Raw genomic sequence first — 72,089 nt, 5'->3', positions numbered from 1 at the left:
GACTCCCCTGAACCTTCTCTTCTCCAGAGGCAACAGTCCCAGCTCTCTCAGCTTCTCCTCATGTGAAGGATGCTCCAGAACTTTCATCATCTTTGTGGACCTGTGTTGGACTCACTCCAGTAAGTCCATGTTTTTCTTGCACTGGGAAGCCCAGAACTGCACACAGCACTGCAGATGTGGCCTCACCTCTGACAACTAAAGGGAAAGGATCACAGTCTGCTGGCAACACTCTTCCTAGCACGGCCCAGGATGCTGTTGGCCTTCTTTGCCACAAGAGTGTATGGCTGGCTCATGGTCAGCTTGCTGTCCACCAAGACCCCAAGGTCTTCTCTGCAGAACTAGTTTCCACCCAGTTGGCCTCCAGCCTGTACTGGTGCAGGGGCTTACCTTCAGATATCCCTGGATGCAGGACTTTGCATTTCCCTGTGCTGAACTTGATGAGATTCCTCTCTGTCCAGCCTCTCAAGGTCCCTCTCAATGGCAGCACAACCCTCTGGCTCATTGGCCACTCCTCCCAGTTTTTTATCATCTACAAACTTGCCGAGGGTGCACTCTGCCCCATCGTCCAGGTCATTGATGAAGATATTGAACAGTCCTGGCCCCAGTACTGACCCCTGGGGTATTCCACTAGTGACTGGCCTCCAAGGACGTTGTACCACAACCCTCTGGGCCTGGCCATTCAGACAGTTTTTAATCCACCTCACTATCCACTTATCTAAGCCATACCCTGTCAGCTTGCCTATGAGGATGTTACAGGATAACATAACCTTACTAAGATCCAGGTAAACAACATCCACTGCTCTCCCCACATGCACCAAGCCGGTCACTTCGTTGTAGAAGGGTATCATGGTGGTTAAGCATAATTTCCTCTTTGTAAATCCATACTGATTACTCCTGATCACCTTCTTGTCCTTCACGTGTTTGGAAATTCTTCCCAGGAAGATTTTCTTCATCACCTTCCGAGGGACTGAGGTGAGGCTGACCAGCCTGTAGTTCCCTGGATCTTCCTTTGTGCCCACAGAGATGACATCAACCTGTTCAAAATGGCACACTTTCCTTCTGTACCTCTCACGCTAGAGAAGATAGGAAAGGACCAGACATGAGTGATAAATTCTCTTTCCCTGAATGCTACTTGAAGTGTTCCCTGAAAACGCTGTTCCTTTTCAAAAATCAGCTGTTTTCCTCCCTGTTTCTTCTTGTACCTATCAAAGAATGAGCACTACAGTCCATTGGCCATTGATTACACTCAGTAAAAAACAAGAATGTGTACCAAGACTTCAAGGATGTTAATCTTCCACTGTAGGAAAATTCAACACCTTCTTAAGGAAAGAAGAGGAATCGTGATTTTGTATTATAAAGACATTATATCTAGGAGGAAGATCCAACTTCCAATTACTCCCAGGACAAATGCACACTGGAGAAAAGGCCCTTGGCGTTAGGCCCAGATGCTGTTGTACTCCTGATTTCAGATGGTTTGAATTCCACCTATCTCCCTGCACTTGCTCTTGGCTGGCGGTAGTACTGCAGGTGCAATTAGTTTACAGAAAAAGCTCAGTTCCAAACATCCTAGCTTCACAGGAGTGGACTGAGCGTGATGCTGGGACCAAGAGCAGGCCAGCAACACAGTCCTCAGCTTCTCTGGCAGGTAGATCCTCCTGTGGCTTCCTGTCTTGCCAACATTCATGCAGGCCACCATGAAACTGTCCAAGAGCAGTCTGCATCTCAGGACTAATAGGCAAAAACCCAAACGTGTGGGAATGGAAGAACATGGACCAAGCTGGCAAGTTCAAAGCAGCTTACTAGAGAATCACCTGCTCGAAGGAAGAGGCAGGCAGAAGTGCATGCTCACCAGTCAAAAGATTACAGATACATTTTTTCTCACTAGTGCCTTGAGGGTAATGACAGAACTATAACAAAAGAAAAGACTTGTTTTGCCATCCGTATACCCATATGCCAGCTGGCACCACTAAGCATTTTCTGGTCACGTGGTAGAACTCTGTAGTTTATCTGACCGCAGAACAATTTTACAACCCAGGAATCAATCTGCGCAAGTGCTTTATATGATCTTTTTCTACTGTCCTGCTTTAATGGATGTCATAAATAAAGCTCTGGCCTTACTACCAATACTTAATTCTTTTGTAACATTTGGAGAGAACTAAATTTTCCTCAGACACAGCTACCTGCACAAACATAAATCCAGCACGATCTTCAATATTGACAACCACCTACTCTAAAAGAAAGCGTAACGTTCTGAGCATTAGAGATACATTTCTGCAGACAAACACGGACACAACAAGGGAGGAATTGAATGTCACTGGCTCTTGAATTCTGACCCCGGTTTTGTAACTATCTTGCTATCTGAACTTCAGTAAATCAGGTATTTCACTGTTTCAGCTCCCCCATTCACCAAATGAGGGCTAATAAACACTTCATGTGCATTGTGCTAAAGTTTTTCACCTCCAAAACATTTTAGACATGTAAAATCAGGCAAAAATGTTGAGCACCGCTCATAAATGTCTAGGTCAAGATGACTGTTTCCCTTTACAGTGTAAGTGAGAATAGATGCCCACAAAACCCACACAAACCCAGCCCCACCCCCCCAAAAAAGCCCAAACCAACAATCAACAGATCACAGATATAACAGAGAAGCATGGGTGAAAATATGTGTGGGAATGACCCTAAAACATCTAAGGAGGAAGCCACAGAACAAGTGAAGCAGTAGGAAAAGGTGGGTCTTTTGGGGGATACTTTTTGGTTGATTTGTTGCCATTACACCACACAAGATTAAAAAAAGACCAAGACAGCTGAGCTTACTGTGAAAGGGGAATTGGTATTTATTTCCTGACTGTCACTTATTTACTTACAGTAGACTTTGATATCATGTGTTGCAAAAAAAAACACCACACACAAGACATGGCAAATAAACTTCTGTTCTCTAACTGGAAGCACAATCTTTAATACTAAGGCTACTACTCATCCTCTTGACCATTCCTGACTGCTCTGTACCGCACATTATTTCCTGTATCCTGCTGTTCTTTTGCAATTCTATTAATGGCTGTGGAGTAAGGGTTATCCTTTCCCACTGTGCCTGTACAATACCCCATACAGTGGTGATATACTGAGTGTGGCTGGGATGGTGCTGCCTTCACAGCAGCTCATAAGGCGCTCTGGTTTGCATTTGTGGTTAAAACAGTGTTGATAACACATCAACCTTTTGCTGCTGCTGAACACTGCTTGCAGAGCTTGCTTCCTCTCTTCTCCCTCCCCTCACCCCAAGGCAAATAAGCTTGCAAGCGGGCAACACCTTGGGATGGGACACAGCCAGGACAGCTGGTTCCACCTGACCAAAGGGATATTCCAGACCATATGATGTCGTGTTCAGCGATAAAAGCTCAAGAAAAAGAGGTATAAGGGGAAACGTTTGAGGTTATGGTGTTTGTCTTCACAAGCAACCATTACACATGCTGAGGTCCTGCTTTCCAGGAAGTGGCTACACATCTGCCTGCTGTTGGGGAGTAGCAAAGGAATTACTCTTTTTGCTTTGCTTGCATGTGCAACTTTTGCTTTCCTTATAAAACTGTCATTATCACAACCCATGGGTCTTTTTGTCTTCCTTCTATTTTCTCCCCGTCTTGCAGGACAGGGGAGTGAGTGAGAGGCTGGGTGGGTGTTTGGCTGCTGGATGGCTACCCACTGCAGGTGGCCTACTTCTTGCCTGGGACTTCTAGCTGCTGTGGTAGTACAAAGAATGATACTAAAAATCTTCATTACAGAAAGGAAGTGAACGTGGTTTTTGCAAATCCCAAGATTGTATCCTGAACTGACAGGCTGAAACTGCTGTCTTACTGTGTAAATTTTAACTATGGATAATTTTCTTTTCTATATAGAAATAAGATGTGAAATGCCAGCTAAACTGTAGGGAGTAAAGATAACATCAGTAAGAAGCAAAATTGCCTCAAGGGGCCCAGTTCTAGAGAAACACTATAACTCTTATCTCAAAGATTTACCATAATGCTGTGACACACACAGAGTCATGTATAATCCACCCAGCACTGGATTATCTTTTCATTGAATTATTTTGCCATGCAATGTACAACCATTTTCTTGCTTTTCTAAGAATATTTTCTTTTCTTTGACTGTACTACCCTCTGCTACACTCTCCTGTAAGAAGTTGTACTATGGCTTTTAGTCTCCAGTGTTTCCTTTCCTTTTTTCCCGCTCTTTATTCCCCTTTCCTCTTCTTTCCCTACATTACTCTCCATATTTCTTCTCCTTTAAATCTCTCATTCTTGCCCATTCAAATTTCCCTCTATACATGAGAATGCACCACAGTTCAATGTTTCCTAATTATCTTTCCCACTCCCTTGCATCAGGACATGCATTGCAATTAGCTAACTAAAAATTAGCACTATTCAGGGGAAAAAGGTCAGAGGACAGGATTCAGCATGATACTACACCTGTACAAAGACTGTAGGCAGAAGCTCTGGTTTACCAGTCTCCAGTTGGTAATTAGCAATACCTGAAAGTGCTTTTTGTTTCCATCCTTCTCTGACAATTTAACCCTCTAGAAGACAGAAACCGCTTTTTTTTTTTTTTTTTCCCCCTGGATTCTGTAAAACAGCATTGAGAGGAAAGCTTCTCCGTTGCACTTGCTGGGGCACTGATGAACCTTTGTACTGCTTTAATGTCCCTCCTCCTGCATCTGAAAAGAGGAGAACCCTGAAATTGATCAATAGATCATGAAAATGATAGAAAACAGTTCCAGTTGATTTCCATTCTCTTAAAACTTACCTAAGTTCTAGTGCAAGCAATAGTACAGAAACTGTGTAAAGATCTGGAGCAAGGGACAGCACTGACTCATATCCAGTTTTACCACAGCCTTTTTTAAAAAAACAATATATTAAGAGCTAAATGCTTTTTGTATTTGAACGAAAAAGTCAAAGTTTCCAGCTTGTGACACCAGCCAAGATAGTAAGTGGAATTTTCCGTCCCTAAGTAAGCCAATCAGAATAACCATGCCCTGGAGAAATGTCACTGACTGCAGCTGTACATTTCCGAATGTTACACCTCAACACAGCAAGGCAACACCCATATAGTATTAAGTATGTATTTCTGGACAGAATAAAACAATTTTTTTTAACAGCTTCCCAAAACAGAATGATGAGCAAATTGCAGGCCAAGGTTACAATCATAGTTCATGCAAAACTGGTTCAGCTAATTTAAGCCTCAACGCTGACTGCCGCTGTAATCAAGATTTCCTTCTTCCAGGGTGGTGTTGGAAATGCGAGCTGTAACAGCCAAACACCTACTAGAAAAAGAAGATAAAAAAAAACAGTCCATTTAAAACTTCACTAATGACAGATGAAATCAGCTGCCTTCAAGTGCACGGTTCTGTGAAGCAGTTAGTTAGTTTTTGGTTGCACAATAATCTCTCGGCCCCTACGTCTGGGCAGATTTCCTTCTTGTCTGGCTGCTTTGCTAAAATAAGGAGGCTGCCTGGCCCCTGATAAGTGACTTCTCCCATGCACCACTATCCACAGGCTATTTATTGAAGATAAAAATGGTGGGAGGGTGAGAAAAGGTGAAATAATCTTATTCAGACCCTCTACAACTCAGGTAAGCGGACAATCCTAAGTACAAGTGGTATTCTTTATCTATTAATAAGAAGTTATCTATCTGCTCAGGCACAGGCCTCAGTGGTAGAAAAGGATGTGGGGTAATCACAGAACCAGCATATGAATGACATTATTAAAGAGCCCTTGTTACAGGATGTTAGCCATGATCATTAAAAAGGCAATTCTTTGTAACGACTAGCTACAATTAAGTCCTGCCTACCACTGATCATTGTGTATGCAATACTTCAATCCCACCACTGCCAGTTTAACTAGCTCCTTGCCTCGATTCCCCACAGCTGCCTGCACCACCACTGCGCCACACTGAAAGACACCATACAATCCTGTATGTTATTAACTGAAAGCTGAGGACTTTACAGTTATATGGCAAAGAATGTGCAATATTCTCATTGGGCAGTGAATTAATTAAAAAAAAAATCACCACAATACAAGTTTGTTACTCACAACAACCTCATAATTTTATTTCTTCTCTCTCCAATCCAATATTAACAGATTTGTTTTAAAAATCAACTTAAATTTAAAACATTTCAACTTTAAAAGCATTATAAATAAGTTTTTTCAATCTACATAAGAGACGCACACACAACACAAAACACTGCAGCAATGTTAAGTGATAATGGAGTAATATTTCACAAATGCAGTACTCAAGTCACAAAGAATTCCCAAAACATATAAAACTTATTGCAAAACAGCATTAATGGCACAGCTGACTTTTAGCATGTCTGCAAAGGATAGGAACAGAATTTTAAAAACAGCAAATGCCCTAGCAGGGTTTTTCTGGGAATCACAGATGCTTTCCCTCTAACTCTCAAAGAGGTGTTTATGTCTTTCTAGACACCTGCAATGACTAAAGGTACTACTCTGGACAAAGCCAGGAGACCCCTATACTTTGCGAGCATGTAGCCTGTCCATCTATCAACAAGGAATTACTTCTCTGTGCAGCCAACAGCTGCCATGTAACAGGTAGCCTGCCACCCACTCCAGTGGCCTCTCCTGTCTCAAATCAGGTCATAATCCCCAAATCACAGATGAACCTGCTGCTTCAGGTAGGAGCAGGCATATGTCCTCTATAATTGGTTTTCTCTGCAAATGCACAGATACAACCACTGGCTCAGCCTACACTCTCTGCCCTGCTCCCAGGTAAGGTACTGGTTGTAGTGCTTGTTGGAAACCTGTGTCCCATACCACCAAGCCAGTTGCATATTAGAAAAGTACTACTTGACTGCTACAAAACCCATGCATGAATGTGGCTCCTGCTGTAACTTCTTCCACTGCAGAAGACCATCTATCTTGCATGGTAGGGAGAATCTCTATATCACAACTCATAGGAAGCAAAAAAACATTGTAAGAGACTTGAATCTCCAGAGTTCTCTAGTAAAAAGTGGAGGATCTGGTGATAGCAACCAAAAATGTAGGGATTAATATAACCAAATCTCTGCAGATTCAGAAATTGCATAGCAAGCTGTGATTGTTACTTCTCTCCTCTGCAAGGCAAGTACTTCCAACATCTAGATCGTCCTGGAGAGCTGTGTTAACTGTTCTCTCAGCCTGGCAAACTGAGAGTCAGTCAGAATGACAGGAGAAGACAGTCCATAGTGCGGGTAGGTTTGTGTAAACAGAGAAAGACTGCCTCAAGCACACAAGATGCTTCTGAAGCAAGAAAAAGAAAAGGACCACAAGGAGAAGAGAACTGTAGGCCAACAAAAGTGGGTTTGGTAGAACCTAAAAATTAAGAGGTTTGAGCTGTCTTAAGGAATGGCAGAAAAGTGGCTCTTGATGGCAGAAAGGAATCCAACAATGATGTACAGGAATACACATGCTCATGGAGGTACAAAGACACCTACAGTGTTTGCTGGAGAACTCTTGCTCTTTGAGGCTGTTGCTGCAAAAGCAGCAACAGAGTTCAACCCTGTGTCTGGAGATAGAGCCTCCCTGGGGGCAGGAGATTGCCCACCTCACCTGCCATACTTCATTTTAGTTGGTTGGGAAGAAGAGCTCCTTGTAGGAGCAAGGCACCTCTGAAACCACTTCTCTGAACCATTTTCAGCATATATTGTTTGGGTTGTTTGTACTGTTTGCCCTTTAAATAGTCAATAAAGTCCCATATTGTCAATAATATACAATATAGAAAGAGCTTAATCCTTACTTGTGAGCTACAGAGCTCTTGTACCTAAAGTTCACGGCTGTCTAAAAATGGATTTACCAACCAAGCATGGCGATACCACCTACAGAGAAGGAGCCCACGTTGGCTGTCCAGCCAAGCCTGGCTCATACTGGCTGGCTGCTTGAAGCCCAGGGTACACAGTGTTTATTATTAACAAACACCCACAAACTCTGCATGGCAAGCTGCAAAGTTTTCCCCTTGACCTGGATATCCAATACACATCTAACAGCATACAGGTATTTAAAACTCAAATAGGAACACAGAACATAAAACCAGTACCTCATAGCAATGATCACCCTAGTAACCTATCAAACTAAATGCACAAAAGTGAAAAAGCATATTCAATGTCATCTTCAACTTTCAGTTGTTACTGAGGCAAGGAATACCTCGTGAAGCGCTCAGTGAAGTCTCAGTGCCTGTGCCTGCTAAGCCTCAGCAAGCAATCTGTTCATCACTCGCCTTTACAGATGCTGCTCACAATACAACCCGTTCTCATTGTCTGAAGCATTTATTGCTTGACTGATTCAAATCTTCAGTTAACACCTGCCGTATCTCTCCCTGCCCCAGAGAACAACACACTGACATCTGGCAGTTTCACAGACAGCAGTTAAAAAGTTCATACCTGTCATCTCCAGCAAAGGCTTTGTTAGCCATGGCAACAGAGCTTTGAGCAAGGTCTCCTCAAATAAGAGGAGGATTTGCTTACATCACCGAAGTCCACATTGTTACCTATGCTGGCACATCATCATTTTTATCAGGAAAAAACAGGTGAGAGTTCCCGAAAATGCTAACATCATGACAATTTCCAGACCAACGGGCATCAATGCAACCTGGCTCCTGGATCAGACTGGGCTGCAGCCCACAAAGAACAACCTTTTCTAAGTGCAAACACTTGATGCTTGGCAAAGTGCCACAGAAGTGAAGGGCGATGAATGAGGGGGGAAAATGAGAAGAGATGAGATTCCCCAGTGGCACTGTCGCAGCTGACAACTTTCAGTGACCGCCTGGAGACTGGCAGGTCTCTCAAACATGCTGGGACAGCACTCCAGTGTCTACTAGGAAGCTTCACTCAAGCAATCTACAAAAGGCTCAATTAGCCAGCAGGTGACAAGCAGCAACTGGGGACTGTTTTTCCCAAACAGATGAGAGAGCTCTTGAACTGGCCTTCCCGGAGTGTGATTACAGATTTGCAGGAAAGTATGCTAAGTCTTTCTGTAGTTCTACAGCTGCAGTTCTGGTCATCTCAGGTTAACAGCATCCTTCTCTCCCAGCAGTCAGTACTTGTTTCTTGAACTCACTAACAGCATTTAAAAAAAAAAAACAAAACAAACAAATGACAAACCAAAAATATTCTAAGAAAATTCCCCCTTAAAGCAGCTTCTCAGTCTTGTCACCATCACATTTCCATTTTCCTTGAGGGAAGCTGTGAGCAAGAGAGGAAGGAACAAGCATTGCAGCTGCTGCTATTGTTGCAAGAACAGCAGCCAAATTAGCTTTGGCTTTGAAAGCTGTGGTCACCTAGCTTTGACCAGTCAGACATATCTGTACTCACCATTACATTCAACAAATTACCAGCATTGCAGCACAGGGAGTTGTTTCAGCCATGATGATCCCTTAAGATTCCAAGTTATGCAAAAAAAGAGGAAGCTCTCAGGTGGGTGAAAGCAATTTTAGAGTTTGATCTCTGCATACAGAAAGTAGCAATTTCTGGTTGCTGTATACTTTACATCTCACCACAAAATAGGAGGACAAGGCCACAGTGCATGTGATCTGACAATAGCGCAAAGGAGACAACTCAGCCACAGTACTGAATGAATACCTCACAAGGTCTCCCCAGGGAGGGGAGTGGAGAAAACACTCATAGTAAGCAAACACTGTGTGGCTTTGGGGGACAATACTCCATAACCCTGGTAATGCAGAGCAGGTACCTAACACAGCCTCACGGTCAGGCATACTGCCCTCACTGAGGTATGGCCACAGCTTTTACTGGATCACGACGATACACAACAGATTGTTCCAGCACGTACAGCCCTGAAACCCAGTGAAGGATGCTTGGCAAGATGCTCTTTATCATCTTTAGGCTCGAAGATGATGGAGACGGCACTTGGAAAGAACTGATCCCCTGGTTTCTGTTTCTCTGTGGCAGGAGACAAGGATGTTCAAAGGGACACCTTCTCCAAAGACAGGGAATACACTGCACTCGCATGTCTTAAAGCAAAGTCACAGAGCAGTAAGAATCCATGCTTTTCACCACATCTTATTATCTGCAGACACCATATACACCTGATTAAGATTTTTAAATGCCGTTTGCAAATCTAACTTCCTGTAAAACAAATGTGCCAGGAAACCATTGCCAATACTTCACCCTGCTCTTTCAAGCATACTAAACACATCTCATGTGATGTGGTAAATTTCTAGGCTTTATTTCCTTTTTTTGTTTGTTTCAGAAATTGTATTTGCTAACCCTGTTCAATCACCTCTATACAAAGAGTACTAAATGCACTCAGGTTGCTGATGATGTATTGCAACAAATCCTAATGGATGGGTCAAATGAGCAATGAAAGGTAGCTCCAAATTTGTGCTTTTAGGAAGCCTCTTTTAGGATACAAATAAAACATTCCCTGACACATTCAGAACAGAGATTCCCTAGTGTTTAACAGTTATTATAATTCTCTTTTTACAAAATGCACTGGCGTTGATTTTTTTAGACTTCTAAAGCAGTTTCAACATCAGAAAAATTACTAGTTTCCTTTTTGCTGAAAGGGATAGAAATGAAAACAGATGGCACAAAATCTTCCCCTGTCCAAGAAAAAAGAGAAAGGACTACATTCTCAGCTTGTGGTTTGAAACACATGAAACCACTTCAGGCTTAGGTAGTTCCTGCCCTTGTACGCCAGACACTTGCCCTTGCTGACAGTAGTCTCTATGGATGCACTGTTCTCTAAAAACTTACAGAAAAAAGGAACCCAAAGGACAGCTGAAGTAAAGCTACATCAGTTCCCTGGTTTCATTTATGGCATAACCTTGTGAACAGCTGCATCACTGCAGCCGGGAACAGCTGCATGGAGGTGAGACAAAAAGTGAAAATTCCTTAAACTGGTGTTGCTTGTGAAGCTTTGTCTCATCATATAAAACTGTGTCAGCCTACCACCAAGCACTCCTTGTTTAACACACAGAGAACACACTGTTTGCTACCAGCTCTTACGCAAATACCTGGGCAGAAATAGTAAAATGGCCACCCAGAGCAGAGGCACAGAAAAAAAAAAAAACCTGGCCAAGCCAGCCTGTTTCAGTGATCTCAGAGTGGAAATAACAGGACTTCCCAGACCTATTGGTTTTAATTACTAGGCTTGGACATTCTTCACTCAAGTGCTCCTGCTTACTTCAGAGCCATCTAAGACTAAGATAATTTTTTTCTCTCTTTGCTCAGCATGCCAAGCAAGGTCCTTTTACTGCAGCTTCTAGCAGAACAACAAAAATAATTAGCAGCTACAACACATAGCTCTGACCTTGGCCTGAAAAGAAAAACTTTGCTGCTAAAAACTGTGTCCCATTTCTTGTTGCTTAGCCGGTAGTTTATCACACAGTTGCAGACTGAAGACACCTGCACATTCTTGGGGTGGTTTTCCTCAATTATTATTTTCTTTGCAAACATAAAATGCCTCCTGCATGCCTCAAAATAAGCCCTAAAATAAGTGTAATATGTCATGACATCACTGATAGCTATTACGCCTTTTTTTTTTTTTTTTTTCACATTTTCTGTTCTCAGCCAGATGAAAAGTCAAGCAGAACACAGAACTGTTTGAATCTAAGCTTTGCAGGTTAGCATCCAGCAACTTTCACCAAGCTTGTTACTTCTGGCCATTATTTTAACTTGGAAGAACTATAGACAGTGATAGTAGGTGAAAGTTAAAAGTGCCATCTACACAGGATCCAGAGGCAGGCTTACAATTTCAGCATCTCTGTATATCACCAGAATCCCTCTCTTCTGACTGAGAAGCATTATTACCATACAGGCAAAATCATATGTCACTGACAAGCTGCTCCAAAGAATTAGATGTTTTATTTCAATCACCTCCATGGACAGAAAGACATTTCAGGCTCAAGATCAAGTTAGAAGATTGAGTAGCTCTCAACTCATTCCAAGCATCATTTGCTTTTGTGATTTTCCTTTTCCTGTATCAACAGTCTTGATTAGGAATTGTGTTCTTCCACTAACAGATTTTGCCTTCTTTTCATATTTTAATTTCTTCTGAATTTAGGTCCCTGGTAAATTTGTCTGATATCATCCAACACATTCAGAAATTGATCTTGGCTCCAGCAACCTAACTACCAGCATTTTCTAGCCTTCAGCATTAGACATATTAATATTCTCTTGAATACTATTAGTCAACTGTATGTTAGTATACAAATAACTCAAAGAGGTTTCAGCACACTTCAGAGTTACTCAGAATTACAGACTGTCCTGTTGGCCATTCACATATCAAGTATGTAATTGTTTCTGTCAAGACACACTTTGGAAATTAAACAGATACTCAGCAGAAAAGCTTTAACTAGCCTTAGCATTTTTAAGAAGTTAAAATGATGTTGTTAAGTCAGCTTTTATTGACTTTATTCTTTTTTACCTTGTACTCGTTTGCAAATTTTTTCCTCAGCCTTGAGAAGATAATTTTTATCTTCTTCTCTATCGATGAAACTGCATTTTTCTGGTTCAGATTGAGCTGAAAGAATCAGCCCTGTTTTTAGCTTAAAACACCCTGTATATTGAGGCTACGCTTACTGTGCCAGAACCACTGTCCGCTCAGTAACAACAGCATTATTGTGGGAACAATTGCCTTTAGTCTGAACTGTGGTCAAAGTTAGCTTGGCCCAACCTGAAGGAGAGCAAAGAGAAGCAAAAAAGGCCATGGGCCTCCTCTGCACCGCTCAGAGTCCAGAAACAAGGAACAGTCCAAGAACAGTTTGAGAAGCCTGACACACTGACACAAGCATGTGCTGTGCTATGATGGCTCTCCTTCTACACTTCTTTTCTCTCTTCAGTCTGTATTGGTCACACTCTTGCAAATCTCTTCATCAGACATTTTAGACAGGTGATACAATCACAGCCATTCCTACCAGCCAACTGCCTGAGACGGTGTGATATAGGCTCGGCTGTCAAACATGGGCTGCACTGAAAGCAGGACTTAGTCCAACACAGTGTCTGTGGCATCCTCCAGACTTCAGTTGCAATAACACAAAAGGCACATAAGGGCTCCACAAGAAATTCAGCTGAATCAGACTTGTTTCAATCTATGAACACTACCACTTGAGCCACCTTAGGGACAATACAGATGCACATTTGTATGGCTGTCTCTAACAGCACAGCCTCAAAAGGCTTCCCAGAACCCATCTATTGAGAAAACGCCAAGCTAAGTAACATAGTTTCCTAGAAAGTCTTACAATTGAACAAGTGAGCAGTAGCATGAACACAGAGCAAACATGTTTCAAACAAATCAGCACAGTTACGGCGCCATATTGAAGATTGCCACGTTATGTCCATTTTGCCAAGCTGGCTAAAATTGAAGTTATTTCTCTTCTCTGGTATAAGTGCATTGTGCACACTGATACACACCCACTGACATGCTTACTTAGTACACTGCTGCCATAGAACCAAGGTGGCCACAACGGGATCCCGCATGTATCCCTATGAACAGAAGAGATCTTGGCAAAATCACAAAAACAAAAAGGAAAAGAAAAGAAAAAGAAAAAGCTATATTAATCACCATCAAGTTAAACCAGTTGAAGTGGGTTAGACGTTGAAGATGATACTTTATAGCTTCCTGTTAAAATCAGAGCGTCAATTCAGACTGGATTTTGAAAATGGAGCCCTTACTGATATTAGTAATACTCATACATGAAAAACAGCTTTCAAACTGACTTACTGACATGTAAAATACAGAAGTCACAGAACTATGTTTTCTCCTCCATTTTGGTTTCAAAATATTTACAGATCATTCCCTAAGCATTAGAAAGCCAGGAACTCAATGCATAAAATGCATTATCTTTTCAAAGCTACAATTATTCTGTAAGGTTAAAGAAATTCTCTAGAAAAAAAAAAGTAAAGGAATTAGTGTAGGCTTACAGGCAAGAAACGCATTTTTAATTTCCTAATTTCATTCTACGCTAGACACCACAGCACCCAGAATTTGAAGAGAAAGCACTGGTAACATTTAGACATTAGCAATAATTCAGTAATCATCAGATTGCTGCACAATCTCTTAATCTTGTCCAAGATTTCCAAGTTTCAGTCCTCGTGTTACGATCTTTCTTACAGAAAAGTAGCTGTAATATTATCTTCTATCTCCTTTGTATAATTTCCATAGCATATTGTTGCCTTCTATTAGAATTATTTCATGCACATATACATACAGTCAATTTTTTTTTTAGCTTGAAAGCACTGCAAACAGCCCTTAACATTACAGTAAATGATGAAATGTTTCCTTCTTGTTCTCTGTCATATAATTTATTTCTTGGTTAAAAGGATTGAGGAAGAAAGTGAAAACAGAAACAGTCATGTTCCCTCTTCATAACCATAACCATTCAGAGGCCCAGTACGCAAGTTAGTGTGATACATGTCTGACCTACAAGACCTTACCTTGTGCTCTGCCAGCATAATGGTTCTCCTTCTTAGTAAGACCACAGTCCCACCAGCCACATTAACACTAATGCAGGAACATTTATAGATTTAGCAAAAAGAATTATTTTCAAAGAACAATACTGCAAACACTTCTTACTGAATGCTACTATAGATGGATCCATGGATATAGTGGAAATACTGTCTGAGAAGAGATAAAGGAGAGTTGCGAAAATATTTAGCTCTCTGTATTTTACTGGGTGCAGTAGTTAATCTAGAACTAACCTACCCTCATTATTTCTACACGCTGCAGCAGAAACATTTGGTTTTCTTAGGGAATTATTTGAGATGACAACACTATCGTGATACCGTATTAAAAGAAGTTCACTTGCCCAAAGTTTGTTGGATACCTGAGGTAACTTCTACTGATGTTATTTACAGTCAAGTTGGAAAGCAGAAAAATGTAAGAAGGTGAAGCTGAAAGAGCTTCATTTACACTATTTTAACTGCTGTTAAAGTCACTGCAGAAACTCACTATCTTAAATTCTGATGAATCAGATATTGACTAGCATTAATAAAATACTACTTTATGTAAAGTATGCGAAGTATCACATAAAATCACACAGATTTACATATATTACATAAAAACATGTGAAGTATGTGAAGTATGCACACACACTTTACATGTACACCAAAACTGAAATTTCAGCCTGTGCTAGTTGTTAAGAGTCACATGTCACAGCTGTAGTGACACCACAGCAAGATGCAGAGCAGAGAGGACCAGGTATTTCTAGTCCATAAAAGGAACAGTTCTTTCTACAGTGGTGAACTGTGCCCCATCACATTCAATTATGTCTCTTGCTACTGAGGCTCATTTCTAAAGGCAGCTGATGCCTATTAATGAACTGGAAGAAATTGGGTCCCTTTATATAGAAACTTTAGGATATGATATTATTCCACTGTAACCTAGAACAAAATGATTCCTAACTTCTAATGCCAATTTAGGACTCTGTGGATGCTAATAAATTACACAGGTTAAAAAAAATGAGTAGACAAATGTGGGGGGGTGGGGAAGGGGAGAAGGCATTGGGGGCTATGAGAAATGAAGGCAACAACTCCAGCATAAAATGTTGTCAAGGTACAAGTTTTTGCATGAGACTGTATGTGAGAAGTTACTGCTACATGTTGTCTTCCATGCTCTTTCCTAGCCACCCATCGTTATTCACAGCCATTACTGGAACTAAACTGACAAATTATGTGCCACAGAAATGAGAAAGAGGCTATTCATCTGTTAAACCTCTCCGTATCTAGATGGAGCAAAATTTCCTGCACTGAGTGAAGTCAAGGCACCAGCTGAAGTCCTGGCAGTGCTCCGCTATTGGTATCTTCTGAATTTCTGCTTTTCCACCATCCATCTCCCAGATCCCTCCCTGGGTCCCTGGGGGACCACCTGGAGGTCTCTGACAGACAGGGCAGGGAGCCAGCTGAACTAGTGGTCGCAGCCATGGTGCCTACCCTTACTAGCCCACTGTCCGTGCTGGCACTTGGCCTTGCTTTCTCCCAAAAACTTACCCATGCTAAGGAACGAGGTGTTCTGCTGGAGCATGATGTGCCTTTGTGTCACGGTGTCGCTGTTATGATTAATTGTAAAAAGCTGCTAATACTAGAAATTACCATTAGCTGTCATTACCCAGATATCACCATGCAGTGCTTCAAGCAAGTAGCGTTACCCTGGGCTCGGATATGTCCGTCTTGAAGAGAAGCGCGCACGGCTGCCTTCGGAACGCGCGAAGGTGGCTTCTGACAGACTTCGACGCCTCCCTGCTCTGCCGAAGGAACCCGGTGTCGGCTCCTTCCCGCGGGCTGCGCCAGCCCAGCAGCAAAGTCACCGTGGCCAAACCGGCAATGGAGCTGCCGACCCCCGACGAGGCTCTCCAGACCTCTCCCCAAAAGAAACACCCGGCGGGGGTAACAGCGACGCCCGAGGGTTCCAACGGCCGCAACGGTCATAACGGCCGCCCCCTGCGCCCCACTCGCCCCTTACCATCTGGGCCACCTTCAGCATGCCGGCGCACGAGCGGAAATAGGCGCCGTCCACGAGCTCGGCGTCCGAGCCCGCTGAGGAGGAGGCGGCGGTGGCGGCCGGTGGGGCCGCGGGCCCCCCGCTGCTCACCCCGGTGCGGATCACTCGCGCCCCGTGAGACATGGCTCCTTCCCGCTCTCCCTTCGCCGCCGCCCGGCCCGGGATAGTGGGATGGGACGGGACGGGACGGGACGGGACGGGACGGGACGGGGCGGCGAGGGGCGGACGGCGACGCCCCTGGGGCCGCCAGGGGCTGGGCGGATACACGGCGCCTCCCCGCCCGCCCTCGACTCCCCTCCCCGGCTGGCGCGGCGGGGGCCGCGGAAGAGGCGGGCGAGGAGAAGCCGCGGGGGTTTCCCGCGGGGGAGGCGCCGCCGCGGCAGCGCAGGGGAAGCGGGGGGGCGGAGGAGAAGCCGGGCCCGGGACGCAGCTGGGGGCGAGAGACCCGCTCGGGGAGGCAAAGGGCGGCCGTGGGGTGGCTCCGACCCGGTACTCCCCCCTGCATCTTTGCGGGCGGGCAGTCGCAGCCCGGCCGTCCCCCTTTTGCAGCTGGGTTACGTGAAAGCAGAGGCCGAAGAGAACATTCTCAAGACGGCAGAGGGACGCCTCGGCTGTACGTCGTGGGGTCCGAGGGAGGGGGGGGAAGGGCTCCCCACAGACCCCCCGCAGCGGTCAGGAGCTTTACTCGAACGGTAAAAGACCCCCTCGACCCCTCCAAGTTTGTCGGCGATGTTCTTGGAGGGAAACGCTGCTCCGGTGCTTCGCAGGGGAGAGGTACGGCTGCAGGCAGCGTCTTCCCCATCAACATTTATTCTCACAAAAAAAAAAAAAAAACAAACAAACGCACAACCCCCCAGAAAAACAACAAACCCCCCAAACCTTCTGATTCATGACCTCATAAAAGATAAGACATTTGCATTAAACGGGCAGCAACAGGCAAAACTGTAATGACTGTCCTAATGTCTCAACGCCATTGTTTGAATTCAACCATGCAGAGATATAACAAAACTCAGTAAAGGAAACTATATATTTCCTCAAGTTTAAAAATAACTTGTTTTGCTTTCTGACAAGTGAGGTAATAGCAAGGCTCCAAGCTGGGGAGATGCCGCTTGTATGTTCATCAGAGGAGTAACCTCATTTTCTGCTGTTCTGCAGTTAGGATGCACATTCTGTTCATATTTAGTATGTAATAGCTCCTTCAGCAACTAAAATTGTCTTAGGAGGGAAAACAGGTAAGATCAGATGATCTCCAAAACAAATAAGGGGCTAGCATAAGTAATTTCCATGAGCAAGACAGGGTTGGCCAGCGTAGGCAATGGACTGTAATAGATTAAGCAGTACATAGTTGTGAGAAAAGATATTACCTGTCTCACCAAATTTTAGCTCATGTCATTAGATATCAAAGCTACAACATTGCCAATCTACACAATAGTAAAATGCTAGCTGCTGAGAAAGAGGTTTTGGGTTGTTGTTGTTTTTTAAATGTCTGCTTCTTCACAGCCCACCCCCCCGCCCTTCTCCTTACAGTTCAAGTTCAGAAGAATGCACATTTCTAGGTTGCTTGCAAGCCCTGTAGAGGAAGGTTCTGGTAACTTCTGTACTCCCTATTAAGAAATATATTTTTCTGACCTGCTGATTCAGCTTCTTTAGTTCTTAACTTCTTTTGAAAGTGTGTATACGAATGGGGGCCCTGCTGATCTGAGTTCAGCCCAGCGAAACAGAAATACTTTTAAGTTAGTATGAGTAGAATAACAGTCATATTTTCTACTCTGAAATACAGGCATCTTCTGTAAACCCCTGTCACAAAGTCAGTCAAAAACACTGCTGAATTTGAAGTTGTTATTACTGTTCTCATGCTATTTACTTCACTTTGTTAAGTGCACCCTGTATGATGATGATAAGAGATACTGACAGCTCCTTAATAAATGAAATTTGATGGCCATAAGTTGACATCAAGTATCCTTATGTATGTGGGTGACTCAGATTTTTGAGAAAGACTGTATGAAACAAGTTATCTATAATACCAAATGCCTTCAATTTGCAAGTTGATTAGCATTTTGTTTATTCTTCTAAATATCTCTATTAAGAATTTCACTAATTATTTCATCACTTACCAGTTGTTCTTTTAAATAAGGTTTTTTTTTCAATCTTATGAACACTATGCAATGCCTGCAGATAGAAATCTTGTTTAAATTGTTATATGATAAACCGCAGTTTGCTTAGGCATAAGTCATAGTCTGCAAGTCACTATTTAAGACTAATGCACTCGAAGAAACAGATAACCATTTTGGAGATTACGCCTTTCTTCAGGCCTGAAGTATGAGGAACAAACTTCAGTAGCAATTCTAAGCTTGTACTCATTCCTCCAATTTTACCTAGAAATTCAGAACACTTGAAAAAACAGACAGTTGGTATCTGGGGAACAGATGAGAAATGAGACAGATGAGAAAGAGCATAGGGAGTAAGATAATTATCTTTCTAAAAGGAAAGAGCAAGGCAGATAAGGCTGGTGAAAAAAAGCAAGGCCAAGCATAACGCAAATTTCTGCCTAGTACGTATTTTTTTAAATTCAGAATTAAGGATTCAACTCACAGATTTGCCTTTGGAAGACATTCCGCCATCTTCCCATGAAGATCAGCACTGAAGACTCAGAGAGATGATAGATATTTTGCCAGAAACATTCCTTATCTGCAAATAGTGTGGGTTTGTCCTTCATTAATGGGTTTATCCTGACATGTACACGGTTTCCATGACAGTTTTTGGTAAACTGGATGAAACGTGTTACTCCCTCTTAGCTTTACTCCCTCTTACAACCTCTATCCACAAATGTTGTCTGGCTCATGACTTTAGATCAGACGATCGCAGTTACCACAAAATCATGAAACATTTGTACAAACACAGTCACATTCTTTGCACTTAAGATAGGTACAAAAAATATCATTTAAGACAGAATTTCTGTTACTACTAGAGTATTTTTACTGATGAGAAATCACTGACAAGATTTTAATTCTGGCTGTATTTCTAGTCACATTTTATCAGTTGACATTTGGATCGCTTTTATGCCTTTGATTTTTTTCCAGCAATGGAAAAGAGCATACGGGATTTTAATGACACATTTTATCTGTACAGATAAAATGCATAGTTGGTAGCCCTTCTTCCTTCTCACAACTGGATAATTTTAGCAAGCAGCAGACAGCCTGACCTTTGTTGTGCAGACCAGATGCAATTTGCAGACAAACATAGGTTTTTAAATAGTACCTTGGCTTCCCTTACACTGAAATCCTGTGACTCCAGACAGATAATCAAGAACAAAACAATGTGATCGAGAACAGAATTAGCTGGCTGCTGATAAATCTGTGCTGCAGGGCATGCACATAAGTAAGCCCACACTATTTAGTTACAGGGAGGAAATAAAGAAGTTTTTTTTTAAGCAGTAAGATTTCTCTGCTACCATATATAATCTTCCAGCTAAATTTGTGAAGACTGAAAGAGAGTCCAAATCTTCTTAATCCAGTAATAAAAGATTTACTAGTAGTTTTAAATGAGGAAATCTTTAAATAATATCACAAAATAATCACAACCTTACACTCTCCACATAATTCCTGGAAAAAATTCCTTAGGTAATTTGTATTTGAAAGTAATTTTCAAAGGTATCTGTTTTGAAAGTCATCGTCTTCTTTCATACTTCTGCTTGACTCAAAGATATTTAAATATGAGTGTCAAATTAAAAAACTCATTTGTAAAACTAACAACTCAGATGATGCTAGTAGACAGGGAAGGCAGGAGAAAATTCTTTGTTTCTAGCCCTGGCGTCTTGACAATTTTTCTATGGATTTAATCTTTATATCATTTAACAGGACTTAGAAGCCTAGATTTTAATTAGGCTAGATTAATGGCCTAATGTGAAGAGAAGAGAAAAACACAGTCCGCTGAGAAACAAAATGTATTACCTTTAGTAGGTGTTTTGTGATATTCTCAGTAGGTTAATCACTGAGCATTAAGGGAATGTTGTCTAGACTTATGCCTTGGAGCCTGCTGGATTTGAGAAACCTGTTAAGACAATGTGTTTCATGTGCAACATTCCTTTAGTGAGCTTCAGACCCACAGTAAAAGGTTCCAAAAGCAATCTCATGATTGTGAGAAGCTGTTAGAATATGCAAACTGACAGACTCATCAGAATTCTTAGTAGTATATATTTCTACCCTGAAAAAGAAATCAAAAAAGCAATTTTCTGCTCCCCAGTTTACAAAACATGTACAGTTGGGTCAATTATTTATTTGGTTTTAAAGTTTTGGGTATTTTTTTTTTCTGCAGAATGTCACTTCTTATACATAATGAGACAGTATCAGTCTTAGTTTTCATTTGTAGCATTCAGTATCAAAAGTATACCTGTAACATTTAAAAAGTTACATTTACAAAATTGGCACATTGTCTGAGTAAGATTTATTAAAGGTTTAGTAATAACATCTATACAGCATCTAGAAAAATACCATGTTAATTTTAAAAGAAGCATTATGAAATTTTATTATACAGTACAAAGTCGGTGTTAGATGTCTCTAAAGAAGATATTGTATTATAAATAATCATTTTAACTTCATCTTAAAGTATATTGTATCCATTCTAATAGCAATGTTCAAAAAAACCTCATCCCTCTTCCAAGCTTTTGTCAAAGAGTATAATCTTCAAGATATTTTATACTACAGAATTAATTTTAACAAAATATTTACTGCAAAGTTCGTGATCGCCAAGATATAAAGCTAAAATACGTATTTCCAGCATAGCAGGAGGTAACCATGAAGGCAAAGAACTGTGGAGAGAGGAGAAAAAAATATATTAGGAAAAAAAATATATTTGAGAGCACTGTCATTTCTATGAAAAAATAGTTAATGAGATTTGGAAAAAGGAGAAATAGCAGGCTGACTGAAATAACACTCTTTCACCTCCTTGTATTTGTGTGGCCATCGCAGTCAACATCACAGTGTAAGTTAGCTTATATTATGTGTACAAATACAGGTCTAAAAGCAGACAAAAAATGGCACATTTCAACGCATATCTCGACACTATACTGCCTCAGTATGGGTCTTATAGTTGGACTCCCACCAGTCCTATATTTGCTGCTTTTAACCTCAATTGTTGGTAAAGACTGAAGTATAGTCCATGTGTGTGAGCTCAAGCTGCACTGCTGCGATGTTCCAGGGATTTCCTACAGCACAGCTGTACCTCGCAATGGCACACTGTGCATCAAAATAGGTTTGTTTACAGAGAAAACTTGGATTCAAATGCAGGCCCAGACATCTCCTCAAACAGCAGTACCGATTAGGTTACCAATTCCAGAGGTCATCTACCGATGATTAAAACTACACAGTATCAGTGGTGTTGCTTCTACAGTCCTTGTGGCATACGCACACAGAAACCAAAGAACAGCTGCGGACTATTTCAGTTGTACTGATAAAGTCCAATTCAGTGCCAGTGGTTAAGTTCCCGTTAATCACTGCATGTTGTTCAAAATAGACAATGTTCAAAACGGTCTTACGATAAGACCAGAATGTTTTGTGCTCATAACTGAACCAAATAAAGCTGACACTGCAAATACGGTTAATACCACTTTTTGTGGAGGTGAGCAGTGATAGGACAAGAGGGAACAAACGCATTACAAGAAGAGAAGTTTCAATTAGATATTAGGAAAAAAAAAATCACAATGAGAGGAATCAAACATGGCAACAGAGGCCCAGAGGTGTTGTGGAATAGCCATCCTTGGAAATACTCAGAAGTCAAGTGGACAAGGCCCTGGTAGCTTGGTATGAGTTAGCCCTACTTTAAGGGGGGAGAGAATTGGACCAGATCACCTCCAGAAGCCCTTTCCAGCCTAAAAATATTTTATGCTTCTACCGATGTTTCTTGCTTATATACCATCATTGACCTGGGTGGACACCACAGCTCTGAGAGCAGGGCACTACTAAGCATGCATACAGGCAGTAAATCTAAGCCCTCCAACAGAGGGCTCCTGGTGAGTCTTGTCTAATGTAAATTTAATCCATGGCACTAAAAACTGTAGATGATGATGTAAAATATTATTACAATAGAAAATTATAGCATTCTGCTTTTCCAATTTTTTTTTTCTTAAGAAATAAAAGCTGCATCTAAAAATCTTTCTAACAGAACAACTGTTGGGGATAGCTGATTTGCTAAATTCTCACAAACATCCATCCGTGAAACCCTTAATGGGTTCAGAAAGCAAGAATCTACATTTAATAGTGTATTTAGACAGTGCATTAGATAAACACTATTAGGAGGTATTAGAAGAGATTCCATATATCCCACGAGGCACTGACCATTCATGCATTTTGCATAAAAACTGAATCAGCATGGAAGGTTATCTAGCAGCAAGCAAGTTCCTGTCAACAGCAGTGGCTGAGTAACAAATCAATAGTTACAAACTGCCAAGAGGAGAAGACCCTGAACACCACTGAAGTGACAAGGGCATAGTTATCCAATTCCCAAGACAAAAACAGAGCAGGCATGCAAGTCTCTCTGTTCATGGCCATATACAATAAGCTTCAGATCGAAGGCAGGATTTGTGAATAGTCCAGAGAGGACAACTACAGAAGCATGAACAGTCAGAAAAGTAGCTGTAATTTCAAATTACTTTATACAACTGAATTTGACTACTGTTGCCACAACACACAACAAGTTCTCTTACAACTCCCTTAACTTAGCTAGAGAATGCATTCACCTACTCAGAAACTGACAAGGCTCTTTTAAAAAAAAAAAAAAAAAAAAAAAAATTGCTTTTCACCCACATCAGCTGTTTTGGATTTCCAAATCCAAGCTGTAAGACAGTAATGTTAGCCTAATTAATGATTTGCATCTGCTTTTGAAGTTGTCCAAGTGCATTGAGGTGACTTGGTGCTCACCCAATCTGTTTTGTCTACTCTGATGTGTAGGCTATAACCTCTGGCAGAGAGCTGGTAATAAATGGGGGCAGGGGAGGGGAAAAGCAGTATGATCTTAAAAACATTACAGCCTTTTCTAATGTGACTGTTACCTCCTGCTGGAACTTCTAGTCACCTCCAATAACTATGAACTGAATTACAGCTATATATAGTTTTTGTGTGTAAGCTTCTGTATCAGTCTGCAGCTTTTCAAAATCCAGAACGCATGCATTTCAACCCGCACGGCCAGCGAGCCTTCTTTTGGTATAACTTTATTGGACATAGAACTGATTTAAACTAACAAACTCACTGAAGAAGCTGCCCAGCTGTTGTAATTGTGATTGTCCAGTTCTTTGGTAACTGAAGATGCATCTACAATGGCAGCAATGAGGTACAAAATGAAGGCACTTCCATTAAAACATAGACCCTGTTGAAAAAACAAACAACATAAGTAATTAATATGCACATGCATTTTTTTACCATTTTCTATTCCAACATTACAACACTCATCTGAAATATAATGCACAAGTGCAATGTACAAGAAATGTGATTCTTAACTATTTTTACTTTCGTTCAGATTTCTATTTGTAAGATTAAAATTTAACTGCTTATTTTGAAGATCCATAAACATTAAAGCACATTTTGGACAAACTGTTCTCTCTGTCACACTAAATCCGGAAGTGTCTTAAGCTGCTGTGCCATGATTTTCCAAAAGTGATAATAAGGACACAGTTTGGTTATAACAATCAAAGTGTTAGGCAGTAAGAATTTGACACTACATGAAAAAAAAAAAAACAAACCACAAAACTGCAATTTGATTACATTTCCAATCTACACAAAGATACACTGTAGGAATCAATGACTCCTGGGTATACCAAGAATATTTATAAAGCTTCCAAAACTTTGTTTTTCTCTGCTTTTGAAGGAGATAAAGAGGCTGTAATTTTTTTCAGTCATGTTCTTCCACCTTTCCATATCTGTCCCTTCTGCCTGTTTTTGAGAGAAGAAAGAAACAGATAAAACCATGGAGGAGAACAGTCTGAATCGACTACATGGGTCATCAAGACCCATCCATGGCAGATGCTGCATTTTGTCTTCCAAGGAGCAGATTTAATATCTCAGGGTACCTATGTTCATCACTAAGAAAGAAGCAAAGCAGGTAACGTTGGTGTCACATAACACTACAGAGAACAAATAAAAACAGTTTGGGGTTTGCACGTGAGAGAGAACAGCAAAGGAAGGGAGAACAGAAGTCTGAAAAGATGAAAGAGAGAGAAAAAAGTATGAGTGTGGAGTTCTTTTCAAGCAATTTTAATACTGTGTTCTTTACTTACTCACTACTTGGTCAAGGCTATAGAAAGTTCATTCTTATTTTTTTAAAAAAATCCCCCCAAACTCCACCCTGATACTTGTCTAAGGCATTTGAATTAGGCCATAAAATATGCTTTTCATTCACTGGTGCCATGTTTAAGTGGAATACCAGTGACATGCTTTGTGCCTAGTTAGAAGTGCAGGAATTAGTAACCCACTTTAGACCAGGTCCCAGTGTTGTGCATGATCTGCTCCCTTCAGCTTCTGGCCCCACGCTTGCACTCCAGAGTATCACACAAATATCATAACCCTTAACTCTGTTGCCCCAGTTGTCTCTAAATGTTGCCATACTGGTGCAGCTCCAGCTTACTAATTATCATGGTGTGACCCAGTAGATGCTAGGAATATATGCCAATTATTCACTATTGACTTCAATAGTCACCGGCTCTAGCAGCATCTAAAAAAAGAGCTGCAGCTGGAGAAGTTCAGAAGGCAGCAACAGCAGCCATATGCACATCAACAATTCCCTCAGTGCACCAAAGAGTGGATCAACAGCTCAAAGTGGTTGGTATAGAAGCTCCCCACATCCATCTCCAGTACATTTGGTTCTGCTGGAGTTTTACTTTAGTCTTGGAGTCTGGCACACTGCTGCACGCTCCCGTGACATGCGGGGTTCAAAACTTTCTGAAGGGAAGCCATTCCCCAAACACGTGCTTTCATCAACTGCAGGCCCCTCCAGAGAGCAGCATGTTGTGCTATCATCTGTCTACATGCCAGTCTTCAGGTCACCACTGCCTATATGAGACTTCCCATGCAAAAAGCCTTCTTAGAGTTTTCAGAACAGGCTGAAGAGCAGGCACGTCCTCCTGTGGTTTCTAAGTCTTTGCAACTTCAGGGTATTTGGAAAAGAGCCACGTACCCACCTTTCCACAGGGAACCACGGACAGTGCCTCAGCACTCAGATGGAGTCCAAGGCCTGGCACTTGAGGTTTTTCATACACTTATAAATAAGTGAGGTTTATCTCACGTATATCAGTTGAACTAATAAAAGGTATCATCTCTATCCACAGATCTCACCTCTCTGGTTTTATCTGGGCATTACAGTAACAAAATATCAAACTGTCAGTTTTAGGATAAGATGCCAACAATTGGCAGGTTCAGATTAACTTTTGTAAAGCACTGATTTTCAAACTCCAAATTTGATTGCCTAGACTATTTGTTGTTATTTTTAGATTTCCCTTTCCAAAAAGACTCAATTACCTTGGAAAGCTACAAATCCCTGCAATATCTTGTCATGTAGAAAAGAAAAAAGCACATAATTTTTGAGAAGTGCTGCTCTGGGAAATAACACTGTTGGGGAAGATGGAATGCAATGCAAGCTGATTGGGCCTTTACTGCCAATATATTACTCAAACCAAATGGTTCATGCGAAATTACCATCTGCTTCTTAAATTCAAATTTACCACATTTTAAAAGCTTCCATTGATTATTTTAGCAAAGAACTTGCACTATTAAGGAGAGTCAGTTTTGAAGCACGTCTTTTGGATTAATTTGCAGTAAAAGTAACTGCATCTTAAGCAATTTCATGATGTGCTTAACCTGCAAAAAGTGAATTTATGACAGAGAAGTCCAGATGTCGTTTTGGATACTGAATACAATAGGCACAGTTTGAGCTAACTGTCGCCCTAAGGAGGCAGAGCAATAACTAGCAGAGACTGAAATTCAGGATACTTCAGAAAATAGGGGGAAGGTGGGAGTAAACTCACTCACTCAGAAAGGTGTGTGTTATGCTGTCTTGAATGAAGACATTAACAACATCTCTCTGAAAAGAGACACAAGATTCCTCTTGGCGAGCCAGGAATGGCAGAGGTCCAATTCAAAGGCTGTTCCCAACAGCTCTTTTAATACCTTAGAGCAAAAAAAGCTGGAATGCAAGCATCTTTTATTTATTTTGCATTTATTTTCTCATCGTATTACCCTTTACTATAAAAGGAGCCTATCTTTCAGCCCTACATTTGTGTGATCTTACCTACAATATGTTTGGAACTCAGAGCAAGAAATACACTCAATATGAAGTAGAAACAAATCAAATACTTCAGCTTGTCTACCACATAGATCAGGGGCAACTCATTTATGTGCAGCTGTTGCCCGATAATAGTGTTAAACTGATAAAAGAAGGGTAATGACTAAAGTTGTATCCAAAGGGATACAAAGATACTTTCTCTTTGAATATACTGTACTTACATCTAATGCAATGGGGGGAAAAAAAAAACAACACACAACCAAAAAAAAAAACCCCACACCTTTAAATGTACCCAGACACATTACTGCTGTAATTGAAATAATCCAACATTTCTATAGCAGTGTTATAGCCTTAATGGTAATTATTGGTCATGAAACTTGAAAACAGAGAAGCTATCTGAACATTATCCTGGTTGTTCTTATTAGTAATTGCTATAGCTGGCTATTTATTACAACAGCAAATAGGAAGACGAAAAGAGAATTGAATTTTAGTCACGTATGCAATACAGCTGATGATAAGCTGTTTGCAAGACAGAAGTCAAATATATTTTATCATAAAAATAACAGAATTCTAGTCAATAATCTTTAGCTAGTAAAAAAAAAAAAAAAAAACAAACAAAAAACAAACCACAAAACCAAACAGTATCTCACTGTATCAGACAAATGCAAAGCTAAAATGTATAGTAATTCTTGGATGGGTCACAAATAGCCAGTTGCCTGAGAGGCCAACGACTTTTAGGATCTATTACCCTGAAGGCCAGCCTGCTATGAAAATCATGTAAAAATATACTGTTGAGAGGTACAGCTAGCCAGGTTTGTTCAAAGCACAAGAACTGGATCTGAATTTTAAGTGCCTGTGAAATTTTTCTGTAATTACATTAGTTGTTTATCTGATTTGCTTTAAGTCTCGAGCTAAAGGCAAAGGGTTACATGGCATGTATTTTACATATATATAACACTAGTTTTCAGCACCATTTTCACAGTAGGCCATATATGGATTGTCAGACTGTTGCTACCTCTGAACCACCTTTGCTTTTACTTTAGCAGAGGAATACTCATGTCTTAAGAGCCAGGGTCCCACTTCCAATTCACGGTGTTGATTCAAGTAGGGATTTCTGCTGTTTAAGCCATATGGCCAGGTCTGTTAGCTCAGAGGCAGCAACAGACTCATTCTTCATGGGATGTAATCACTACAGGGAGAAAGAGAGGCCACGATGCATAAGTATCAGTCACATGCACATTATTAAAAATCAAGTCACTACATCAACTGCTGAACGAAATGGTGAAACATCATAAGAAAAGTGTTTTAAAAGTGTCTGGGTAGTATGAAGGTTAAACACTGCAGGTACACAGCCACACAGTAATTATGGAAAAATCTGCAAAAAGCACAAATACAGTTAGTTAACTACACCCATAGAATGCATCAATATTTTGTTCCTTTCATAACCCAGCAAACCTGAAACAACAAAGAATGGGTGTATTTACCACTGTGGTCCATGGCACCTGGGGGATCCTGGTGTAGGTCATTGTCATGTAGATGATCAGAAAGAAGACGGTGAGAACCCAGTAAAACACAGCTACAAACATCACCCAGCCAAAGGCTGGATATAGAAAGTATTCTGTTCCAGCAATCAGGGTCCACACCAGCAGCCCCAATACCTGCAAAAGTTATGGAGAAGAAAGAAAACTGTTACACAGTTTTAGATCTCACACATTTGTTCTAGGTCAAGGAATGACACTACTGCCAGTCACATAAGCATTTGATGAGCTGAGTTGGACAGTACACTGACAGAATACTAATCTAACAAAAAAGAAAAACATATAAAACTAGTTTTGTTGTAGCAGGATGTCACAAAGGGAAAGGCAGAACAAGGTGTCTTGGAGTTGATTTAGCTCACCTTTAACTATTATGGAGCCACACTTGCAGTGGTTTTACAGCTAGCTCTAAAAAGGATTGCTTATTACATCCTACTAGCTTACGTGCATGGAGGTAAATACTACAATCTTGGAGTCAGTGAAGTAACTTCAGAAACAGAAGCCTGTGCAGGACCATGGGGATCGTTGGGTCCCATCTGCCACAGTCACAGGTAACTGAGTAGTTGGGGGTCTAGTACAAAATGTTCCACACCTGCTCTGTGGGCTGGCAGGTACCCACCACAGACACAAAACAACTCCTAGGACCTTATTATAAAAGGTAGTAGTAAAATAACAACAGCTGCCACCACTGTAACCTGCTGCTGGACCAAAGCAGGTCATGTTGGGAATGTCATATTCCACAGGTCTTAACACATAGAATCATAGGATGGTTTAGATTGGAAGGGACATTAAAGATCATCTACTTCCAACACCCTTGCCATGTGCAGAGACACCTTCCACTAGATCTGGTTGCTCAAAGCCACATCCAACCTGGCCTTGAGCACTTCCAGGGATGGGGCATCCACAGCTTCCCTGGGCAATTTGTTCCGGTCCCTCACCAACCTCATAGTGAAAAATTTCTTCCTAATATCTATTCCAAATCTACCCTCTTCCAGTTTTAAACCATTCCCCCTCATCCTATCACTACATGCCCTTGTAAAAAGTTCCTCTCCAGCTTTCTTGTAGGCCCCCTTCAGATACAGGAAGGCTGCTATAAGGTCTTCCTGGAGTCTTCTCCAGGCTGAACAACCCCAACTTTCTCAGCTTGTCTTCATAGGAGAGGTGCTCCAGCCCCCATCCCCATCCCTCATCCCCAACATCAACTTCGTGGCTCTCCTCTGGACACGATCCAGCAGGTCCAATGTCCTTCTTATGTTGGGGACTCCAGAGCTGGATGCAGTATTCCAGGTGGGGTCTCACAAGAGCAGACTAGAGGGGCAGAATCACCTCCCTCGAGCTGCTCGCCACACTTCTGATGCAGCCCAGGACACAGTTGGCCTTCTGGGTTGGGATCGCATATTGCATAAACTCAACTCATGTTGAGTTTCTCATCAACCAACACCCCCAAATCCTTCTCCTCAGGGCTGCTCTCAGCCCATTATCTGCCCTCTTGCAAGTGACCTGACCCCAAGTAGCAGACAAGAACTCACACTCAAGCAAAGTCCTCAAGCAAACCAGTCCGGGCAAAAAAACTCCCTCCTGATCCAGAGATTTTAACATACTCTCTCCAGTTTTCTCTAGTGTTGGGCAATCCCCAATGCATTAAGAGGGATGAGGAGTAAAGAAAACAGAAGTCAAGTCATATGCCACAGGAAGAGAAGTTGTGTGTTTTGCAAGTTGTCCAGCAATTAGAAAAAGCTTAATTATAAAAAGAAAGGGATATTTTAAACAAACAAAAAACACCCCAAACCCCACCGTACACACTTTACTGGAGTCAGATGTGGGAACTAAAACTAATTTGAAACATGGCTCATCTCTTTCTGGTGTCTAGACTATGGTGAAACTGCCTAGCAGTAAGAAATAGAAGGAAGACAAAATTAAAGCAAATAGCAACACACTTATTTAACAGACAACAGCCATAGCTCCAGCAGTGGTTAACAACAGCTGTCTGAAGAAACCTATTAAGAATAGACCATGCAATAGTAGTATTTCCTTGGACTACCTTCCTGAGCTCTCAGGAATGTGCAGTGGAGGGACTTCCTGAGTCTACAGTGTTGTCTTTGTAATCAACAGCCCCGGACAATAGATTTACTATCGCTTCACTGGCACAAGAGCTAATCCTGTTCCCATGCAAGTTGTTGGCCATGGTCCCATTTACTTCTCTATTGCAGAATTGAATGCATAATCATTAATGATAAATCTCTAAGCATTATGTACAAGACAAAACTATACTGTTAAACAAAAGGTTATTGTGATCGGTCCTGCTAATGTTCAGCAGCTACCTGATATCTGTTTATTTTGTCTTCGATTCATCTTCCAAATTGCCATCCAAACTTAATTCAGCCCTCAATTTGTTGTCTTGTGCATTCACAGTATATTCCGGTATGTTGTACATTCATATCTGCACCATGCACACATAAAAGCAGTGCATTCCACTATCTTTTTTTTGGGGGGGTGTGTCTTCTAATAGGCACATAATGGTCTTTTTAAGAGCGTTTTTCACTGTTTTCACCAATTTCTCTTTAATAGGAAGCCCTAGAACTTGCTTGGGCTGGGATAAAAATTCCTACTTTCTGCAGCATACCAGGGGAGGGCAGCATTGCCACACAAGAACAGTTCAAATAGTATCAACTACGTAAAGTATACACTACTTTTTAATGCAAAGTTTTCAGTCCAGCAATGTTTCTCATGGTTCATTTTAATTCTAGTTCAAATAACATTTTACTAATAGTAACAATTCAGTTAATAATGTCTCAAATTACACGCACTATGCATGATTAGATTAAAAACCAACACAATTTTATTGTAACAACTGCTTTAAGATTGAACAATCTCGATAGAGCGTTTAGCTACCAAAACACCATTTTCTTAGGATACAAAGCTGCTTTTTATTGTGCCCACTTTAATCCAAATTTAAATTCATAATCCAGAAATTACACCAATGAATAACTGGTCTCATGCTTGATAAGTAATTATTAAACACAGATTTATCCTAGATCTGAATATCTAGTAAAATACCATTAATGGAAACTTGAAGAAGATGAAACAAAGAAAACAAAGAAATTAAACATCATTAAACACCATAACCTACCAACACCACTGCCAGTTTTTAGAAAGCTTTTAAAAATAGACATAGATCTTTGCATAAAAAGCACAAGACTATGAAAAATGCTTGATACTAAATTCAACACAAATAAGATTGATAAGGACACCTCATCTTATACAATGGATTACTTCTGGAAAGAGTAAAAACTTCACAAGCAGATTATTAAAATTTAAAATTTTGAGGTTACATGAGACCACTAATCTTACGTTACCATGCAACAAAGCTAGCAAGACATTAACTAGAACACTGGTATTCTCACTGCTCACTGTTTTTTCTAGTAATATTCTAACTTGGTGTTATCACCCCTCTTTCAAGATCATTTTAATATTTAAATGGCTGTATGTCTCACATGTCTTCCAAAGAATTGCTTTTAATGCATGTTTTTAGCTAGCCCATATCAATGGCTGAACAATTCATCTAAGCAATTGAGATGCACCACGGATGTTACTGATTTATATTCTTAACCAGTTCTTGGTTCACACACATCGTAACTTTGATGGGTTGCATATTAGACCGTGTCTGACATTTTCAGTTAGATCCAGATACTCTTACTGCATATTCCTGGAGGTGACAGGCTGAAATAATATTTCAGATTTCTTGATTAGACCTGAAAAGGTCAGATCAGCTCATGGTCAACAATTCACTCTGTGTGTAGTTAAATGATATGGCAAATGGTTTTATTGCATATGTAAACATACCCAATAAATTGATTTAAAGTTCACACTGGCCATCAGCATCTACAAAGTACCTAAGGAGTCAAAGGTACATAGACATCTAGACAAGTTTTTCGTGATTAGCTTGTCTTCTCAGCATGTTAAATACTGAGATAGCTTCTACAGTGTTAAAAGCCTGTCTTGTAATATTCTGACTGTCCCTTACATTACATGTTTGCTGTTCAACAGATCAGTACAAACTGGATGACACTTGTGTATCTGCTGGAGCTGAGAATGCTGCTTTTCCTGCAGATTTGATAACAAACCTCCCCACCGGGAATAACCAGACTATATTCAAATGCTATCTCAATGAGCATCTAGTGCACAGAATCTGGCAAGTGAGCAATAGGTATGTGATACCATAAAGCAAAGACCAGCAACTGCAATACCTGGGGACTGCCCATAGTTCAGTGTGCACAGACAGTACACAGCTACCTTCACTGCTTCACATCAGCTGAAAGACAAGGGAGAAAGCTCTACTCAGTAACAGGGAAAGGCCTGTATCACATTATAACCAGGTATGCTAGAGTACATTAGTAATAGCTAAGTATTTGATTGTCATTTATGAGCAAGTCAGAATGCGCTTATTTAGAATTACAGGAACATACTACAATCTTGTCAAAAAAGACTCTGAGAAAGGGATGAAAAAGCATAAAGACGACAAAGGAAATAATGCATGTGGTAGTCGATGAGAACGGATACTGGATCCTAAGACTGTTAAGGGCTTCACCAACTGGGTCCAGTTTTTCAAGTCAGATGGGAGACAGGGATTTCACTTGTCAGTACACAATGAAGGCAAGCACTTTTCCCTTGTTTACTGCAGTCTCCAATTTCACCCCAGACGTCTATTTTGTGATCATTTGGCTGCTGCTTGATCAGGTACCTCCATTACTAGAATGCATTAACATGTCAAATGTAGTAATGCATACTTCAGCAGTTGGCAGATACCATAAAAAGGAAATAACTTTGTAGTGAAGTCCAATATTATTGAGTGTGCAGGTTTAAAATTAGATGCTTAATTGCATATTCAAACCCTTAAATAAGTGTCATAATTTTTCTGCAGTGCCAAGAACTTCAGAAGTATCAGACTATTTAGTCACTTAAAAAAAAAAAAAAAAAAGGCTTTGTTGCCTTGTAGATGACACACCTCTTGTCTTATGTCTCTGGTACAAGTCAGCAGGTATAAAAGCAGGTGTGAGCTTGAATCTGTGAATCCAGTTTTGCTTTCTGAAGCAGCTTAAAAACTACAGAACTAAATTTGGACTTGCAAACTGTATTTAAAAAGTCTGTGATATAGTGACTCCTCTCCAGTGATGCTAGCATTACAAATTCTACAGCATTCACCTTGACTGGTTAACTCAGGAACACAATTAAAGTTTATGCAACCCTTTCTAAAGAAAATGAAGTCGCATTGTAGCAGAACCGAGAGGGAGAAAAACCCAAGGCTGATCTAGTTTCATGAAATAAAACAAACAAAAAACCCACAAAACTATTTGGCATGTTTGCCTGAAGCTTTTCCTATTCTTTATCCTAGAGATTCTCCCTAGGACCGTTTCAGTTCTCTATAAGCATAAGTATGATAGGATTTATGCAGAGTTGCTACTGGCACAGATGGAAATGATGGTAGAAGGAGACTAGAAGAGTTGTTCTGCATTTGCAGCAACTGTTGTCTCCTGTATTCAAGCCACCTAAACATGGACAGAATCCAGCAAGTAGAAAGCAAGACATCTTGCCTCTCATTCTCAAGAAAGGAGATTTATGACTAGAAGAAAGAGAGACCATTCTAAATTATTGCACATCTTTATTTCACTACTAAATCACAAGTTAGGAGCTACCCCAACAGCAGCACAAGCAGCCTATGAATTTCTCAACCTCCATCCTTTTCTCCACTTGGCTACTCTCTGCATGCAAATAAAACCCCAAGGAGTCTTCTGTGGGCAGGGAGAGCACAAACGTTTCTCCTGCCTGCTCCTTAGTTTCTTATCTCACCTTTCACTGCCCTTGGGAATACAAGGTTGGAGATGCTTTTCATCAGGCACTAAGAGGCTAAGCAAGGATCCCTCAGGGCACCAGACCAGCAGTTCAGCACTCTAGGGGCTCCCTTATTTGATGTTGATTAGCTAACCACCCCTTGGGTGTTTGTGAGCATGTGGTGAGATTAACAAACATTCTTCCAAACTTGTCATGTTACAGATCACACATCAAAACACAGGATCTTATACTGTGAATCAAGATATCCGGTGTGTGTGTGTGTGTGTAGGTACTTAAAGAGAAAAAAAGAGGGGGAAAAAGGGCATTCCTCCTCTATTATTCCTGTAAGACACACCCAGGACAGTCAGTCAGTCATAAGAGCAAGAGCAGGCAGATTTAATTGTCTTATATTTGACAGATACAGATTGATTATTTTTTTTCTTTCCAGCTATGGCCAAATGGAGTAAATGTTTGCACTGCATTGAAATAATGTCTTAAAATTGCATCTATGAAGTGATATACAACAATTCTGCTTTCTGCCACTAGAGAGAGCACAATCATCGCTTTTTTTAGAAAAATGCTTTAATATCAGGCTTCAGGCGCCCACCAGAAATATCAAAGGAACAATCTGCATACAGTGCTAAACCCCTGCAGATTGAAAAGGAAAGCTTGAAATAAGCGATATATACACAGAAATCTTTCACGTTATGCTAAGTTATGCTAAGTCAGAGTGTCTGCACAAAGCAACTTTCACAGGTTCACTTCCACACTGGGCACATCATCATCAAATGTAGGTTTATCCACAAAATACTCCAAATAAGGATCATTTATTTGTTTTACTTAAAAAAAAAAACAACCCAACCCACAACCAAACAACCCAACAAAACCAAACAAAAACAGAACAAAACACCCAAACCCACTCCTCCCTACTATTTAGAAAAATGTATTTTCATGTCCGTGGAGCCCATAATACTGGAAATATCAATTCAAACTAAAATACAAAATGTAAAAGTCTTGTTTGTGTTACAGTCAGAAAAAAGGTGGTAAACATGTTTTAAAACTTAGCCTTTAAAACTGGAAGGATTCAAATAAGATTTCTATTAACAGTGAGTAAAGATTAAATTTGCTTGTCTTAGCATCTTTAAAAATCATTTGGCTACATTTTTTAGAGATGTACGATCCCTGCTTAAGTGCCTTCGAAATTTCAAGGACCATGTTACTGTACACTGTAATAATCTAACCAATACATTGCCTTAGCCTACTGCTGTTCTTCACCAGTTTCAAACACTTTTTATAACACAAAACATTACAATGACTTGACATTAGCGAATCACTACCATCCCCCTCCTCATTACCGACAACACTGAATACCTGTTTTCCTCCATAAGCACTCGGTGTCCTCAGCAGTTGGAAGCGTTTACTAAGAGCTCCTTAGTGGAGGAGAGCTTTGTGATTCACCTGGACTGTCTTCTGGTGAAACAGTCTTGCAGAAGAGAACTCGGGTGCTGCATGCACACAGGAGAAAAATTCCTTTGAATTCTCTGTGTTTTTGCAGGTTGCACACCACACCAAAAAAAAAAAAAAAAAAAAAAAAACCACCCCAAAAGATAGGGTAGCATTTTTGCTGAGACTTTTCAGGGCTTACAAAATCCAAAAATCCAGTGTTCACATGCCAGTGGTTACGATGGACATATCAAAGTAGCATTTCATCATTTATACAGAACAACTCTTAGTGTAAAACTGAGTAGCACCTACACAATTCGAGTCTTTCCTATCTTTGAAAACATTTCTCTTTGTAATAAGACTGCAAAATTCAGTCTCTCCTACTTTCACAGAACTTCTAAAAATTGTCTGAATACCTTTAAAATTATCTTCATGCAACCAGTTTCAGTGTTGAACCTTCCCACAAGCCTTCAAACTTTCTGTCACACTCTTGGCTCTGTGGCAGCACCAGCAAGCACCCCTCACAACAGACCAAACACAAGGGCTTGAAATACTGGCAATACTAACCGTCACTTGAGAGAAGTCCCCCACAGAGTTGTTTCTTAGGGTAGATTTCCTGAGATAGAAAACTACTGGAAGCAGCAAGTACCAAAATACACTCCAGATGTACATCTTGACTAAAGAGTGGACTCCCTTACTCAAGAGTTTAGTCCAAATCCTATTACAAGCCATACAGAAAAACCTCCTGACCCACACTTGAAATGGGTCAAGGCCTGCTGGCAGAGATTTCATTCAATAGAAAGCACGCCTATTCTGGAGCAAGAATTCCAACCAAGCCTTTCAACAGCTGACAGACCTCCAGTGCCTTTCCCACAGCTCCACAGAGCAAGGGAGTCCTCCCACACCTACCCCAATTCCCCGGGACAGAGACCAAGAACGCCTTTGCCTAAAGAACCAGGGGCAGACCTCCCCACATCCAAGCCAGTAAAGAAGAGCTCGTCCTGATGTTCAGACCGTGATGCTCATTATCCAGGTCAGCCATGCAGGGAGAATGCACTGAACTGGCCACGGCATGCGTAAATAAGGGTATCAGCTTGCACTTACAAAAGGATTCACAAGGAGGCAAAGCCAGCTTGCAAGAGCATCCAAGAAATTTATAAAGTCTCCCTGGGAAACGCAGAGAAAGGGAGGTGGTTACTGGCTGGCCTGCAAGCTGGAAACTTATTTTTCTGATCAGAATGGGTATTGCAATACTGCAGTGCTGCCTCAGCATAAAGACAACAGTACCTGAGCAAAATGCAGTAGCACACCCCAATTTCATGTTACCCTAATGAGTCTATCACCTACTAAAATTAATAAATCACAAAGGTACTCCTTCTCTAGCTTTCACTGTTGACTCCACTGACTCTACTGCAAGTCATGCATGAGGAGTCTTCTGTGATACGGTTCTCTGGCTCGCTGCAACTGACAGCCAAGAAAAGTAACTCTGAGGTGGCAGAGAGTAAGGAAACTGTACTGTCCATTCCAGCAGAATATCACAATGCTCAAACGTTGCTTCACCTGAGAAATATGCATGGAATGCATGAGACTGGAGTTAACACCAATAACAGACCAAAATGAGGTAGCTTAAATTTAAAAAGCAAGAGATTGTGTTTTCTAGAAAACACAGACTAACCCATCCCTCATCAAAACTGTGAAATCACTACACAAGAGTTTGTTTCTCACAGTTTTTCAGGAAGTTTTGTCTGAAAAAATAACTAGAGGTAGAGTTACCTTGATATTCAGAAGGTCAACAAGAAATAAGACTGTACTTGGGTCATAAATCTTGTTCCATGTGATCAAAACCATCACAACAGAAGATTAGAAACTGTTAGGAAAGGGATAAAATAATAAAAAACTTTAACAGAACATATCACAGTGCTTTATAAATCAATGGTGTGCCCATGCATTGAGTATGTTCAGTTCACTCCTCTCCCATTTCTAAAATGATTTAGTTGGATTATGCAAGGCACAGAGAATGGCTCCCGCAGGAAAAGAAAGTTAAGGTTGGAAAAAAGATTAGTTCAATTTTCTATTGAAGACTGAAGGAGGATATCACAGAAGAATGCAGATTCACAGAATCGTAGAATAGTCTGGGTTGGAAGGGACCTTTAAAGGTCATTTAGTCTAACCTCCCTGCAATGAGCAAGGACATCTTCAACTAGATCAGGTTGCTGAGAGCCTTGTCCAACCTGACATTGAATGTTTCCTGGGATGGGTCATCCACAACTTCTCTGGGCAACCTGTTCCAGTGCTTCATCACTCTCATAGTGAAAAATTTCTTCCTGATATCTAATCTAAATCTACCCTCTCCTAGTTTGAAGCCATTACCCCTCGTCCTATCAAATGGTGGGTGGCACAAAGAAGGGAACAAGGACTGGATTAGGACTCACAATACAAGAAGCATCCAGCTAAATCAGCAGGCAGAAAATTGAACAACAAACAGGGGGAGAGGGGGAGAGGGGGAGAGGGGGAGAGGGGGAGAGGGGGAGAGGGGGAGAGGGGGAGAGGGGGAGAGGGGGAGAGGGGGAGAGGGGGAGAGGGGGAGAGGGGGAGAGGGGGAGAGGGGGAGAGGGGGAGAGGGGGAGAGGGGGAGAGGGGGAGAGGGGGAGAGGGGGAGAGGGGGAGAGGGGGAGAGGGGGAGAGGGGGAGAGGGGGAGAGGGGGAGAGGGGGAGAGGGGGAGAGGGGGAGAGGGGGAGAGGGGGAGAGGGGGAGAGGGGGAGAGGGGTCAGGAAGAAGAAAAAAACCCCACATAATCAAATTACAGAATTCATTGTCACAGGAAACACCATACATACTTCTGGAAGACAGGTCAGCCCTGTCTGTATATATTACCTATACACAACGATAGTCAAGATGCAGCCTTCAGCTCTGGAAATTCCTTAATGTGCAGTTTGCTAGAAGCTAGAAAACTATAGCGGAGAAGGATCTTGCCGTATGTGCTGCTTTTTACAGTCTTCCCTAAGTTTTCAGTATCAGTCATTATCAGAGACTGAATACTGGCTAAACAGACCACTGACCAGACTCAGTACAACCACCATTACTAACTTCTGGTATTAATTTGCCTTACTTTCCTGCAGGAGACCGTGGCAGCTGCAGAAGTATTAATAGAATAGGACAGGATGACTACATGCCACATCAATATACTGTTTGTTTCTAAAGTAGAATTATGAGGAATAATCTCAAACAATGGTAAAGAAACTAGCTTGAATTATATCATCATAAAATCTATCTTCTTGGCAGAGCAGTGGTTGATCATTAACAGGTCATCAAAATGTGTACAAAGCATAAAGATCGGTCCTTGTCCCAGGGCACTTTCCACATTAAATGCTTTAAGGTTTTTGAGGGCTGCATTCAGGAGCACACTGCTGTTTACTGATGCCTGTAAATTCTAACTTAACACTGATGTTTTCCCTGCAGATCTGCACACACAGAGCTATTTATATAGGTTACTGTGCACTATGCATATATTAACTTATGCACCCTTGCTAACACCGTGCTAGCCATCATTTTATCTACATAGCCGCAGCGGAAGACGCACCATAATGTTCTAATATCTGACTGAAGTACCTTTATGTACAATACAGTGCAATGGGCCCGTCCCAGGTCAGTCAGGAGAAAGACCTGCAACCAGTCCCAGAGCTGCGGCAGCTGACCGGGAACACACTGGTTACTGCTATCAGTGGCTCCATCAGGGCCAGAGTTTAATGTAAAAATAAAGTGGGGTGGTGCAAAATGCCACCGAAGACAAACAGCCTGTCCTAAAAAGCACTTACCTCTCCGGAAGGGCACCTGGTGAAACAGTTGGAAGGCAATGACCTCCACTGTGCTTAATCTCTAATCATGACCTCAACACAAGACTGCCTGGCTTCTTATCTAGCAATCATGAAGGATGCGAATAAAAGGAACGCTGCTGCTCCCTTTTCCTTCCCCTTCAGCAATGCCTGGCTGCAGCAGGCATTACTCCCACCACCTAGCATTTCCCAAAAAGAAACACCTTGCTGTTGCGCAGCAAGGCTGTTGATTGCAAATTCACTGTCTCCACAGCTTCCTGGCCAGAGTCGGGAGAAGTGATGCTCCTATGGCAAACACTGCGGTACCACGGAGCTGGGAATTACTCACTGGAATTCCTGCTATGCTTTGCTCTTCAGCAGCACAAAAAGGAAAATGTAAAATAATAGAAGATTAGATCCGAACCAAAAGAATCTGCCTTTTCAGTTACTTTATGAGGAAATTTTCACTTAATGCTGTATGAATTTTAAAGCAGACAATTACAAAGCAAAACAGTCACACACACACACCTATGGCACAGGATACATAGCCCCTTGTTTCCTAGTGGTTGCTTTTGTGCAGCCTCTAGAGGTAAGGCTTTTTGGGAAAAACTTGAAGGTTCGGTACAAACACCTTCAGTTTTAAAAACAGCACATAAATTCCATGCTCTGATCATTTTTCATTTTAAACATCCTGGTTATAAATTATCAGGATTGGTGAAACTACAAGGTGAAATGTTTTTGCATTTAACATTCAAATATTAATGCATTTTGGAGCTCTGAGTAAAAGTTGTAACTGATTTCTTTGAGGAGTAACATTCACAAGTTAGTCCTTTAAACAGTACTGTACAGACAGGACATATGACCCATGTGAGATGCAGTGGTCATTCATTGAGTTGATTTGTAGTAAGCCCTATTATCAAATTAATACAATGCCATATGATTTCACTGATTTCAAAGATCTGCATACTACAAAATTGCATGCAGATTTGGCAGCTCTTACTAGTAAGGAACATCACCTACTTAGTGGAAGGACTTAAAAGGGAAAAAAAAAAAAAAAAAAAAAAAAAAAAAAAGGAAAACCATACTGGCAAGCTTTTGGAATTCTTATCTTGAGATCTGAAACCTCTCCTCACATTTAACAATAAATCCTAGGGATGAAGAATTTCATCTCTCTTCTCAAAACAGGAAGGGTTTCAGGAGTGCAGCTACAGTTTAACTGTGGGATAGGGTCTGCCACCTCACCATTTTTGGTTTAGGGCTTTTGGGGGATGTTTGGGGGGGCACGGGGGACAGATGACAAGCTTAACATACTACCTTTTGTCTGTGTAAATATAGTGACGGGTTGACAAATACATGAACATTTTTCTGAGAAGGGCCGCAGACTTTCAAGTCAAGTAGTAGAGACATATTTCTGGAGGTAAAGACCGTGGTATAGCCCTTGTGCTCTGAATACAATTTATCCTTTATAAAGCACATACATAAATCTGTGCACTCACAGTTTGACCTGCTGCGGACACTGACTACATGGCTGTCTGATACTTTTGGTAGTGCACTGTGAGGAAATTATTCCCCTTGCACAGAACAATTAGAAAAATAGACTATTAGCGTCAGTAACCTCTTAACTGTCAGTAATCTCTTTACTTTTTCTTTCATTATTTAAACTGGAAAAGCTCAGAAGTGTATTCTGAGTTCAAAAGATACAGGGTGATATGTGTCTGGCTTAACGTCTCTTCCCCAATGTTGCTATTTATTATTATTTTTATTACTACAACTACCATTGTTTCTTAATGGAACATGATGGTAGGAAGGGTTTGTTCTTTTGTTCCAATTCATTTAAGTGAAAAGAGGTTTGAGTTACCCATGCGTTCTTCTGCCTTGATCTTGCCACGACCTACATACAAATTTTTCCTTTGGAAAAAGTTTTATAGCACTCTATCTTCCTTTCTCCCATCTTTCCTGAAGGGATACTGTTCCTGAGGGTAGAAAGATACCAGCTTCTCAATAAATGGCAATGATTTGTGTAAGTTACTTTTAATATTTGGTGCATGTAAAATACACACACCCACAAAGAAAGTCATTCTGCCATCGTTTCTACACTAATAAGGTGAACTATTTTTAAAAGAGAATTCCTAACAATGGTTACTTATGAATTATGACTGATTATTTATGTAGTCCACTTTGTTTAAATGGTGTCTACGTTCTTCAAGAGAACAATGCTGTATACAGCTGCTTTATTAATAATGTCACTGGCTCTTTGTTGCTATTTTTACATCTCCATCTTCCTGTTAGGCCATGTAAATAGAGATGCCTATAATTAGCGGACACACAGCATTGTTTCACAAATCTTAGCTGTTACATTAAAATAGAAAGCTTATTACTTCTCTGGGAATAACTTTTATTTTGCCCTATAGTCAGGATACACAGTCATAAAGCCAGATACAATGCAATGGAAAAATCAAAGAAGGTATCTGCTAAGAAAGGCTACTGCTGCATTCTACATCCATTTAAACACGAGGAAAACATTAGCTGCTCATTGAAAATTATTGTTTTTTTTAATTTTTAGAATGAAAGTATCTTTTCATTTCCAGCTGAACACCAAAGAAATTGATCTTGTACAATACAGAAACTTTGACTGCTGTGAGACAAAATCCTCTAGTCACCAAAAGTTGCAACAGTTCCCCTTGCCTGACAAACAGAAGACATGAGAAAATAAGTCTGCATCCAGATTTGTTGATGTCTACGTATTTAGAAGCTTATCTCTCTTGACTATTTCTGTATCAAGTCCCACGTATAAAGGTCCAACCCCAGGAACCATTATCCATGTTTTTAGGTAAAGATTAAGGATTTTACAAAGATGGATCCACACGTTGTAGAAATACCTCACTGAAAAATCTTTTTCCTTCCCTGGCAATATTGTTTTCTTTCCTGAATACATTTTGCATTAACAACATAGAACAGCATGCCTGTAAGTATTTAACATTTGCATATGCTTTTCTGGAGGCATTTCTATTCACAGACTTCATGGTCAGAAAGGACCATTATGGCCTTGGGGGCAATGATATAAAGATTTCAACCTACAACATACTTTTTGGAAAGAGACGACATCTTGGCATAGACATTGCAATGATAAGCTTCATCTTTTCTCTAAATAAGGTGCCGTAATGCTTATTACTCTGTTAAAAAAACTCAGCCCCACTTCTCATCTGAATTTGTCTGAAGTCAGTTTCCAGGCGTGTCCTTTTCTGAAATCTCCGTCACCAATATCAAAGATAACTTTGTACTATAAGAGCTGTATTTAAAATTCTTGACAAGACACAACTGAATAAGGTAATCACAGTACTATCATTGCTTCTGACAAGCTATGCTTCCCCCCCTTTTTTTCTTTCTCTTTTTTCTTTTCACAGTAGTAGTAGTAGAAAGAATTTACTTTGAAGGAATCAGGAACAGGGCAAATCCAGAATTAAGTTTTCAATACAGACCTATTTAAGAGTTGTTACCACTGTCCCACAATTAATGTTCGCAGAGACGTTAAGGGTACAAAGGCAACTTTAAAAGTAAGAATTCTATGCAAGTGATTGGACAAAATTAATTGGACAAACATGTGAAGAGACACTGTGGATCACATGCTTTTAGAGAGGTCCTTCTTACAGCATTCTGTAACTTTAGTTTTAACTTTCTGAAGAAAGAAGTCCACAAGCCTGAAGGACTTCCCACAGCCTGCCTGTTCTCCATAATAAATACTCAAGCGGTGCACGCAGCATAAGAGAACAAAGTGAAAAGCTCTGTGGGATATCTGACACTTGAAATTCAAACTATTGAAGTCATAAATTAAGTATATATGCCTGTGTGTGAGGCAGGGTATAATGTTCTCCAACTGCTTCAATGGGTCTTGCATAAACAAAGAACAGAACAACCGGCTACAACTGTTAGCTTCCTAGTGCAAGGTAAAAAAAAAAGTCATCAAGAAAAATAAATTTTAGGGCCTGAAGACACTGGTTTACTCAGATTTAAGTAAGTGAGCAGAAATTATTTAATGTCCCATAGAGTTCCACCAGAGGTTGCTGCACTGCAAGGGTGACTGCATACAAAGCTGCTCCTGAATTACCGCAATCTACTACCCATTGTATCAGAGGTAAACAAATCACTGGTTTGGGTTATCACCATATGTTGAACTGTGAACTGCAGTGAACAGCAAGGCACAGAGACCTTTTCAGCTGTCTGTGTTTAAGTGCTACCAGCCTGAAATCAGAATTTCTGTATTTGCCTCCTGTAATACATAATCACAGAAAAGTCAAGAAACAAGCAGGAACAAGTCCTTCTTAGCTACTGCTCTTGATGCACGCACTTATGTTTCACTGTCCTCACAGCAAAGCTATTGGGTTTTGGGTTTTCAAGCATACTCTGTTCCATTTCTCTATCTAAATCTGATTTTTCAATACAGTTCACAGATGTCAGAATTGTTGCAAACTACAGGGATTACATGGATTACTGGATCTCCCATGCCTGAAAAACAAGTGTTTAGAGCAATTACACCTCCTTGTGGAAAGGTATTCCCCATATGTTCTCCTTCTAGTTCCTCTGCAGGCATAGCATTTTGCTCTGGGAGATGAGCATGTTGTTAGCCTGAAAACTGCTACAACCCCTAAACATATCATAAAATCATAGAATAGTTTGAGTTGGAAGGGACCTTTAAAGGTCATCTAGTCCAACTGCCCTGCCATGAGCAGGGACGTCTTCAACTAGATCAGGTTGCTCAGAGCCCTGTCCAACCTGACCTTGAATATTTCCAGGGATGGGGCATCTACCACCTCTCTGGGCAACCTGTTCCAGTGCTTCACCACCCTCATTATAAAAAATTCTTTCTTGTATCTAATTTAAATCTACATTGTTTTAGTTTAAAACCATTACCCCTTGTCCTATCGCAACAGGTCCCTTTTCTAGAAAAGTGTTTCCACAGTCCTAGCACAGGCTAGAATTTTGTCCTAAAATTCAGGCAAATTTCCTCAACATGAGATCAAAATATTGGTCTCAAATATAAGCATGGCTTGCTCCCCATTTGATCCAACCTCTCCCCATCTCCTGCATTACAGAAGCTGAGTCAGCAGATCAGGATGGCAGCTTTATCTCAGGCCACAGTCTCATGCATAGGCATAGACTAAACTGTGAAAAGATAGGACAAGGCTACTACACCATCAACCATTGGCAGATGAGTAAGGCAGATAACTAGAGGGCAGTCAACTTGCCAACTTTCAGCACCAAATGTTCGGGTCACACTTCATCACGGTTTAAGGTGATGGGAACTGTGACTGGGTCAGCTGCTGGTTCAGTGGAGGCAGCCATGACCTGACCCAGCACGCAGCTGGCAGTACCAATATCCAAAATACACCAACCGACTTTGTTGAAGGCTGTCTGCATCTGACCTGCAATTTATTAGCAGCAAGTGATGCAGCACACATGCCAAAGTTACAGAGAGCAGAGGTCCAGGTAAGGTAACAAAACCCAAGGAGCTGAGGGGTTACAAGCTGAGGGTAAGTGCGGCGCTGGCAGCAGGCTCTCTTCCCACCCAAGTGGTTCTTCTGAAAAACCGAAGCCTTTTCCTGTAGTTCTGTTTATATTATACTATCCCCAACATACACAACCAACTAAATTATATTTACTTAGCTAACTTCCACGCCTTTTCCCCTTTCTCTTTCCTCAGATTTGGATCACAGCTTTCTTCTGCCCAGTATTTTCTTCCCTGGAATGACAATAGTGCAGATACAATAAAGAGGTGTTACCAGTCTTTGTTCAGATACTCTTTGTTGAGTATTTCAGCTATTTACCTCCTGCTCAGAAGTTCCTGTTTTCCCACTGAGGGGGGAAGGGAAAGCCATCAGCCTGTATAGTTATATGGCAGCTTTTTGTTTTAAAAGTCTCTGTGCAGCCAGAGATATTTACTACGCTTCCCTCCTGTCAAAGCATGATATTACTGGTTTCAAACCAAAGAGGGAAAATTCTTCTGACTACAAAAGTAGTATTTTACAGGTACCCTTTTCTTCAAGCTACCAACTACTACTATATCAAAATGCTGAAATCGACACACATTGAAAACTCCACCCACTATCATGAACTGTGCAGGAACACAGAGGCAAGTAATGTAATCTCCTACTGCTGACAATATTACAGGTCTTAACAAATAAAACCAAGAAAGCAGAAACGAATTAGGCCACTAAAAGACATCACTGGCTGGGAGCTTTGCTAGTTTACACAAAGGAAAAAGGAAGAACACAGCACGCATAGCAATTTGCCTTTGACACAAGAGAAAGCATATGTCATTTGATAATCCAGTAATAAGGCAGGAAAGCTATGGGACACAGTCATTTGTTGGACTGAAGAAACATGTTTAGTTTGACATTTATGATGTTAAGCTGTTTTGACACCTAGGATTTAATACTATCATGAGGTTACGGCGATGTAGATGGAACAAAATGACCAATGCCTCATCACAAAATAAGATATCTCCTTGTACTGTGGGACACACGACTATACAGAGCTTTAAAGAAATATGTAAATTAGACATTTAGGTTATAAAAGGGCATTTCTGAGCAATGGATCTGCACAGCTCCCCCATTTATCATCAGCAGCTCTGTTCAAGCCAAAGAAACTGTGCATATGCAACAGGTAAACAAACTGGTAGCACAACAGTGCTTAGTAGGAATCTTAGGGGGAAATCTTGGTAACATGCGGGTTAACTGTGCCTTGCATTTTCCTAAAGTCAATTTTAGCACAGTAGGTCAACACAAAAAAGGTAAAAAGGGTTAACTAGGCTCCTCCTAATCTCAATCTAATTTGACAGTAAGTACTTGGTACAAAGGTATTGGAGAGAAAAGGTCTTAAGGAAGGCAATCTTTTTTATTAGACTAATCCACGGAGTTGGCAAAAGAAACGAGTGGGGAAAGTTTCTGAGCATACACTTTTCTTCAGCGCCGAACGGAAGGAACAACAGAGCTGCCCCTTTACCAAATGCTAGCAAGTGGATAGGAAATGACTATCGGAAAGGAACTGCTGATCTTTAAGAGCCGGACAAACAATATTAGCGCTGATTAGCATGTACAGCCTTCGCGGTAGGTAGGCTTTCATGTTCTTTTCATTTCATGTGCGGATATGTCAGGATGACTGAAGTCAATGGAAAATTTGCAACAGGTTTTAATAGCATCAAGAATTGATTCATTATAAACTTCTCTTCAAAACAATATTGTTTGTGTACATTAGATCTTAACCTGATTTCTTTCCCATGAACTCATTTGGACACTACTTGCACCTCTTCTTAGGGTCATCTTCTTGTTTGTGTACATTGTTTATGTAATCTTACAGAAACAGCAAGAACCACAAGTCAAAATTAAGTGTTCTTTTAAAATGCACTTCATTTTTTTAAAACTGAGACAAAATGCCTCTTCAATTTAGGAAATAAAGCTTGTTTTTTAAAGTGAAAATTACTTCAGACATAGTTTGGGGTCAGTTGGTTTGGGTTTTTTAGTGTTTTGGTTTGGGGGTTTTTTGTTTTTTGGGTTTGTTTTGTTTTGTTTTTTTTTTTGAGGCTAGCATTCCACTGTTCAGCTTAATAAGAAAGTAAAAATTAGATGTAACCAAGCTTAGAGAATTCCATCTTATTTATTGCTGTGTAGTCAGTTTAATTTTAACTTGACCTAGTAAAACACTTTCTAAAAGACCTCATCTTACCTTTAACACATTATCTTGACTTGCTTACTTCAGGCAAACATTTGCTAGATAGTTCTCTGTTACTGCATAAAGACAGTGGCAAGTTCTTTGTACAAGTGCCTGGTAATGTTTTATGATTGTCAAACTCTAGAAAGAAACCCCATGTTTGAACAAAACGTTTGAAAACCTTTTTCTCCTGACTAAGATTCCTACCCTTTTGCTGAGAAAATAAACAGGGAAAACTCTTTAAATATACTAAATGGCACAATGAAGATGTAATTAGTAACATAAAAGTTGTTTATAATTATTCCACTCTTGGTAAGTCTCATCATTCAATTATACTTTTATAGGCCTGTGTCACATGTTCAAAACTGGTTTTATACATCTTCAGATGGAGGTCATAATTCAAACAGAAAACACACAAGAGAAGCCATCTCTTCAAGTAGGTCATTACTTTCCTCTTGCACACTGCCTTTTAAAGTCCCAGTAATGCAAGAATCTACGCAAAAGAGTAAAATAAGGATTGTGGTTTTCCACAGCTAAACATAGTAGTTTCTCAATGACAACTGTCCTTCTGTCCATTACAAATTTTATTTGGCATCCAGACTCTGTCATTAGCCAAATTCCTGTGCATTAGGAGAAGAAGAAAAAGAACACTAATAATGTATTCATTTGTACTGTGCTATATCTTAGTAACACCACAGGGAAGGAGAAATATTTTCATCTTAGAGGTCAACTGGCAATCCACAACAATAAATAACTGTTGTAACTGTATTGCACAGTCCAATGAACATGACTTATACACACAGCGAGGCTTCAAAATATCTGTCAGAAATCCTGCTTTTCCATGCATCCCAAATTTCTTATATTGAAGAACTTTTCGGCCCTTTTCTAAAAATCTTTCACCAAGGTTATCACAAGATTGTGGTAGGTCTGACAAAACCCAAGTTTGTCCAACCTGCTCTATGCCTATGGCTCAGCCAAAAGCATTTGTTTATTTAAAAGAAAGCACTTTCTGCAATGCAAGAACCAAACACGTCACAATATTTACCAATAATCTCCTAAATCACTGTATCACTATCAGTGTTTCTAATATTGTTCTAAAATACTGAAGTATTTTTCACAATTTTGTCCACCTACAGCTTTATGTAACCATTAAAGACAGATGTCTCATACTTGAGCAGAGCCTGATCTTTCAATTGCCTCACATCTCTCCTAAGACCCCATTTTGCCAAATTCTTATGGTAGGAGCTGCATCTTCTACATTGATTATCTCTGTCAAGTCTGAAGAAGAGCAGACAGGATGATCATGCAAAGCAAGCCTTCAGCAAGTTGCCCTGAGCTACTGGGCAAGAAGACTTGAAAGAATGGACAAAAAAAAAAACCAAACACCCCAACAAAAAAAACAACTAACAACTGAAAGTTGGAAAATTAAGACTTGGGACAGAGGCAGAAGAGTGGACAAGAGAGAGACAGGCACTAACATACGCTGAAATACTTTCAATGCAACACTGCCAGAAATAAGTTCTTCACACATCTTAATTATATCATTAGTTAAGTATACACTATGGTATAGTCTGTAATTACATGACCACACACTTTCCCCTTCTCCACAACACCACCCGCATGCAGCCACAGAAGGGAGAGCCTTCTTCAGAAATTATGCCTTCCGCTATTTTGCTTTCTCCTCCTTTACTTCTGTGGCCTGCAGACTTGCTGCCTGTGTGCAACTCAAAGCTTTGTATCTGCTTGGGCTCTTTAAAAGTACTTTGTTATCTGGATTATCTCACACTTCATTAGTAAACTATTAAACACACCTCTGTGAGATAAAGTATTTTACAGACAGTGCTCTTTTTTCCCCACAGCACTTAATATGGCACTGCGCTTTGCCTCTTCAGAACACAGCTCCTACTGACTTCGGCTACAACTGCAAATAATCAATTATTTTGCATCTCAGACCCAAAGTGGGGATCCAGAAAACAAGGAGAAAAGTGGCCACACTGAAATGTAAGGCTTACTTGCCTTATCTAGCATTCCATGGGAATACTGTGGTGCAAGCAGAAGATAAAAATAAATTGCTTCCAAGGAAGCAATTAGCCAGGAGACCATCCTTTCTCTTTGAATAATACCTTTCCTTACTCACGACATGCCTTCCTCCAATGCTGTATGCACAATATCCCAGTCATTCCCAGAAAAACCCTCCTGTGCAATGATCATGACAAAAGTTTCTTGAAAAATAACACGATCATGCAGATTTTGACTGAATTCCAGTGTCTGCACACAAACCAGTAGCAAACCAACATTGCCAGGGTGAACATCAATTCTGGCGCTTCTTAATTTCCAAGGCCATCAGCTATCATTTTTTTTAATGGATTTGTATGCACCTATACACACACCAGCACTTTGAAACAGCATATGTTACTGGTAGCAAGGTACATCATGGTTTAGAAATTAAACTAAAAACAAATTGATGCAGTCACTGTCATTTCTGGGTGGTTTTTCCCCTCTGGGGATTGAATAAAAGTATTCTCCCTGGCACATATCACGGTTGTGCTCTGAGCCTGTAGAGGACAATTGTGCATTTGTTTACGTTTTCCAATCTACAGCAATGGTAACAGGGACCCAACCACAGATTCACCCTCCCCTCACCTGATCCTTGTCAGAGTCTGCCCTACAGTGGCTGTCTCCAGTTGGCTGACTTAACCAGTTGCAGCATCATTTTAAAGACAATTTGCAGAAGTTTTCCTTTTGTTGGAGTTTTTCTTGCTTGTACCCCTATCCCCCAATGCTTAATTCCTGCCTGCAACACTCTCTGTGTCTCTAAGTTTCTGCCATGGTTCCTCATACTTCTCTCAAAACTGTGCTGCCACATTCAGCTATTACCTGCTGCAGGAGCTGTAGCCTTGGGAATAGCACTACTATTGAATGAAGAGTGCAAATGCTGCTAAAATACATAGTAAAGGGACACTTTCATGTAATCACTATACACGCATACAAAGGAAAAAAAAAAGGGGACCCCATTAGTGGCTGTAAAGTTTCCAGGCTAAATAAATGGATTCTGTGTGAAACAGTGTCACCTTCAATATATTTAAATCAGGCCTGGACACAGCAGTCAAATTTGAAGCTGATGATACAAACCAGTCTTGTTTTCAGGTATGAAGCAGAGGTTCTTGACAGGTTTCCTTTCAAGTTGTGCACATCAGGCCATCAGCTAAAAACAAACAGCCATTACCAGACTGTGATCAGAGAGGCTGCTTTCCCCACATGGCTTCCTTCCAGTCCTACCAAGGACTTTAGATATATCATAATCTAGTTAAAAAAATAAATATATTGAAAAAGACCAACAACATTTTGCCGATTATTACCATGCTTACTAAGTTCATCTCAGTTCTAAATCTGATTTTAGTGCCCCTCTCATTGCATCAGAAACATTGTGGCTACCCAGAACAAGCTGCTGGGACAGCATCCCTCTAATAATACCAATTTGTTGAAACTGTTTTTGTTTTGTTTTGACGATTTTTGTTTCAGCAAACTTGTGGTTGCATCAGCTTCATCTGCACATACCTTGCAAAACCGAGCAGTGTAAACACTCAACATTGTGCTCTAACTTGGCAAAAACGCAGTCACGCCCAGGACTGATCCAAGTCTGTGTAGCAAAGTCATCTGGTAACACCTGAATCCAACCAAAATATCCAACCAAGACCTTAGCCTCTTTCAGTTCACTAATTTAAGCTTACCACCAAGCCTTCCTCGGACCACATCCGGCTCCCACTGAAAGCAGTGACTTGATTCTTTCCTTGCTCTGTCCCTCCTTCACTGGAGGTTTACCAGTCTTACACCTGAGCCGCTCCTTTCGGAGGCAGATGAATCAGTGCCAGCAGCTTCCACAGGAACTGGCTCAGGCCACATGAATGGAACTACCTTGCCAAAGGTCTGATGGACGCTAAAATCTATTTGCTATTTGACCCTAGAAAAGAGGGCTTGGTCCTCTCTGCAAGGACACACTTTCTACTGCTTTTGTGGAATTGAAACAGGAATAAGTGCAGAAATATCACGCTGTTCCGATATGTACTTTATCCAAAAGAAAAACTAAGCTAAAAAACAAATACATACACCATTTTTTATATATATAAAAAAGAGAACAAAGCTGATATTCAAGTATCTCTTCAAGCATTCTTCTCATGAAGAGATAATGACATTTCATACATATTCCACCTTAACCTTGAGGTATTGAGAATATTTTGCATTTTTGACCTTTTGTAAAATATCTGCATTCAATTTGAGAGGCATTTTCACCCACATACCATGTCAGTCCTAATACTGTTTCTATCTGCACTTGGAGCACATTCCAGACAACACTTTCCAAAGCTCCTGTTCTCTCGTGTGTCCCCCAAATAGTTCTCTCTTCCCAAGGAAACACCCTAATCTTGCCCAGGAAACCAAAGACCTTTAAGAAAACAGAACTTTAAACAACTATATGATCCTAGAAGAAGATGGAAATCACACAGATATGTGTATCGACTACAGTAAGGACAGTTACACTAAGGGTTAGCAGTGGAACAACATCACCTAAAAAAGGGAGAACTGAAACCTGACTTCAGTGAGAGTTTTGTCTGATCAAGAGCAAAAGAGCGAGCTTAGATTTTATATTATGTGCGTTCTTATGGATGAAGTGCCTGACTAGTACAGGATATTTTTTCACTCAGTAATTCGAAGTGAATCATTTTAAGACCATGCTCACACATATCTCCTCTAGGCAAAGCACTTGTTCAACACATAAGAAGGTGCCTCAGTGTTGCCAACTACATGCAAGCAGATACACTGCAACTGGAGTAAAAATTGCATTATAAGAAGAAAACAAAAAGAAAATTCTACTGTTCCTGATGGAAGAGAAAGTCTTGCTGTTACCCAGGTGAGGAAAGTAGCTTTATGAGATTCCCTCTATGTTTCTGAGGGCTATTTCAAGAACTGGGGGTGCAGGAGGAGCATGGGATCTATATACAAAACTCTGAACTGCAGTCAGAGAGGGCATAACACCAAAAAAGCTAAATGCACGGAGAGCTCTAAAAAAGTATAATCTATGTCTTTTAGCTTTTTCACAGTAGATGGTCCCACTATTACTTTTATTTTTCTTCACATTTACATGATTTTATTGCTAACAATTCAAAACATGAATATCTTTAGAAGATTTTGATGCATCTCTTAGGAAAAAAAGTGAGGGAAAAGCCTACTGAACAAATATTTGGACATGTCAAGTTGTTCTGGTTTTGGTAACCTCAATATATTAAATCTGACATAACTTTCAATATCTATTCAATATTCTGAGGCTCACCACTGTACTAGAATAAAAAAAAATCAATGGGATTTCTTTTCTGAATTAAACCTTCAAAGGTCATATATTTGAAGAACAATGAAACAGTAATCAAAATTATTTTTATTGTCCAGAAATTTAAATTTAAACCATAATTTTATGTGCTGCCAGTAATGTAAATAACCTTCTATCAGGCTTCTATTCCAAGTACTTATCTTATTCTGGGCATTTCAGTCAAAGAATAATCTGCGTAGAAGAGCATGAAGAAACGCAACTGTAATTGCAATTTACTAAAATTTACACCATCACAAGATCTCACTTGCGGTGCCAGCATAACAACCTTCCAAACCTTTCCAAGCTATGTAGTATTTGGTATTTTAAGGACAAATAGCCACCAAAAGCTTTAAAATTAGTAGTGCAAGAGACTGTATCTAGCAACACACCAGTGTGAAGCAACAATCTGAAGGAATCAATGTCATCATGCTAGAAAGTAAATATTTTTATAACTACATCCATAGCAACCACAAAACTCTCCACTTCTCCAAACTGATCCATAACGCTTGACTCTAGAAGCTGATTTAAAGCTCTGAGAAGGTATCACTAGCCATCATTTATCTTGACCATAAAACTCCCAGGAAGACAAATATCTGGTCTTTCTGGGTCATCATTGTACAGAAAAGAAACACTCAGAAGACATTTCTGGCAACCGCTGTATTTGCTTCTTTTGAAACTATAAATTCTGCGGCTGGGGGGAGGGGGGTGTTACATTCTATAGACATTAATTGATACTTATTTCTATAATGTATTTTACTGCAGTGTCAACTCAGGTGATTGTCATCTGAACTAAAGACCTTATGTAACACCACTTACATCTTGTATGTTACTTTTCACCAACAGATCTCAGGTGCCTTACAAAGATTTGTATTGGTATTCCACGAGTGGAAAAGTCAGAGAAGTTAGAGAGATGCAGATAAATTCACTGTCAGTAGTCACTGGCCAACTAAGGCCAGTGAATCCAAGTCTCCCAAGTCAGAAGCCCCTGCTCTATTCAGCAAGTATCATTACTTCTGCATAAAAGTAATTTGGATAAGCTTCCACACACCAAAGCTGTTTTATGCCAGTTCCCAAAGGCCTCTCTCAGAAATCCAGTGGCATTTTCTATTGCTCTTTGCACTGAAATAAACTGAACCCAATTCTTTCCCAGGGAGCAGCAGGAAACCTTGCATGCTCTCTGGTCATGGAGGCAGACGTAGAAAGCAATGGAAATCTGTCAGCACCAGGTAATTTAGGCTTTCAGGCTGCAGTTCTGTGTTTGTTCATACTAGGCAAGCGCAGCGCTCAACCAAACGGCATTACAAAATTAATCTGAACCATGTTTGGGTACATGACTCCATTACTGCTGAATATGCACAGTCAACCTCATCCCAGATTTACTCTGGCATTAAAGCAGCTACGTAAAGGACAGGTAATACTTAATCCATCATAAAACCTGTCTTTATAAAGCTAACTCGTTTTGAACAAATTGGAAACAGTAGACTGAGTTAATAGCAGACCAGTGTTTTGCAGCATTGCAAAGAATCTCTTAGCAGGAGCCGTTAAGCTGAATTTACAGTGCCATTAAACCACAGCCTCAGAAGTAGGCTTGTTACTAGTGCACGTGGAAATCCATGCAGCAGTTAATTCATCTTCACAGCACCCAAATTATGGAGGTCGGAGCAAAACCCAATCAAGATCCTTCATTTAAAGCACTGGAAGATTTCATTTATGTGGCAACTCTGTGCTTTTCCATTCTCTTTGGTTGAAGAATAACACAGATTTGCCCTTTGCCTATACAGAGAAGAGAGCTCCAGTTTCAGAGCCAGGAGCCAGAAACCGCACTCCTCTTGCTGCATGCAGGTCGCTGACTGAGGGAGGCAATAATCAATCATTTATGCAGCCCCACAGTGCAAACCCTCAGAATATTCAGCGCTGTTGTTCAACACCTCTAGCTTAGCTTTAACATAGTATCGCAATGAACATGGGATCTGGCAGATGAGTAGCTGCAGGAATAACAGATATTACTAAAAACAGTCCTCTTCTCTGTCCGTCTCGCAGGTGTCTCCAGAGCAGGGGCAACAGAAGCAAAGGTAGGCTCTTACCACAGCTGCTGCACTTCAGATCTTGGTGCTTAGACTGAAAATGATCTGTCAGGCTGCAAACTCTCAACATGGAAATACAGACACATGTACGAGTTTGTCCCACTTACAGCTTTTCAAATTCTTAGTAGAAGGATCATGTTGTGAGCTGGGGGGTCAGTACTGAGGATCAGAAATATGCTGAAGAGCCAATTTGTGCAGGCAGGCCACAACTTTAACATATATAGGATGATCAGAACAGGCAGGAACTGACTGATTAGGCTACGCAACTCCATCACTGCTGAATATGCACAGCCAATTTTGAAATGGAGATCTTGCGTAAAGCTAATCATGGTCTCCTAAAGCACATTTTTCTCTCAGAAAAAAAAAAAAAAAAGAACATACAGGTGGAAAAGGTTTGACCAAAAACCAATGCCAAGCATATACATACACGCGCACACACATAAACTCACTTATTTGATTTTAATAACTGGTTTTATTTCAGTTCCATACCAAGGTATTCACTCATATGTTTTTCTTTTCCTTTAAACTGACAGAAGAACAGCTACCCTACCTGCTTTAAAGTAAGCGGGGTTAAGAACGAGAGTATTTCCTCAAAGGCAGTACCTAGCAGTACCCTACTTCTGCAGGACTTGCCTTATTGCTTTTAACTTCATATCAAAACTGTCCTCCATTCTCTCAAATACATCATCTACATTAGAGACTTCTGTCAGCTCCTTTGAGTTGGCCAGGAATTGCACATCTTCACACTGTTGATCAATAAAAATACATACATGTAAGCCTGTAGTGCAGACCCAACCCCAGTCTACAAAGTCAGGTAGCATTGAGGTTCTTTCTGAAGGTGGTAAATGTATTCTCACTTAAGTACTTATGAAACTTAAACCAAAGCTGGCTCTAAATGTCAACATTAATGGCCTCAAGTATCTCAAAATGGTGGCTGAAGAGGAATGGCTGACAGGACACAAAGTCCAACTAAAAACCAACATCACTCGGTTTAGAAAGGAAAGCTACACAAATACTATCACTGGTCAAGACAAACTAGAAAGCACACTGCCAACAAAGAGTAAGCAAGAGCCTGTCCATGTCCTGTGGTCATGTAGCTCAATGTAAATGCAGCCAATGCAGTATTCCGCAGCCAGGCTGAATATAAGACATTCCAGCAGGGGTTGGGAAAAGCCTTGGGAACCCCTCTAACAATCTACAGTGGGATCGCTCTTGAGAGAAAGTACAAGAAAGTTCATAATTCTGTTGCAATTAGTAACTGAAAATAATGGAAAAGAAAGCAGCTTTTCTTTCAAAAAACTAATACTACTTCATTCACAGATCTACTACAACAACAACAGTGAAGCATCCCCTGTATTTAACAACTGAAACAAGCCTACAATCACCTACCTACTAAAGACTACCAGAATTCCCACCCATACAAGGTACCACCTGGTAGCAGGTTCTGACTTCACACCCTCACCACTACTTGCCTGCACAGCAGCCATCCTCTCTCTGATGGCACTGTTTCTGCCAGAGGTCCTACACCACACATCTGCCCGAAGCTTCGCTTGGTTATTTTAACTTTGAAGTCAGCAAAAACAACAGTCATTCCACAGCTCTGGTGAAGCGCAACGTTTTCAAGCCTTGAAAGTGAATCTGGTCAAATAAGTTAATCCGTCCAGCATCATCAAAGCAAAAACATCACACAGGAAACTCAAAAAAATAGTTAATGAGCTGGTTGCCCCAACTAATAATAGTGTAGCTGAGCAGACTTAAAAGAAATTACTATTTTTAAGCAGAGATGCTGCATATCTATTGCTCAGCACACCGAGTGTAGGCTGTCTTGCAGGGGGGAACCCAGCGTCGTGTTGTTCACCACCTGCCACTAAGACAAGTGACTGAACCCCAAACCATGTGGCCGTCTGTACATTCATTTACACCTTATAAAGTATCTGCAAAAATTAAAATCGCTACCAAAACCAAAAGGCGATAGTTCATATCCCGCTCCGCACAGGTGCATCTAATCACTAAGAGCATAAGGAAATGCTTTTTATTGCCCTCCAATATGAAGATAAGTTGCCTAATTAACTCTGACGTCATTGTTATCAGTGCGCTATAAAGTACGAAGCATATACAGTCAATGTAATCAAGGAAAAGCTTCCAAAAATCAGCTCCCGGTCTCCCAAAACTCCTTCCCCCCCGCTACAAGAGGCGACGATACCGCGGACGCTGCGGGAGACCACAGACTACATGTGCCCTCTATTACTTTTGCGTTCGTCAATAGTTTCCCTCGGGGCGGGGGCGTTAGGGCTTCTCCCCCCTTACCCTCCCCAGCCGCCCCCCGTTTCCAAGCCGTCCCTTCCCGCCGCTTCACCTGCCGGTAGGGACCCCGCGAAGGCGCTTCCCCGAGGCTACCGAAGCCCCATCACGGGATGAAACCGGGGAGGAGGGGGAGGGAACAACCCAACCTCCAAACCGCTGAGGGAACTTTCCACGGCGGTGACCCAAAAACCTGAGGAGAGCCCTGTGCCGGGCCGGCCAGGACCGGACCGAGTCTCCCCCCCGCCCCGCCGCCCTTCTATCCCGGCCCATTTCCTTCAGGTCGCCCGCCCGCCCGCCCGGGAATACTCACGATCTCGGTCACCATGAGGAGCCCGGGGAGAGTCCGCAGGAACTCTCTGTCGTAGGCGAGGGTGCTGGAGCTGGCCGACAGGTTGGCGGTGAAGGAGCTGCTGGTGGTGGTGACCGTGTGGGAGCGAGGGCGCGGCGGCGGTTGCTCCTGAGGCGGCGGCACCGGCTGCTCCATCGTGGGCGCCCGCGGGGCTGCCCCCCGCGCCTCCCCCGAGCCCGGCGGCGAGGCGGAGGCAGGGGCGGCAGCCGCCTGACGGGCGGCGGGAAAGGCGCCGCTGCTGTGCACCGCTTTGTGTGACCCCGGCGCGGCGGGCGGGCAGCCCCCTCGCCTCAGCGCGGGGGAGGGTGCTCGGCGCCCGGCCCCGGGCGGAGAGGCGGGTCCGGCGGGGTGCCGCCCGCCCAGCCCTCCCGTAGCTGTCCCCTGAGGCGGGAGCGGGGGCGGGGGGGCTTGAGGCGTTGGGGACCGGCTGCCAGGGTCGGTGTGGGTGACCCCGGGCCGGGGTTGGTGGTGTGGGGGGTCCCTAGCGCTCGGGGAGGGCCCTCTGAGGGGGCAACGTGGGCCCCCCTTTGAAACTGCCTCCAGACCTCCAGGGCTTTTGTACACACAGAGGCCTTGGGATAATGTCCACTTCCAGCCGAGGAGCCAGGCCGAGCCAGCCACACTCTGGAAAAACAGCCCACGGGAAGCCATGCCATAGCATCGTGGGTGAGTATGGTTTGGGGGGGTCCAACCCCAGCCCTTTGCCGTCGTCCTCCATCTAGACTGTCACCCCTGGCTCCACGGGCTGCAAACATCAACAGGAGACATGCAGGTGCTGGGGGTTGTGGTCCCAGCTGGCTGCCATGGCTCTGACACGCTGTTGGGAGAGGAACCACTGTGAAGTGCCGCAGGCAGGGAGCGAGAGGCTAGGAGATACCACAGACCTCTGCGGAGCTGAAAATGGGGATTTGGCTGGGATCTTCTAAACAACCAAGAGTCTTCCTGATGCGAAAGACTTTTTAAAAGCCATGAAAGGCACTGGAAATGGAAAGTATGAGGTCATCATTGGCCTACTACCTGACAGTGTCGTGCTGTTCCCTAACCTGTATTTTTTAGTACTTTTCCAGTCTAGTCTTAAGTGTCGTCTTTGAAAAAAAAAATCATGTCTGTGTAATTTCTAAAGTGATTCTAAAGTGATCTTCCGTTCCGCAAAAAGTATGGTGTTTCAACAACAAGCAATCATGTTATAGTTTTTTTCAACATTCAGGAATTCTCGTTAGCAAGGCATTTGCATGTGGCGGCTCAGTAAAAATGAAGTGTTTTCCATGTGTCTGGTGTCTATTGTCCTCAAATTGTTTACTGCTGCTCTCCTGCTGGCCAACAAAGGATGGATTTTGAAGTATTACCTTTCAGCAAGGGATTCAATCAGCTGTGGGCTGAGAAGGAGGATGGCAGAGTTTCTCCAAGAAAAATGGAAAATGTGGATTACCCAGAGGAACATGGTTCTCGTACGTGATTGTGCCTCTGCTCACAGTGTAAGTGTGTCACAACACATGAGTTATTGGAAGGTGTGTCTTGGCTCGGGCTCTGTGGAGCCTCTGCGTAGGCATAGGCACTGGTGGCTTTTTTGTTTAAGATGGCAGAAAATTGTGGCAGAGTTTTGCAAACATGAGCTGCAGGTCATCAGAATGAGATGCTAGTCACTGGGCAGGATTTGATTTACGGATATCCCTCGTTGTGAGGAAAAACAGAAGAGACCACTAGCAAACCACACACTCAAACCATTTAACACAACATCTCAATCACGAACAAGGAATGTTACACTTTCTGGCAAAACCATCATTTTTTGTGGAGTTATCAGCATTTCTGTATTGGTTGCGTACCTCTTTTATCCCTTTCTCTTAAATAAGAACAGAGATTTTAAAGGAAAAGAGCACATCTGTGCACTGGTCTGTTGAGAGACCTGCTTCAACTGGCTTGCAAATAAAAAGTGCTTTATCTGATTGTTCAGCACTGCCAAGCTTCCTTCCAATGCCAGAGCCGCTTTGAGATGCCCCTGTTGCTGTTTGCAAGGATCCGTTGTAACAGCATTGATTTTTCTCGTCTTAAAGACTCTTGTTTTTTCAGTTCCCACCTATAAGATCCATAAGTAAAAGTGGGTAAATTTGGGGCTAAAATGCATGCCACCAGCAAAAGTAACACAAACTTCAAAATGGTTTGAGTCATTCACTTCACTTTCCCTTTGCAAGCTGATTTGTTTTGCACTGGATGTATTTTGCTCCTTAAATTTTCGGAGGTCGGTGTTGTTTCTCTTTGAACCATCACACATGAGACCAATAAATTTAATTGCTTTTGGTCTGCACATCTCTCATTTGAGCATCCCAGGTCCTCTGGGGAAAAAAAAAGTAAAACAAAAACACATATAGGGAAACATTTGATTTCTGTTTCAGCTTTATTAAATCTATTGATATAGTGTAAGTTTTCAATGTCTGTTGTAGAGGTCTAGTATCATGACTAATTCAACAAGAAACGGGTTCATTTCTTGGTAACTTCTCTGAACACTGGCTGCCACTCTGACTTTCTTAATTAGCACATTTTTCTCCAGCAAACATTCAAAGAATGAGTTTCACTAAAAAAAGCACAAACACTCCAGAAGCTTTTCTAGATCACTGATATTCCAGGAAGCAAATTACATTTTTTAGCTGGACAGCATACATTGTGAATGTTAACTGAGGCTCTAAGTTTTTGGTTTGCGTCCTTGCACTGACGGCTAGAACTGGAAAGCCTGCAGGGACCATCTGAGCTTAGCTAGATTTTTTTACATGTAGATAGCATCAGAAGCAAAATAACTGAATGCTGCTGCTTGAACAATCAACCTTTTATTACAGAACTGCCAAGAGAGAAGAAGGTGGCCCATTTTCTGTATTTTAAATTAACCTTTCAAGGGAAGGATTGGCAAGGTTGTTAAACACCAGTCAAGATTGTTGCCTCTGTCAGCTGCTGTATCTCATCAAGAAGTAAGCTGTTATTAGAAAAAAAAAAAACGTAATGGGGTGAAGTCTTTCAATGTAAATGCTTTAGTAAAATCAAAATAGCTGATAAAAGCATTACCAGGCTTCTAAGTAAAGGCCTTACTCCTGAACATCCTGCTATCTAATTAACAGATTCTTCCATTTAAGCTGGATTGGTTCTCAAATCCTGAGGTATCAACATTTTTGAGCTTACTGACTGAGCTTTCTAGAACGACCTTATTAGCAACAATCTGGCCAACTGGAAGTGCTAATTAAAGTAGACTCACAGCCTCAAGGAGTGGAGCTGACTGGAATTTCCTGAACTGGTTTTCTGGTTTTGAAATACAGCTTCCCTTCCCCTATCCCATATCCTAGAATTTTCAAATGTCAAAGTTATTCAGACTTTTTTTTTTTAGGTAAACAAGACAAGTAAACATGTAAAAGGAAAGGTGATTGAGATTTTTCACTGCTTATCAGCAGATTTCAGTCAACAACAAAACCTTACTGTTTTTAAACCACCTAGGAGCGATCTAAGAAAGATAAAGGAGCTTATTCTGAAGAGGGCAAGAAAGGAATTGTACTTTCTGTGGAACCCAGGTCATATGTAAGGAACATGGATTTGTGTCAGATGTCCAGGACAAATATTCTCACCCTTGGCATCTCACTACGCTAATCTGAGGATGAGATATTTTTAATTAGCCTTAAATCAAGAAGTGTTTGGAATATTTCCTAATGGCTTCTCAGAATCAGCAAAGTATAGGCTTTCAGCTACAAACATAATTTAGGTAAATAATTGATAATATATATTACTGTTTGGTGGCTTGTGACCATACAGAAAAGCTGATTTATACTAACCTAAACTAGAAATAATTGATTTGTACTTTGGGAGTGACATATGCTATAGGTATACCTAATGATCAATCAAGGCAAATGACTCTGTGTATGAACTGGTATTTTGCAAAGTAAAGATAGTTTTTATGATTGAGGTAGTTGGGTCTTCTATGTTGCTGCAACAGAAAGAGAACAGATGAGATGCCCTTATTTTTTTTCAAAATGGCTGTTATTCTGCAAATCTGTAGAGGATCTGTGTTTGTATGAGGGTTACTGAACATGAGACTTGTTTGGTTTTGCAGCTTGAGCACACCAAAATTAACAAACATAAAATCCATACCAGTTGCAAATGCAGTCTGAGTAATGACAGTGCATGGGATTTGTTCGTCAGATAGACAAGTTTCCACCCTAATGCTGTAAAATGCAAAATCTAGCTGTTGATGTTCCGTACTCTTTTCCTCACAAATATTTCTTCCTTTACCTGAAGTTTACTTGAATTATACAGACAGAAGCCTCATGTAGACACACAGACATTTTACGTGCCAAAAGGCTGTCTTAGAAGATATGCACTGCCATACAGAGAATTAACTCCATGCTGTGAGTAGTAACATACAGACTTTAAGATTTTTTTATTATTATTATGTTTCACTCTTGAAACACATTATCATCACACTAAGTAAACTGTTTGGTGATAGAGACTGTGCTAACAAAAGAAATGACAAAGTACATAAGCTGTGTATTTTCTGTGCATTAGCTTTTCACCAGCTGTTTTATCTGCTCTGGGAATCTAAAAATCCCTCCCAGCCCTGAAACACAACCATGTCTTAGATACTGTGCTGAGGAAAAATTGCTTACTTCCTCCAGAGCAGATTTGTACTTGGAACACTGTCCCTGCATGCTGTACACATATGCTTAACTTCAGGGCAGAGAGCACATCTAATCAAATTAAGGGAAGAGTTTGCAGTGAGAAGTGTGAAATCTATGTACAAATCTTCTCAGAATGGGAGTTGTGGTTTTCATATTTTGGGGTCAGGGACCTCAAATCTGTAATGCACCTGCAAGAGTATGCCCGTGTTGTATTTCACAGGCTGCTTCTCAGCTGTCTTTCTCTACAGAGAGCCTGCAAGCACAGTTCCAAACGCAGCTGGTGGCCATGCCTTCTCACCCCTGCAAATCACAAGTCACCTGAATAGTCAAAAGTGTCTGGTGTCATGTTATGGGGGAAGGAGCTTATTCTGCCCCGGAGCATGTCCAGACAGGCTGTCCCAGAGGCACACTCATAAATACTTTCATTGGGTTCACCAGCCCTCTGTAGACCTTTAAATATTACTATGGTACAAATACACACTAGTGATTACAGTGTTTGAGAATATAAATGTTTCCACCAAGGGCACGTATGTTTTCTACTCACTGAGGATGGTGCTTGCTTAAGTGTTTATGTAAATCACAGCAGGTAGTGTTTATACAGCACCCAAGCCCAGGGCAAAACAGCTGGAGGAAAAGGTCACCTTCAAGAATTGTCAATGCTGTATTTGGTTTTAGATAATTAATGAAAGACCAAACAATTCCACTGTGGTTTCATCACAGCATCATCCATGTTTAGGGAGAGAACTTAGAGCCACCTCATAACTTCTGGCATCAGCTTGGCCGTGGGCTTTTAGCAGAGAGCTATCTTGCTCTGCTGTGGCTGATACAACACCCCAAAACATGACTGATACCTAAAGTGCACCTTATATTATGCAAAATTATTAGCTTGCTGGGTGCGTATATACACAGAGAGAAGATGTCCAGTAGCTGGCAGGCACAAACCTAACCAGATATCATGGGTAGAAGCTGAAGTTGGACAAATTCAGACTGAAAATAAAGCATCTTTGTTGTCTGGGTTTTTTTTAGCTTATCTTTTTAATACAACATAATTAGCTATTTGAATATTATTAATATTATTAAGTAAAGCAGTAGACCCTCCATCTTTTTAAATCTATAATTTAAAGCTGCGGGTTTATTTAAAATACCCTCTTTCCCAAGCTTACATTGACAAATTTTGTGGCCTGTATTATACAGAACATGACAAGAGATGACCCGAGTGATTTGAGAAACCACAGAAATGAATTCCATAAAGCTACAATCTCGTTAATGCTCTAGTCACTCAGCTGTACAATACACATGCAGTACCAATGCCCAACACATCACCTCCTTGTCCTGAAGCGGTAGCAGAATAAAAGATCTCACAAATCTCACTAACTGGGCTGTGCCTGGCCAGTGGTTGCGTAACGAAAGTGCCACACTGAGAGAATCAGTTTTATGCAGGTGGGCTGCAAGGTTTAAATGTGGAAAATCCTCATCCAGAGGGAAAAAAAAAAAACAAGGCCAGTGGGCTGACTGCAGGATCTGCTGAGACAGGCGGCAGCTGGCGGGGGAGAGGTACCAGAGTGTACATGCTCTGTTGTAGGGGGCTGAAGAGCAGGAGAGGAGAACTGGGAGCCTGGCAGGGCACTGACCTAAGTCTTGGAGAACACAAGAGTGGAAGGAGAAGGCAGAGAAATGCAGGTGGATATTTTACTGCTCTTCATACTGGTTTGCACAGCTGTTCTGTTAGTATGGGATAGACATTTGACATCTATCCATTAACAGGAAGAGAACAAAATGTTAACAGAGGAACGTTATACCACGTAATGGTCTGAAATCTCCAAGTGACTGAGGCATATGGTATTGGTATTTTCAAATCAGCAATTTACCTTTGCAAGTAGACCAGTGCCAAAAGACTTCGATGAACACAAAGAACATAATGACCCTGTTATTTGTATTCATAGAGCAGTCTTAGCCCTGAAACAAAACAAAAAGAAACAAATCTCCCTAGCTCAAAACACAGTCAAGTTCAACTCAAAGCAGGACAGAGGTGCAGGCACCAGTGTTTTAGAATATACAGAACACTGTTCATGACTATAAGTAATTCTTGGATGCTTTCGTAGCATTAGCGTTACAGATAGGCACAAAACCAGCATGCAAAGCTGCTGATACCTGGTAAGTCTTGTGTCAGCACATGAAAAAACAGCTGCAGTGATGCAAGGCACTTAGTGCATTCTTCTGTTCTACATTCCTGAAAACAACTATTGCAAGGAAAATGGGAGCCTGGAGAAACAGGAGATAAATAGAAGAGAGAATGATTTTTTTTCTATTACAGTTGCATTTATTTATTTATAGGGAACAGTGTGTTGTCTGTTGCCTGTCTAGCAAAACCTGCCGGGATTTTTAAAGGAAACAGAGAGCCAGATTCTGTTAAATTTCTCCATTCACATCATCTGCTTTGAAAATCGCAGGCTTTGGGCTGCATGAGCACAGTGCGTGGTATCAGACTGGAGAGCAGTCAGGGGATGGATGATAGGCTGAATTTTGGAGCGACTGGGATTTCCTCAGAACAAAGGCTTATCCCATTTATGACATGTCTTGAGAAAGATTATCCTGTCAAGTAATTTAGCACCCTACTAACTAGCTACTGAGCATGGATAATGCTTCTTTGCTAGATCAGCGAGGGAAAAGAGAATTTCAGAAGAAAGGAAGGTTTTCATTTGGGGATTTCAGGAGATTGGGAGAAGAGCTGATAGGAGTTAGGCTATCTAAGCTCTTTGAACCATGAGAAAAACATACCAAGAAGGATTTTAGTAAATGCTCATAGTGCAGCTAAAATACAGCCTTTCTATTGAGGGCAACCTCATTGCCTAGGTATTTAAATTATGTGAATTGGCACAGCCCTGTGGGCTACAGTACTAGATTTGGATGCTCCGAGATAGATGTGGCTCTAATTACTAATATCGAGGTGAATTAAATCCATCACATATTTGTGAATGTCTGGCTTAATGCTAACTACGAGACAATTTTTACATGAGATTTATTATAACATCGATATCCCCCTAAGCCCCACAATAAAGAAGCTTCATTTCCTGTGAACTTTGAGTTTGGCTCACCTTACTGTTCAAGGATGTTCAGATTCCATCAGAAGTGCTTGCTGCAGTGAGGGTATTTATAAGGTCAATCTACTCCATGTACCTTTTTTTCTACTAAGAGGGTATCCTCACACTTAGTGTGTTTTCTTGGCATTTAAAAGAAATTGATGTCTTTTGGTACTCTTCCAATTTGTTATGTTCAGCTGGAATTGACCAATGGGTTAAAAGGCTATGAAGGAAGATGAGGACAAGTAGTGTGATAGCTTAACCTTCATCTCCTCAGCACATCAGAAAACTGATTATATATATATGTATGTGTGTGTGTGTGTATGTATACACACACCTACACAGACATATCCGTATAATCAAAGGAATGTCTCCTAGACCTAGACAATTATGAAAAACAACAAAAAAAGTAGTCACAAATGTATCAAAAATATGATCTTACAAAAGCAGTGTGGTTCTCTGAATATGCCAATCAAATAATTCCTTGCTTGCCTTCCTCACAAGGATTCAATCAGAGGCACTGGAAACAAGCTGTATCAGTGTGTGCAATGGAAGTCATGCATCAAACTGCTGTGCTGTCTTTTTAAGTGATGTTATGATTACTATTTCAGTGAAGTATTAATCAGGGAGGTCATATTTTTGTGATTCATTGTTCAAGCAGGCAGTACAAGGAAAAACATCAAAGTTAGCAAGGATGTATTCAAACCAGGTGTTACTTTGATGAAATCTGATATTATTTCTTGCATACAAGTATCCCTCTTGTGCTAGAACCCTATTTTCATGAACCGTTTGAATTCACTAGTGAAGGATTTCTTGATGTAAGTCACATGTAAGAGAAATCTGAATCAGGGGATTACTTAAGTTCATCAGTGCTGAAAAGCTGGATTTAATAAATTATCTTCATAAACAGCAATGAACAACACTGGGATATTTTAAGAGGTATTTCAAGGTATGTATGTAATTGGAAAATGAGTTATAGGTGACATCCTCCAGCCTGCAGAAGTACTCCCATCTATAAAGCAACTGCTGGTGAAGGCACCTCTACTACGAAGACAAGTATTCAATTGTGTCTTCTTACAAGAGCATAGAACAGGAGCTGCGAGGATGTATGACAACTGCCTGTCTAGGAGAGGGGAACGGAGGGACAGCAGGTCCACAGCCCACCTCATCTCAGTGAGAGTGTTATAGTTCAAGTTCACCTCCAAATTTGGGGAAGTGAAGAAGAAGCAGGACTTGAAGAACTACATCCTCCACATACTTGCTCTGCATGTATCCCTGCCTTTAAAAAGGAACCATTATTTCACAGTATTTCATTAATGTGATTGAAAATAGCTTCTAGCAAGCATCAGTCATAAAATGAGTGACAGCGAGAGCCATAATCTCTCCATTAGCATTACACAGAGAAGCTGCCTTTACCTTGTGTGTGTGTGGTAGTGAATCCTCTGACATGCCAAAAAAAGCCACCAATGCATTATAACCAGTCAATAATACTGGACTACAGCAGAGGCACTCGGCTGTTTTTACTCAAAGGCAGTACAGAAAATAAAAAATTTGCCAACCTGAAACACCACCAACCCCAAACTCTCCAAATCCATATTAAAATGTGCATGAAGATCAGCTATTTCTTGGATTTCAATATATTTTACTAATCATCTCAAGCCAGATAATGCTTTTGAGAGCAAAATAATTTCTCCAAAACTCTATCTAGCTATGCAAAGACTGGGTAAGCCCAAGAAAACTGCATTGAATAGGTATGTCGTATGCTAACACTATAATACTTTAGAACCAAAAGCAGATTTGAAAACTAAGCATTTTCACTGTTCAAGTGTTGTCTGTGCACGTGCATACAATTCCTTTTTTAAAGGGTGAATTTAACACACAGAGGCAGGTAGACAGAAAGCAGTCCTGGGGAATGAAGTCACCTGTTCCTTAGGACACTTTCAGCCCAGTCAGAAATCCCAGGAACTTCCTTGTAACAGCCCAGCTGAGATGCTTTCATCCTGACTCAAGCAGGTGGCCTTGAATAGTTTAGGTTCCCTGCTTACTTACCCAAAGCTTCGGTGCCAATAAACTACATAGTAATTTTTAGGGATGCATTCAACAGGGATTCATCCAAGGCCCAATTACCTGGTGTGGAGTTCCCAGTCATTATAACGTAATGAGTTTTAAATCAGTCTAGTCCAACTCAGTAATAAAACCAAGGTACTTGGAGCTGTGCTTCTCAAATTTTCCCATACCAGGCTTTTCCACTCAATTTCCTAAAAAAGATCTGCTCATCCAGCCTGGACTTAATTACTGTCCCCACATTAGAAGAGCAGAGATGTTTAAACCTCCCAGTATCTGCTCACCGCTCCTTGGATGCTCCTCTGACGCAGCCCACATGATGACATGACGGGTTCTGTCTAAACGTGATCATTCACAGAAGTGCTTCTCGTGCCCCCATCACCATAATATTTGATAATTCACAAATGGTGTAACCAAGTCCCCTGGCTCCTCACTTTAGGACTGATTACAGTCGCAATGAGAAAACCAGTGATGCTGGGTTTGTGCTAGGGGAGAGCTTGCACACAGCACACGAGTTCTCAGGTGGAAGAAACCAGCAGCCCACTTGTGGGTCAGGACCTATTTTAGATGGATAAAAATGCATCAGAGGTCAGGAGTGTCCCTGGAGTGTTCTCGCTCAATTTCTATCATTTAACCTCAACCTCTGGTAACACCAGGCTACAGCTGGTAATAGTATTATAATTATTTGGTTGTTAAGATCACATAAAAAGCCTTAATAGCCAGGGTTATGGGTGCCTTGCTATTACTAGGGCTCCCACTTCTTGCTCTGAATCTGCAATTGCGAGGGAGAAGGAAGACAATTCCCTCAGAATTTCAGGAAGAACATTTTGAGGAGCTTCATTTTGAGAGCCTGTCTCTGACTACTTAGTTGGACCTAATCTCTGCTTAGTTTAGCTCTGAGAAAAAACAAGTTATCACAAACCAATGAAGAAGTAGCCAACACTTCTGATTATTTCTCACTTGTTAAATGCAGCATGTGCAAGAAAGAATGGTAGTCTTTACCCCAAGGAGGTTGCGGTTATTTCTTGCCAGCCTTTCTCATGTCTGTCAGTGCATTTTTCTGAACTCATGTTCCCACTCCAAAGTGAGTGAAGTGCATATTTCCCCTGTATAACCTGTCCAGAGTGCATGAACAGCATATTTTTTTCATCTCAAGAGTTTTCCATCTCTTGCTTGGAGGGTGATACATGGAAGGGAGGGGGGAACTTCAACAGCAATTGCTATATCTCTGTGCATTTTGATAATACCAAGTGTGCTTGTGAAATCTCTCTTGCACTTGAGCAACTGTGAAGTTCTCTGAGGAGACATTTCCCAGGATTCAGTTTTGAAGAGAACATTGCTGCACTAAGCTGCTACTGTGAAGCAGTGCCTGGGACAAAATGACAAGCCAAAAAGGGCTTGAATACACTCTCAACAGCTTTGTCTTCACTCCTTCTGTATTTTACCGCATGTTCTTGCCTTACCAGCTCTTGCACTGGTTAAAACTGACTTAGTCTCGCTCCCTATTCTCCAGTGAGTACAATATTCTGTTCCCTCTCTCCTCCATACATAGTATATACAAGTTAAACTTAAAATGATTTACCTGTAGCTTAGGCAGTCCAACCCCATTCCATTCTCTTCTCTCATTTCTACTCTGATTGCTTTCAGAAAGCAAATTGTCCCTGCTAGGAAACACCTCTGCTGCTCTACAGCACCCAGCACTGTCAGGCCAACCACGCTGCATTCTGGAAAAGCCACACCTAGAAATTGTCATACTGGGTACCTGCACATTCCTCTGCCAAATGGTTACAAGCAGCTGAATTACAAGTTTTAGACTATATCTGTGAATAACGTGTCGTCATGGATAAGTTGGAGACAAAATTTCTGAGAAAAATAGATTATTTGAATGAGTATAGTAACTAGGTACACTAAACATAACTGCAGGATACTACAGCTCTGGAGTAGCAATACATTAGAATCAAATTAAGCAGCTTTCGTCACAAAGTTTAAGGACTCTGGTGGGGTAAAGAAGCGTATTGCTAGCTACCAAGATTTTGGTGTGATCACATACTCTGGAGACTTAAAGCAGCCTGAGCAACTGCACCAGGGAATACCACTACGAAAAAAACCTGAGCTTCTGCCGTTTTAAAACGGCGAATCTATGAATAAAGATGCAAGCGGCAGAAGGATTAAACCCAACAGCATGAGAGTTTGGAAGATCTTATTCCACACTTAACCTCTCTACTGAGCAGCAAACATAAGACAAGGATAAATGCAGATGGCAGTATGCTGATCTTTTTTTTGCCGTGCTGGCTAAAGCTCCGAGAGTAACAAGAGGTATTCCTTCTTTATAGCAGCCTACAGCCTGAAAAAAATGCAAGTGAAGAAAACCAGAGGATAAGACTAAACACAGACAAGGGAAGACTGTCATGACTAGGTGATACTGCAATTACCACCTAACTTGAAGCTTGGAGATGCTGATGAAGTCTTGATTTCAAATAAAACACCAAGCACCTCTGTCACATTCAAATGCAACTCTGCAGAGTATGTGGAAATTAGAAAAATCCCTAAACTGGGTTTAAATGCCCCTCTAAAAACACTTGGACAAAAACTGGGCTTTAATCCCAAACGCAGGCAGAGCCAAGGCTGGTTCTGCTCAGCTATCAGAGTACACAGCAGCTTGCTTTGAGCTCACTTTGCTAAAAATTTCAAGTATCTTAAGCCTTCAAAAATCTTGTATCATAATACATGTTGGTTTGTCTCGATGCAACAATATAGGGAGTAGGTACCCCCCAAAAAACAATAGCATATTAAAAAAATGGCTTACAGTTACTAAGAAGCGGTGATGCATGTACTTGTGTTTGAAGTTTGCATTTTAAATACTGGCTAATGTTTCATAAATGTCTCTATATTATTATTTACATAGGTCAGGAATCCAGCCAGTGCTTGCTAACAGATTTGGCTTGCTTTTCAGTTCTTTCCAGCCTTAAAAAGAGAAAAAAAAAAAAAAGCAAACTAAAAATCCGCAAGGCTGTAATTTCTGAGCGCGCCACATGCCTGTGCTTAGTAATCATCAAACTGCAATTCACTAAGTCCTTAAAATATAAACTACTCAGAAAGAATCCATCGCACCAAAAGCTGAAGTATGTTTCTGGACAAGAATGTGATGTGGTAGTTTTCAGTTTCTAAAATGGGGTTGATAATGAAACTGGTTTTGGAGAAAGGGCAAACTAGTTCAATTAACGTCATTATTATTTTCACCTAAACATGGAAGATGCACAATTTTTTACCAACATGGCATTTCAGAGCTTCAGTGACCATAGATGTGGTACTGTTCCCTAAAACAGTAGCAATGTTGACAGTTAACCCAAGCCGACTTACTGCCATCCTAGAGACTGTAGGATGGTCTGGGAGAGATCTATGCGCTTGAGCTTCACCAGCAAGCAGCTTTAATTGAGTGGATGGACACAGCTAGTGCAAAGGCAGCTGAACATCGGTCCTCTTGGTGGCCTTGCTAAAAGCCTGTGCAAAATTCCCAGCCCTTTACAAAGCTTACTTGTGCACACAAACATTCAATAAAAGGTAGGTGGGGGTTTACTTGTATAGATGAGCATATGCATGGACATGTATATACACTCACCTTTTGACATGAAGAACCCTTCTTAAGGTTCACTACAAAACAGTACATACCAGTGCAGCTACATAAAGATGAGAGGGAAGCTGGAATAGATCTGAAGGAAAGCTGTAGGGTGAAAGACACTAGATGACTCCTGTCCAGTTAAGAAAATGAAAAGCCCAGCGTAGTGACACCGAGCAGTGCTAACATCACAGAGTGCGATACGGATTACACTGAGCAGGCTTTGGCAGTTACCCCCACGTGAAAAATCAAGACTGCTCACAGGCCAGAGTTGTGCTTAGTTTATTATTCACTAATTCCTACAGCATGAGTTACAAGAAGGACATACATTTAAAAGCAGTAATTCATGCTGTTTCTAGTAACTTACTGAAATAATCAACATACGGTTCCCAATGCTTCCTACAATCACCATTCACCTTATCACTCTACAACAGATACTGTAGGTAACAGGTAAATATAATAAATAGATAAATCCAATTTAGACATGGGGAACTCCGACAGAGATACCATTCTGCTGGGCGGCACCCTACTGTTCTCCTCTTAAAATCCAGTTTTACAACTGCTTTCAATAAGAGCAGGACTAGACTGATAGATAGAGAGTATTTGAAAGTCCCTACCCAAAGCATATTGGCAGGAATCTGAAATCAAGTTAGAACAGACTGACAAGAAAACTAAGTTTCATTTAATCTGAATGCCAAACACCTCTTCTTTGCACATGCTGGGATTGAAGGTAGATACTCTCCTCATCCATTATTCAAAATAGAAGCATTACCTTTTAGTGCTCAGATTTCTATCAGCTCCTGGCAAATCACAGGAGAAAACTCCATGCGGCCAGGAGACAGGCAGAAGAGAAACAGTTTTACACTTCCTAATAACATGAAGTGCTGCGTGTCCCGGGACAACATTTTATTTCAGCATTAACCAGCCCCTGTGATACCCATGTACTTCATTCATATGACTCCGACCTTACCATGAAGTCCAGGGTGAGAGCGTTATGAAGAAGTGTCAGCACAGGCCCTTGGAACCTGACCTTCTCTGCCATGCTTCCTGTAGCTCAGGGCCAGCCTGGGTGCTATTTACATTTTACAGTCAGATGATCAAAGACACCCAGCCTGTAAGCACCGATTTAGTGAGAAACCACCACCCCTTCAGAAAATAATGCCCATATGAAAGAAATGTATCCATCCTAATTCTGTTGTGATGGTTTTTACTTTGCTGTTGACTCAGACTTACTAGAATTATAGTCCCTTTGGATGGTATGTTTTAGATACCTATATATTTATTCTACTAGTTGATTCCACGGGCCCTTAAAACAAATACAATTGTGAGCTAAAAGTACGAGAAATGACCTAACAACTGAAACTCTGGCTTAAAATTAGGAATAAAACGCATCCAGTCACAGGTTTGCTGGGCAGCCACCTTTACCTGTCTCAGTACCCCTGTCTGTAAATGAGGAATTGGGATGTTGCTCTTATTTTATTAAATCCTTTGAGGCTTTCAG

The 72,089-nt window shown here is 41.1% G+C and overlaps 2 protein-coding genes across 3 annotated transcripts in view; both read right to left on the bottom strand.

Moving 5' to 3' along the window:
• The window catches only part of CMTM7 (CKLF like MARVEL transmembrane domain containing 7), a gene marked incomplete at both ends in the record, with an annotated part of 26,430 nt that extends 9,814 nt beyond the window's left edge, over positions 1 to 16,616 (bottom strand). For both annotated transcript variants that reach the window (XM_082478942.1, XM_082478941.1), the window contains one exon: positions 16,455 to 16,616. In XM_082478942.1, coding sequence (XP_082335068.1) covers positions 16,455 to 16,616 — 162 coding nt within the window. The remainder of the gene's footprint in view (positions 1 to 16,454) is intronic.
• Positions 16,617 to 20,734: 4,118 nt separating this feature from the next.
• CMTM8 (CKLF like MARVEL transmembrane domain containing 8) lies at positions 20,735 to 57,326 on the bottom strand. The gene is made up of 4 exons (XM_082499696.1): positions 57,141 to 57,326; positions 28,244 to 28,417; positions 23,736 to 23,852; positions 20,735 to 21,300 (listed from the first exon to the last, which is right to left on the bottom strand). Exons 1-4 carry the CDS (start codon positions 57,312 to 57,314, stop codon positions 21,217 to 21,219), a joined length of 549 nt encoding a protein of 182 aa, XP_082355822.1. The 5' UTR covers positions 57,315 to 57,326; the 3' UTR covers positions 20,735 to 21,216.
• Between the last annotated feature and the right edge of the window lie 14,763 nt (positions 57,327 to 72,089).

Source organism: Vanellus vanellus (assembly GCF_965231255.1).
Source record: "Vanellus vanellus genome assembly, chromosome: 2".
Classification (NCBI taxonomy): Eukaryota; Metazoa; Chordata; class Aves; order Charadriiformes; family Charadriidae; genus Vanellus; species Vanellus vanellus.
The sequence above is the reverse complement of the archived record's forward strand: the minus strand, read 5'-3'. Positions and strand labels throughout refer to the sequence as shown.

Coding starts and splice junctions, on each gene's coding strand:
- CMTM8 (XM_082499696.1), bottom strand. CDS start 57,314: ATGGAGCAGCCGGTGCCGCCGCCTCAGGAGCAACCGCCGCCGCGCCCT. Junction 28,418..57,140: donor TCCTCATGGTGACCGAGATC/GTGAGTATTCCC, acceptor TAACTTTTGCAG/GTATTGGGGCTGCTGGTGTG. Junction 23,853..28,243: donor AGGTGCCATGGACCACAGTG/GTAAATACACCC, acceptor TTTTTTCAACAG/GGTCTATGTTTTAATGGAAG.